The sequence below is a fragment of the Populus nigra genome, chromosome 6 (assembly GCF_951802175.1).
Source record: "Populus nigra chromosome 6, ddPopNigr1.1, whole genome shotgun sequence".
Taxonomy (NCBI): Eukaryota; Viridiplantae; Streptophyta; class Magnoliopsida; order Malpighiales; family Salicaceae; genus Populus; species Populus nigra.
In genome coordinates, this window is record NC_084857.1 from 12,124,417 (window position 1) to 12,174,987 (window position 50,571).

The 50,571-nt window shown below is 36.3% G+C and overlaps 8 protein-coding genes across 10 annotated transcripts; 4 read left to right on the top strand and 4 right to left on the bottom strand.

Moving 5' to 3' along the window:
* Positions 1 to 4,475: 4,475 nt before the first annotated feature.
* Positions 4,476 to 9,680, top strand: LOC133696346 (E3 ubiquitin protein ligase DRIP2-like). The gene is made up of 7 exons (XM_062118519.1): positions 4,476 to 4,975; positions 5,670 to 5,769; positions 6,450 to 6,840; positions 6,970 to 7,415; positions 7,517 to 7,567; positions 8,774 to 8,846; positions 9,259 to 9,680. Exons 1-7 carry the CDS (start codon positions 4,861 to 4,863, stop codon positions 9,430 to 9,432), a joined length of 1,350 nt encoding a protein of 449 aa, XP_061974503.1. The 5' UTR covers positions 4,476 to 4,860; the 3' UTR covers positions 9,433 to 9,680.
* Positions 9,681 to 10,679: 999 nt separating this feature from the next.
* On the bottom strand, positions 10,680 to 11,861 carry LOC133696347 (PRA1 family protein D-like). Its single transcript, XM_062118520.1, has one exon. It carries the CDS (start codon positions 11,504 to 11,506, stop codon positions 10,961 to 10,963), a length of 546 nt encoding a protein of 181 aa, XP_061974504.1. The 5' UTR covers positions 11,507 to 11,861; the 3' UTR covers positions 10,680 to 10,960.
* A 9,836-nt stretch (positions 11,862 to 21,697) lies between these two features.
* On the top strand, positions 21,698 to 24,394 carry LOC133697421 (large ribosomal subunit protein mL102 (rPPR5)). The gene has a single exon (XM_062119953.1). The coding sequence runs from the start codon at positions 21,816 to 21,818 to the stop codon at positions 24,096 to 24,098; it is 2,283 nt and encodes a 760-aa protein (XP_061975937.1). The 5' UTR covers positions 21,698 to 21,815; the 3' UTR covers positions 24,099 to 24,394.
* A 1,636-nt stretch (positions 24,395 to 26,030) lies between these two features.
* LOC133696406 (DNA-directed RNA polymerase V subunit 7-like) lies at positions 26,031 to 29,142 on the bottom strand. Of its 2 annotated transcripts, none has more exons than XM_062118593.1 (2): positions 28,907 to 29,142; positions 26,031 to 26,845 (listed from the first exon to the last, which is right to left on the bottom strand). In XM_062118593.1, exon 2 carries the CDS (start codon positions 26,816 to 26,818, stop codon positions 26,288 to 26,290), a length of 531 nt encoding a protein of 176 aa, XP_061974577.1. In that variant the 5' UTR covers positions 26,819 to 26,845; positions 28,907 to 29,142; the 3' UTR covers positions 26,031 to 26,287. The 2 variants fall into 2 exon arrangements, with proteins under 2 accessions (XP_061974577.1, XP_061974576.1); XM_062118592.1 differs by having other exon boundaries at positions 28,854 to 29,142.
* A 1,769-nt stretch (positions 29,143 to 30,911) lies between these two features.
* Positions 30,912 to 33,033, bottom strand: LOC133696088 (DNA-directed RNA polymerase V subunit 7-like). 2 transcript variants are annotated; one of them, XM_062118126.1, is made up of 2 exons: positions 32,874 to 33,033; positions 30,912 to 31,622 (listed from the first exon to the last, which is right to left on the bottom strand). In XM_062118126.1, exon 2 carries the CDS (start codon positions 31,611 to 31,613, stop codon positions 31,044 to 31,046), a length of 570 nt encoding a protein of 189 aa, XP_061974110.1. In that variant the 5' UTR covers positions 31,614 to 31,622; positions 32,874 to 33,033; the 3' UTR covers positions 30,912 to 31,043. The 2 variants fall into 2 exon arrangements, with proteins under 2 accessions (XP_061974110.1, XP_061974108.1); XM_062118124.1 differs by having other exon boundaries at positions 30,912 to 31,691.
* Positions 33,034 to 34,520: 1,487 nt separating this feature from the next.
* On the top strand, positions 34,521 to 41,228 carry LOC133697359 (CRM-domain containing factor CFM3A, chloroplastic/mitochondrial). The gene is made up of 10 exons (XM_062119837.1): positions 34,521 to 35,495; positions 36,548 to 37,043; positions 37,121 to 37,251; positions 38,089 to 38,439; positions 38,855 to 39,011; positions 39,096 to 39,388; positions 40,183 to 40,242; positions 40,333 to 40,428; positions 40,516 to 40,665; positions 40,775 to 41,228. The coding sequence occupies exons 1-10, from the start codon at positions 34,668 to 34,670 to the stop codon at positions 40,889 to 40,891; spliced, it is 2,679 nt and encodes an 892-aa protein (XP_061975821.1). The 5' UTR covers positions 34,521 to 34,667; the 3' UTR covers positions 40,892 to 41,228.
* Positions 41,229 to 43,112: 1,884 nt separating this feature from the next.
* On the top strand, positions 43,113 to 45,094 carry LOC133696332 (transcription factor bHLH92). The gene is made up of 3 exons (XM_062118501.1): positions 43,113 to 43,544; positions 43,692 to 43,982; positions 44,379 to 45,094. The coding sequence occupies exons 1-3, from the start codon at positions 43,230 to 43,232 to the stop codon at positions 44,430 to 44,432; spliced, it is 660 nt and encodes a 219-aa protein (XP_061974485.1). The 5' UTR covers positions 43,113 to 43,229; the 3' UTR covers positions 44,433 to 45,094.
* Positions 45,095 to 45,574: 480 nt separating this feature from the next.
* LOC133696333 (small ribosomal subunit protein uS19x) lies at positions 45,575 to 46,757 on the bottom strand. Its single transcript, XM_062118502.1, has 4 exons — positions 46,607 to 46,757; positions 46,353 to 46,501; positions 46,209 to 46,266; positions 45,575 to 46,031 (listed from the first exon to the last, which is right to left on the bottom strand). Exons 1-4 carry the CDS (start codon positions 46,607 to 46,609, stop codon positions 45,783 to 45,785), a joined length of 459 nt encoding a protein of 152 aa, XP_061974486.1. The 5' UTR covers positions 46,610 to 46,757; the 3' UTR covers positions 45,575 to 45,782.
* Positions 46,758 to 50,571: the final 3,814 nt, after the last annotated feature.

Below are 50,571 nucleotides of genomic sequence, written 5' to 3' on the forward strand. Positions count from 1 at the left end.
ATTAGATAAAATATTATCAGGAATAAAATTGATTTGATATTACAGTGCGAGTGAATTTAATTGTCTCTACACTAGGTTTTCGGGGAAAAAAATATTGTTTACATGACAATGAAAACTAGTTTTTTTAAAAAAAAATATACAAAAACTATACACACTGAAAAAAAAAAAGGTTCACTTGAACAGTGCAAGTGAATTGCACTGTGCACGTGAACACAAAATTTTAAAAAGCAGTCAGGAGCTGCTTCGCCAAATTCGCGTGCAAAACGTGAATGGACCCCACCAAAATTAAATAGCGTTTTTAACATAACCAAACATCATATTTGTTGTGGTTGCTTCAAACGCAGAAGCAACCACACAAACAAACAGCCTCTACATCATGCATATGTTCGCGTTTCTCGATGTTCATTTTCACCCTGCAGTGTCCAATCAATAATTAGATAAAAAGAGCAGTTATTTTCCATGCCATATCACAACTTAATAGGGTGTTGTTATAACTTAGGACTCCTTTGCCGATTTTTTTTTCAATTATTACTTAAAAAAAATGGTAAAATATCACGGTTTACATATATAAAAATAGTATAGATTAGATGCTACATGCGACTCTCTTTAATTATATGATATGGTCTTGCACAACTTACAATGAAGAGAGAAAAGAAAGAAGAAAGGAAAAAAAAAAAGAAAAATACCCCCAAAGACATATCAAAACTCCTATCACAATACTACCGATACATTAGAAAGATTTTAATGAGAGGAATGCAACGACATCAAAAAAGAAAAAAGAAAGGAAAAGAAAGAAAGATATCTTAAAGACATATTGAACATTCTATCATGATATTACTGATATCACCAGAAAGATTTCAATGAGAGAAATACAATGATATAAAAAAAATTCGTTAATGGTGACTGAAATAGACCACGCGAGTTGCCCAAAGACAAGTAAGACATGTCACATTTATACATCTAGTGTGGCCTACTATGGTCATCGTTGATAACCTTGGTGTCGTTGGATTCATCTCATCAAGATTTTTTCAATGGTATTGGTGGTATCTTCATTGAAATTTCAGTGTGCTTTCAAGATCTCTTTCTCTCTTTTTTTTCTTCCCATAATTTACAACTTGCTAAACCATGCTATTTCCCTAAGAATTTTCTAAACTATGTTATTTTTCAAAATAAAATAAAATAATAATGTGCTGTATTCCAAAAAAAAAGAAAAGAAACCCTCCTTCTTTACCTCTTTTTCATTGATGAAGTATCTTTTAAACTAAAATATTTTAAAATTATTATTTGAAAATATGATCCCTTTATATTTATAAGTGTAACTCATTATCATTAAATCAAATTTTTTGTCTATTTATCACTCTTATGAGATTTGAATCAGTCCGCTAACTTAGACTGAATTTTACAAAAAAACAACAAAGAATAATTTAACATAATCCGATTAAAAATCCAGGTTGACCTACAACCCAATCTTTCCGATTAAAATCCATTAATTTTAAATTTTTTTTGCTGAAAATGTTGTTTAAACAACTTGTTTATCCCATAACTTAGACCTTGCACCACCTTAACTCTTCAAAACAAGTTTAATAACCATGTTATTTATATTCCAAACATATACATGCATTAAACAATGAGGAGATAAATAGTTTGAATTTGAGAGTGAGGTTTTGTGTTTTTGTTTAAATCATATTACATAGGGAAAGAAATTCTATATGGAAATGTTTTTATTATTTTTTATAAATCATATATTTTATTCTTTCTCCTGCTTATACTTATTATTTTTTAAAAGTGAATCTCATTAACTGATATTAAAGACTAACACGCGCCGTCATCACTCCCAATCATATTGACCACACTAGAGGCGAAGGTGAAAGCCCAGATTAGCGCTGTCGAACCAAAGGACCACTTGGCTGCCATTGTTACGGTACCCATTATTCTTATACTTCCTCGTCCAACCTCAATCGGTCATTACATTATATTATAGGAGCTGTGCAGTATAGCAGCTGATCCGCTCTTGACTTCCAAACACATCCCTCACGTGACATACACGTGCCCAAAACTCATACTCTCTGGTCTTTACACATTGCGCCGCCGCCGCCGCCGCAGCACCTGCCGTCTGCAACCAAATGGTGAAACAAGAAGCACGACGAACACCATCCAATTCTTAAGGAAAATAATACGCAGTCGCTCTTGTTTCAAAAACTATTGATTAATCCTTTCGTTGTCCCCCAGAAAAAAATTTTAGAGTACTGTTTTATGAGACAACTTCAAAGACAAGAGGGAATAAATGATATAAAAAAAAATCATACCCGAACCCTCAAAAAAGAATATTTCTATTTAAGCTCAATTTATTTTTTTTTTAATTTTCTCTATCACGTTTCTTTGTTTTTCTTGTGTATCTCTGGAATAATTATTGGTAACTAAATTTCTTGATAACCTAGGATCTATATTTACAAGGAGAAATTATTAAGTAAATGTTATTAATCATTTAAAATTACATATCACACTATTTAGTCATACTATCAATTTTTTTCTTAAAAAAAACAATAACCATGATAATAAAACAAGGAAGATTTGTTTCATTTAAAGGGGGCGAGAGAGAAATAATTTTGTTTTTATTATAAATTAGGTGATGACTATAATTTTTTTTTGAAAGGTAAAATTAAAAAAAATAATTTAACAAAGCCCTAAAAGAATAAGAAACAAATTGAAAAAAAAATTAGGATTGAATGATGAAATTGAAAATAAATATTTTTTTATAAAAAAAATAAAAAACAACAATTAAAAATGAGAAAAATAAGTACTGAGTTGAAATATCTATAACTAGAAAACAACAATTAACATAAGGTAATTTTGTATCATTGAGAGGCGCCACACACGCTATCAGAAGACCACGAGCACCTCCTACATCCTATTTATTTTTTTATTTTAATAATATTTTATATTTATTAAAAGATCAAATTGCTTCCATTCACTCGATAATATAGAAAAGAAAACTATAATGAACAAATAAAAAAAAAAAAACTATAATGAACAAATAAAAAAAGCCTGGATGTAATTTTTAAAAATTACTTTTAAGATTAATGGAGTAATTTCATTATACTTAAAAAAAAATAAAAGATAAAAAAAATACCTTCAAATGCTAGTTTTAAAGATTTTGATTGTAAGAACAATTAAATCATTTCACTGCACTTAAAAAAAATATAAAAATAACCCAACTCTCACTTTAATCTGATAATGATTATTGAGCAGTGCGAAAACATGAAACACCCCTAAAACTAAGGCCATAGGTTTTTTTTCAAGAACAGAAGAGTAATTACACTGATTCTCAATCATAGTTCCTTAATCTAAACTATAGAGTCTAAGCAATTCTCTCTAACTAGTTATTATTTTTGGCTGTCATCAAAGTGTTTAGACAAATATTAATATTGTAAGAAATTAATAAACTTGTTTGTTCACAAATAACCAGCCTATATATAAAGTCCGACAACTCCACACTAATCGAAAGTACATTACTAAATAACGCCATTGAAATGAGGTTACGAAGTTCGGAGAAAACTTATAATCATGTACAATTCTATGTTTGTAGAGACATCGACGTTGACATATAGAACGTGAAATTAAGGTTTTTTTCGGGAGTGTTATTGTAATTGTTTTTTATGTAAAAATATATTAAAATGATATTTTTTTTTATTTTTAAAAAATTATTTTTAAGATTAGTGCATCAAAATGATCTAAAATATACAAAAAGTATTAATTTTTAGTAAAAAAAATTAAAACTTAAAAAAAAACAGGTACAATCGCGTTTCAAAACAATCATTTAATTAAACAGAGATTAATAGTAGAGGAGGAACTTAAATAATTCCAGTACCCATCATTAATTAATAAATTATTTAAAAATCCAAAAATAAATGGAAGGTTACAGCATTACTTGCCCATTAATGACCGACGTCTATTTTAGCATGAAACATCAATTTTGTTTTTTTTTGGAAAAAGTTTATTATTTAAACAGAATCCATTAGCAAATCGAGACCTAACTGCTCCAAGCCTGGAAAAGGCAAGTAACTCAATTAGGGATTTTTAAAGATTTAATTAATTAGGATAAAGAATGTTTGGAAACTCAATCTAAATAATTTCCTATATATGGAAGGACTTGTTCGAGGTTTCTCCGAAAAAGTTTAGTCGCTTCCTCTAGGGGAAAAAAATAATTAAAAACAGGCATGGTTAACGTAGTAAATTAAAGTGTTTTTTTTTAATATATTAAAATATTTTTATTTATTTATTTTTTAAAATCCAATTTGATATTAACACATCTAAAAATATAAAATAAAAACTAATTTAAAACTACAAAAATTTAAAATAAAAAAAATTTAAAATTTTCACAAGTATAAATCAACAGCAATGCTTAGAGATTGTATTAGTTTTGTCATGTAGGAGGAGGCTGTGCGATTATATTCGAAAACATTGAGAGCCTCGAACAAATCATATCAAGGCCATTACCATTGTCCAAATCGAACAAGACCAGCCCTCTCTTCTAATACTCCAAGATTTCACTCTCTCCATTTTTTTTGTTTTTATTGATAATATCGCTCTCTTAAATTCCTTTTTCTCGCCCAGCAAGCACAAAGCCACTGCCAAAAGAATTTGTCTAGAATCGTTAATCACCAACCCAGCCCAACCACCAGTACCCTTTCTTCGCCGATTCTTGCTTGTGATTGTCGTGGTTTTTTCTTGGAAAAGAATAAATAGCTCTCGTGATTTGTGGGGTCTTGATTACATGCACCGTGTGGGGTACGTGAAACAAGGGAGAGTGTTAGTGGCTTAGTGAGAACCCAAAGGCAGGTGGTGGTGTGAGCGAAGATTATGTTAGGCCAGGTGGTGAAGGTTCACAGAGAGGAAATAGCGGCATGCATGACTTGTCCTCTTTGCAACAAGCTCTTCAGAGACGCCACTACTATCTCTGAGTGCCTCCATACTTGTGAGTCTCTCTCTCTCTCTCTCTCTCTCTCTCGCTCACTCACTCACTTCTGTGTGTGCTTATCTTCTTCTATTTTGTGTTATTCGATGTGGTTTCTTTGTTTTGTTTTGTTTCTTGTTGTGGGCGCTTAATTGTTAGTTCACGTAATCTGTGTATCATCTTTTATTGTTTGGAGTTGAGCTTGGTTTATTGTTTTAATTGGTTATTTTTGTGATGAGGAGTGAAATGCGGTTTTATGATCTTGTCTTTTCTTCATTTTGTTTTCCTGGTCTATCTTTGCTCAATGGATTGGGAGTTTGATTTTGAAATTAAGGAAAAGATTGAAATTTGATTGGTAAATATAGCCTTTTATTGTGTTTGAGCAACGTATGATGTGAGCTTACAGTAAATTTGTTTGCTGAAATAGTAAAATTTTAACATGGGGTTGTTCGAAGCTTTTGCATGGTCCCTGTGCTCTTCAAGTCCATCAAAATTGTCAGGTCCTTGATAAGTTCATGCCGTGTCAAGTGAGAATAGTACTGTGTTTGGGGGATGATGAAATAAAGGTTTTGCATTTTTATTTTCCTTTAGAAATAGTTTCTTAGTGTTATATCATTTAATCAGTATGTTTTAAGTGCGTCTAGCTTGTTATATACATATCCTCTCATCGAGCATATATCTGATGCCTGCTTCTTCATTTTAATTTTTGAAACAGTTTGCAGAAAATGCATATACAAGAAGATAACTGATGAGGAGTTGGACAGTTGTCCAGTTTGTGATACTGAATTAGGTTGTTCTCCGCTTGAGAAGCTCAGGTATTTGATCATCTCATTCTCTTATGATTGCCAAGTTTATGCCACAGCAATTTTTAATAAAGCATCTTAAGTACTGCATGCCGTGGCAAAACAAGACATAGCTGTTTCTGATATAGTTGGACTATCGTATTACACATATGTAGGACGTATTCGAATGCTATTTGAGTAGTCTCCATGCAGTGCAAGTGAAATTATCTTAGGGTGTCAGAATGACTGACAAAGGAGGACGCTATATAATCACTGAAATGATTTTCTAGACATTCTCTGTCTTTCCAACTGCAGAACCAATCCTTGACACTACTAATTAATGCACTTGGAAGGAAGATATCAAATTTCCAAGTCAATTTATTAGACATTTACACCAAACAGTAAGTATATGCTGCAAACTGTAGACATGCAATGTGACACTAGGAAATCAATTATCATGCTGCATGTTCCTGGGCAGCATCCCTGCCCTGCCACTCATGTGGGATGCATAATTTATTTATTAGGATTCTCTGATATAGAATCTTGAAATATTATGATTGAACCTGTGCCTCAACCTGTTTATATGGCACAGAACAATTAGAAGTCCATTTTCAACTTGGAAGACAACCAAAATTGAGAAACTGGTCATGGATTTCACTACAGCAGCATGGTCTTGGTCTGTTTTAACTTTCTTTCTTTATGTTAATCAACAGGGCAGACCACAGCTGGCAAGATTTAAGGGCCAAAATCTTCCTTTCCAATAGAAAGAAGGCCAAGGAACCTGAAACAGTGCCCTCGGTCCCAGAAGACGTGCCCTCGGTCCCAGAAACTGCGCCAGCAGTCCCAGAAGCCATGCCAGTCCAAGAAGCTGATCACTCAGTTCCATTGATAGGTAGAAGAAAGGAGAGATCTCTCTCTTCATTGGTAGTCAGCACACCTAAGATATCCGTCAAGTCTTTTCTGACAGGAAAAAGATCAAAACCTATTGCCAGAAAACGAGAATCTCCTGTTCTCATTAAGGAGCTGGTTAAGAAAGTGGACGATTACTATGAGAGTTTAAGCTCACCCGAGACTTTAAGCAAAATTGCACAAACTAAAAGGCAGGTAGAAGTCGTTAAACTTCAAGTTTTCTTGCTAAAACTTTTCTCACCTTTTTGTTTTGGGTCCTTTGAAAATGACGTGCCTTTCCTTTGATGCGTAGTAATTTCCTGTGCAATTATTTTCATGGTGTAGAATTCTTCTACTGCCGAGTCACCCAAACAACACAAGCCTTATAAAGTTTCAGAGGATGGTGTTAAACCATGTAAAGGGAAAGCTGATTTTTGGAAACCCTTAAATTGCTCGGTTGAAGGTTCAAGCAAAACAAAGTCTAATAAGTCAGAACTACAGGAAATTCTTGTCCAAATAAAGAAGCTTGATGCCCAGGAGAAAGCTCAATCACTCAAAACCAGTGTTAAGGAGCACGGTGATAAATCGAAAGTTAATGGTGAAGAATCTAACTCGACTTCATGGCCTTCAGTTTCCGTGAAATCTAGACGGCTGCAAGGCATGCAACAAAAAAGAGCAGCTCCCTCTGAGGGGTTGAATATTCCAGCACAGACTATTGTCGATGCAAACAGTAAATGTGATACAAGATTTAGTCCAATATGGTTCTCATTAGTTGCTTCTGATCATGAACAGTGAGATTTTGTTTCTTTACCATTACTAAAGATTCATTGATGATTGGTCAAGCACGCCATGTCATGTTGTTAAATATTGTTTCTTTTTGGCATAATTTCAGGGGTGGAAGTGCGCCCTTGCCACAGATATCTTCGTGCTACTTGAGGGTTAAGTGAGTTTCACTAACCCACTACCTGGTTTTTATTCATAATGCTGGTTTGCTTGTCAGTGTCCATTTTGCTCTTGAGTTTTGACATAGGCTCTGGTTAAACGATGTGTTTTATCGCCACTTTTCTTCAGTTTTGTAAAACAAATTCCGTGGTTTTCATTTATGTGAAATTGTAGTTGCATCTATGCTAAGTTTTGTAGATATATTTTCTGAGCGGCAATGACACTGTATCTTATCTGATGTTTTCTATGCGCACTTCGATTTCCCTTCTATTTGTTTTGGTTACATAGAATTTCCCGTTGCTTATGTTGTAAGCTTTTGTATCCTTTTGTTTCATCATAATAGCATGATGTCCATTTCCATTTACAATTTATGGTTTCGATGAATATGTACTTCCAGGTACACTCCAGCAAAACAAAACTAATCACAGCCTAGAAGTAAACTATATTTATGACTCCTGTGCTCTTTCGTAGCTATTCCCCAATTTCTTTTACTCTACATAACTATGAAATTCTGTGAAGAAAATAGATTGAGAAAATGATGTTGTTGAAAGTCCAGGAGCAAACACTCTTTTCAAATATCAGCAACACCTGAAACCATGATTTTAAAATTTTGAATGTTAGAAGCCTCAGAAAATAGGGAGTTTCGCTTCATTGCTTCAATGGGCAGTTGCAACAACAATTTTGTCTGTGAGGTTTTGCATGCTTAGTTATGTTTAAGTTTGTGATTGCACAATGGCGGTCACAATCAAAATAGGGGCACATAGCATAAAAAACATATTGGTGTTGTCCTGTGAAAATGAAGCCAATCATCATATAATCATGAAGCATTTTAATTGATTACATGAACTCTGCACATCATGCCTGATGTTGAATTTCCTTTTCTAGGCCAGAATTTCATTTAGAATCTTAATAATGATTATTCTGAAGTATCTGTGACTTTAAAGTAGTAGATTTGCTCCAAAAATTCTGCTTCTGTTCTGTTCCATTGCAAAAATAGAACTCAAACTGTCTGATTTCAGGTCATCTGTGAATGTTAATATATAGAGCATATTTTAGTCTCTATCTTTTCCCTTCCTGTGGTTGTTTTTGTTTATATTGTGTTCTCACCTGAAGTTTGCTTTATACCAAGAACCCTTTTCTTTTTCTATTTTTTTAACAAATATACCAACAACTATTTTGTTGATCAGTTGTTGCAATTTTATTGTAGGGATGGTAGTTTGCCTGTTTCATACATAAAGAAGTATCTTGCCCAGAAGCTGGGTCTTGTTAGGGAAGCTGAGGTAACTTCATCTTTGTTCGTTTATCATGTTAATCAATTTGTGCATACAAAACTAATAATCTTATTTCTTTCAATCCCTCTTCTGAGGTAAATGGAAGTGGACAGCATTTCTTTTTCTTCATTCGTAGATTTCTTTCCTTTGAACTTGAATATCCAAATTACGTTCTGTGTTTCCTATATTTCATCTTCCATGATGTATGACAGGAAAAAGGCTTGCTACTCTCTTTGTTTTTTATATTGTCCTTTAACAAGACCTGCAACAGTTTTTGTTATGATGGAACTGTTTACTACCTACCATCCATCCTTGTAAAAAATAAATGCCGGTGAAGTGTACTCCTAAATTATCTGAAGACTGCTGCCTAAGGAATTAAGGAAATTTTAAAACACCACGAGTAATGCTAGAGTTTCCACAGGTGGAGATCTCAATGCGTGGTCAGCCAGTGGTTTCAACGTTGCAGCTGCATAACTTGGTAGACTGGTGGTTGCAGACAGCTTCAGCATCTGAAAGAATACGGACAACTGTGGGCAGTTCAGCTAAAGATTTTGTGATGGTTCTCTCGTATGGTCGTAAAGCTCATCCTCCGTAAACATCTTTGCTTCAGCGGCGAAATGTCATCTCTTGCAACAGTGATCTTGGTCAAGGTGGTCGGAAACAACAGTGTGTTTTGCATCATATTTGCTAAAACCACTCTGCTTTCTCTCTTTTTCTACTTTTCTTGCAAGAAGAGTAGACATAGTAGAAACTATACACAAGTTGTAGACGAATATGGATTGTTTATGAATACCAGATTTGGGGATTCTGGACTGATGCCTGAATCCATGGATTAAATTTAAACCAGCTCAATGAGGACTCGTGCTACTAGCCGAAGTCAAGGCCAGGTTGAGTATGTCCTTAGAAACATCTGGTTGTGTTGGGCTAGAACGGCCAATTGGCCACCATTTTACATGGAATAAATTAGGTTAATGCTGAAGAGCGAAGATTAAAAAAATACAAAAAAAAAAACCCTATGAAATCCCAGTCAGGATGTGCATTTGGCATATACTCCTTTTGCCTTTCCCCCTTTTAATCCCTCTTGTTCGGTTCACGACAAAGAAGCACACACACATTGTTATTCTTGACAGCAAGATTTCAGACCTCAAAATGATAAAGAAGCTTTGTGTGATAATTTCAAAATTCAAAGCCAGCAACATTCTGCCTCTTCACCACAATAAAAAACAATGATAATCAATTGTAGATTCTAGCTTATCCAAAGCCAAGGAATCAAGGCACGTAAATCATCAAGAAAGGGGCTGTTAAAAAAAGAAGTTGTTACTGTTTACTATGCAGGATGTTGATTTTACGTCCTCTGACATCTGAAAAAAATGTAAATATTCAGGGTCTGGCTAAAAGCAAATCTCAAGAGAACAATAGCAACCTCTCTGTATCCGCAGCAGCTGCTTAAAACGAAGCCGAGATGCAAATCAGATATATTTGAGAATTACTTTTAGCCGTAAAGCGAGGAAATGAATAAATAAAAGTAATCTATAGCAGGGATCATCTTGTTCCCACATTTCAAGTCGGAGCATGATCTCGGTTCCATGTCCTACAATAACAGATAAAATCATCATTAACTTGACCTTGACGTCCTAAGTTTTCAGGTTTGCTCCTGTGCTTTGATACAGGTATGAAGCAACAGAGAAACATCAATCAACAAAGATCATGCCCACGGGATGGGATAGAGAGAAGGTTCCTGCTAATCTCCACACAATGCAAAGACTAAGCCATGGCAACTCAACACAACAGCATCACCAACACAAGTAAAAACAAAAAATCTGCATCAAAATCCATTTGACATGGGTAAAAAATTGCGAGTGATAAACTAAATGTAAATGTGAAGTACAATTTTTGGTTAAAGGTGTTCGTCCCAGTATCCCCAAGCACTGTAATTTAGACACAGACCAAAACAAGCATAATAAGTTGATAACTGGGTATGTAACTCATTCTAAGCAACAATTAAATCATCAAATCACCATAACAGAGAAGCATGCAATGCCATAATTACAGTCAAGAAGACATTAATTAAGCTAAAAACAAACAATTCCCTTTTCTTTTCTTTTCAATCCAATTAGGCAAAACTACAAGCCACCAGTTGGAGGAGCATTATAGTCACCATCATCATCGGAGAGCAAGTTGGCATACGGCGACGTTTCAATATCATCAGCAACAAGATCATCCGTACTCCTCAACGCAGCATGCAGAAGCATCAAAACGACAGCGATCCCACCACCAACGACAACATTCTGAAAAACCCCACCCCAAATCACAACCAAAAAGTCAACCACAAAGAGCACAACCAACACCATCCAGTCACTCACTTGATAGCCCAAAAACCAAAGCGGCTCCTCGCGAGAGAAATAGAGAGAGAGCCAAGCAATTAGAGTAATGAGCAAGGCGATTAGCACCAGAGGATGGTTTAAGAGGGATACAGAGAGGATTATCAAGAGGATTATGGAGTAATTAACCGAGAAATGAAGGACGTTTTGGGTTATCCTTGTGGTGGTGTCGTGGATTGAAAAGGGGAGGTTCAGTAAGGTGAGGTCTAGGAAAACGGACCATGGACGTCGACCTGATGTTAAGGGTTTTGTGGTTTCTTTGAAGAAGCTAGACACGAATTGGGACATTTTTGCTCTGCTGCTGTTGAATTTTTTTGAATTTTATTCAAAAATCAGAGGAGTTTCGTTTGATTGAGAGGAGGAGAAATCAGAGTGCGGAAAGGAGACTTCTTGTTAAATTTGTTTTTAGCCTTTCAAGGCAGGAAGGCACCAGCAACACCTTCTTTAACTAGGTAGACGATGACTTTGACTGACTCTCTTTTTGTAATATTGTGGGCTTGGTGTACAGACTAAAATTGATGCGAGGCCCAACCGAGCCCAGCCCATTTTCGAGGAAAGGAGACTAGTTAACTGCACGGGCATGGCAGGTCTTCCAGGCTTTCATCGTCTTCGGTGTCTCGTTTCCTAACCCAAAATTAACAGCTTAAGCTTGAAAAGAGCATCTTTCCCTCGGAACAGAATCCCTTTTAAGTGTGTGAGAGAGAACATGAGATTCAATATCGCTTCATTATTTTCTCACACTGTTTTGTTTCATCAACCTAGCTAGTGTGTGTGAGCTAGCTTGTTTGCTTAAGGAAATTAAGTACATGGAAAGCTGCCTTCCTATGAATCAATCTTCACAAACACACAGGCAGTTCCAACACCTGGTAATGAAGTTGGATTCCCAAAACTAAGTGAAGTTGTAAGTTTCAACCATTCTGCTGGTGGCATTGCCAGGTATGGTAGCCAGATAGGTGTGACAGATACATGGAACCTCACCTGTGCCGAGCTGCCATGGATGGAAAAGCTGATCCACTCCGGAAAATGCCAGACCAATTCTACATTCAAGCTACGAAACCAAGAATACATTCCTCCACATTGCATGCAGTTTGGTATGTTAGAATGAGTGGAGATAATCCTTGACTCGAGTTCGTTGCTTTTGCATCAGCTCCTCACATAGCAGCCAAGAGAGGACATTCTAATGTTGTTCGGGTTCTGATGGAGAAAATGAAAACCACTTACCATGATGTGGAAATGGGAATGGGAGCGGCCAGATCATCGATGAGGATGGCAAATAATGAGCACAACACTGCTTGCATGAAGCTGCACGATACAATCAACTTGATGTGGTAATGTTACTGGATGAAGAAGACCCTGAGTTCCAAAATTCTGCATAATGTATTCATTAAGTAGAACCAGTGGAGCTAAACAGCATAATGAACTCATTAAATCCATGACGTGATATCGAAAACCAACACTTCGATCAATCTCGCTCTTCTCCCACTATCTTCTGTCATCATGTGAATTTCAAGAATTCGATTCTCTTCTTCAGAACAACCATCGCTTTTATCAATCACTAACATACCACCTTTCTAATTTCGTAGCATTGTTTCTTTTAATTTCTTGTTATTTAGCACCCCACTTTCTTTGGAAGTCGAAGCAAGATCATACGATTCTCATCTTCAAGCACCTCTCCTTTATTCTTGGGCCCTCCACTTCGGTAGTAGAGCATGAAGTTGACTCCCTCTTTGTTTTTGCCCAAATGGTTTTGATGTTTTAAGCGTTTCTTCTAGCAGGAAAAAGAAATATATATAAAAAAAAATGACAAGAACACGGCACGCAGTAAATATAAGTTAAGGGCCTTCATATGACAATCTCAAAAAAACACAATCACTCTGCCAAAACCTGCACATATACGATGCAGCACATTAGCAGAAGCTGTTCAGGCAAAATGCTAGATTCAATTTGCAGGTAATAGATAAACTAGTATATTCTGAACTTGGAAACGATAGCTTCACACACCTGAGAACAAACAGAGCAATTGAGCTGCAAACATGGAGGGGGGGATATTATTGCATCTAAGAAGTTTTTAACACTAGAGAGCTAGACTGCTAGTATAGCTGCCTTCAATCCAGACCCTGAAATCATCTCAAACTAATTAATGTGTCATTTTATGCTTTCTCTCAGCCATGAGGGTTCAAAAGCTAAAATGCTTCAAATGACGTGCTAATTTTTTGCATTGATGAAGTCCAACATGCAAAGAAATCTGCAGTTAATTGATAGTGATTATGGAAAGATTTAATTAGTTTAACTGCAATACGATATGGATGGCATCACTAGCATGGTAATAAGTAAAATACTCGAGAGGATTATCCATGAGGTAAATCATTATGGCCGTCTTCCTCTATGACGACATCATCAATGATTCAATTGAAAAGAACACCACTGATATGTTTTGCTAAGGCTATTCCAAGCGCGTGATTTCAGTATTAATTTCTATCACAGTACCATGCCAATGACTACCTATGTGGAAAGAGTGCTTCGTATGATATATGAAAGAGCTGCGAGAGCAATTATACATGTCCACTTAAATTCAGATTGCAGCATCTGGGGAAAGTAGTAACAACAACCTAACCAAAGATAGGAGGTGCAGGCGGATTCTAAACTGATCCAGATGGAGGAAAATGCATGCTCCATTCGTGGTGAAACAAGCAAAGCAGACCAAACTCATGTTTTTACATGCATGGACTCTGAACTATATAAGGCGGTTGCAGAGGGTGAAACTGAAACCTTTCTTGAAGAGATTGATATATTCTTATTGTATTACAGAGAAAGCAAAGGTTACAATTTATACTAATGGCTTAATACAAATAGCCTACATTATAGCCTACGATCAGACTTAATTATCTATGAATAAGGAAACAAATAAGTAAAGATTCAATTACAGTATTTGCCTATACTTGATTTCCTATTATGTGGTTGATTTTCTATGCTGTGCTTGGTTTCCTTTAACACTCCCTCTCAAGTTGGAGTGTATGTTAATTACACCCAACTTGCTAAGTAAAGTCTCAAACTTTGTGGAGCTTAATGGCTTAGTAAACAAGTCAGCCGGTCGGTGTGTAGTTCGAATGTAGGCTGTCTGAATCATTCCTGCTTGAATTTTCTCACGTATCAAATGACAGTTTATTTCTGTGCTTGGTTCGCTTATGAAAAACAGGATTCGATGCTATGTGCTTTGCTGCTTGATTATCGCAGAACAAGGTTACCGGTTGTGTGTGATTTATTTGCAAGTCCTTCAAAATGTTTTTCAGCCATGTAATTTCACAGCATGTAGTAGCCATGAAGCGATATTCTGCCTCTGCACTTGAACGTGATATTGTTGTCTGTTTCTTGGTCCTCCATGAAACTGGTGCTTCTCCAAGTAAAATTTTTTTCAGCCATGTAATTTCACAACATGTAGTAGCCATGAAGCGATATTTTGCCTCTGCACTTGAACGTGATATTGTTGTTTGTTTCTTGGTCCTCCATGAAACTGGTGCTTCTCCAAGTAAAATGCAGTAACCAGTAACTGATCTTCTCGTGTCGTTACAACGAGCCCAATCAGCATAACAAAATGCTCGTAACTGAAGTGCACCTGTGGACGGCAACAGGATGCCTTGCCCAGGTGTTTGTTTGATATATTTGAGCACTTTATAAGCTGCATCCAGATGTGGTTGGCGGGGCTTGTCCATGAACTGATTTAGGATGTGCACAACATAAGTCAAGTCTGGTCTAGTTATTGTAAGGTAGAGTAACCTGCCAACTAACCTCCTGTATGTTAATCCATCTTCCAAAAGCTTTCCATCGGATTGTGTTAGGGACACATTTTGTTCCAAGGGAAACCGAGATGGCTTGACATCCAAAAACCTCGCATCATCCAAAATGTCGAGTGCATATTTTCTCTGTGACAAACTAATGCCATGTAGTGATCTGGCAACCTCGATGCCAAAGAAGTATTTTAGTTGCCCCAAGTCCTTAAGTTTGAATTGTTTGGACAAGAAGAGTTTGGTGTTCTCTATGTCCTGCAAATTATTCCCAGCTAATATCACATCATCAACATATATCAGTAATGCTAGAAAGTTACCATGGTGGCTTCGGACGAACAAGGAATAATCAGATAGGGACTGATGGAATCCTGCAGCCTTGAGTGCACCGGACAGCTTGATAAACCACTGTCTAGAGGCTTGTTTTAAGCCATACAGGGATTTATAAAGTTTGCAAACGCGTGTCTCTCCCTTTCGCCCGAAGCCAGGAGGCAAAGTCATGTATACGTCCTCATCTAAGTCACCATGCAAGAATGCATTGTTGACATCAAGTTGATGTAAATGCCAACCACGCAAAGCTGCCACACTAAGTAAGAGGCAGACAGTGACCATCTTGGCTACGGGAGCAAAGGTTTCCTGATAATCAACGCCTTCAACTTGGCTGTAGCCCTTAGCCACCAGTCGTGCCTTATAGCGTTCCACTGTCCCATCGGCCTTCAACTTGATTTTGTATACCCATTTGCAGCCGATCGGCCTTTTGTGGGATGGTAAAGGTACCAAACTCCAAGTCCCAGTAGCCTGTAAAGCAGTTATCTCTTGGTGCATGGCCTCACGCCACTGAGGATGTTGAACAGCCTGTGAAAAACTAGTGGGTTCTTTGAGGAGAGTGAGTTGAGCAGTATAAGCTTTGTGGTGGGGAGAAAGGTGAGTATAAGATAAATAGGCAGAGAGGGGATAAGTAGTACCTGAAGTGTGAACCATGTTTGTGGATGATGTCGGGTCAGGCCTTGAAGGGAGAGTCATGGCAAGATGAAAATCCTGCAAGTAAGAAAAAGTGGTGATAGAACAACTGCCACGACGAATGGTAGGAATGGGCACAGGTGAGGAGGTGTTCTGTATGGGAGATAAATCGGGTAGTGGATTTTCAGTAGGACTGGCTGGAGATGGGGACTCTGTGAGGGGAGCTAGAGGAGTAGATGAGGTGGTGGAAGGATGGGTCTGGGAATTGGGTGAGCTAGGAAGTGGAGGACAGGGAAGCAGGGGAGGGGGTTCAAAATGTATGTCGAAAGGTAAGGATGGAGTGGGAGTGGGGGTGGGAGGCGAAAATGATGTGGGATTAGTAGGTGATGCAGATGTAAGAAAGGGAAATATGGATTCAAAGAAAACGACATCCCTGGAGACTATTATTCGTTGTGTAGCTAGATCAAAAACTCTATACCCCTTTTTCCCATAAGGATAGCCAAGAAAAATACACCGAGATGCTCGAGGATCAAATTTAGAGCAACTTTGGGCATGGGTGGAAACAAAACATAAGCAACCAAATACTCGTAAGTGCGAGTAATTAGGAACTATGTTGAAGAGTTTTTCATATGGTGTTTTTCCATGAAAAGTGGGGGTTGGTGTTCGATTTATGAGATAAGCGAAAGCAAGAATAGCGTCACCCCAAAATTGGTGAGGAAGACCGGCTTGAAGAAGTAAAGCACGTGCCATATTTAACAAATGCCTATGTTTGCGTTCGGCAACGCTATTTTGTTGTGGAGTATTAATGCAACTAGTTTGATGAATAATACCTTTGTGAGCGTAAAAGCTTTCAAGTTTGAATTCAAGACCATTATCACTACAAATCATTTTGACTTTGGAATCAAATTGGTTTTCAGCCATGTTGATGAAATTGACTAGAAGATCCCTAGTGTCGGATTTGTGTTTCATGAGATAAATCTATGTGCATCTAGTATGATCATCAACGATAGTAAGAAAATATTTGACACCTGAAATAGAAGGAATTTTATAACCACTCCAAATGTCAACATGGATTAAATCAAATGAAGATGTAGTAGTAATGGAACTTGAAGAAAATGAAAGTCTGGTTTGTTTTGTTAACAGACAAATCAAACACTTGTCGTTAGAGCAAGAATTAACTTTAGGAAATAATGGAGAGACTTTGGTTGAGGGATGCCCAAGACGTTGATGCCAAAGGTTCAGGTTAGAAGTTTTGGCATGGTTGCAGGTTCCTTTCTTGGCTTGGTCGAGAAAGTAGAGACCCTCCCGTTCAATTCCCGTCCCAATCATCTTCCCCGAACGTAGGTCCTGAATCACACAAAATTGGCTTAGAAAAATGGTTATGCAAGAAGAATCAAAGGCTAGTTTGCTAATGGAAATTAAATTCAATCAGAAATATGGGACACATAAAACATTATCAAGGATCAAATCAGGAGATAGATGAACTCTGCCTATGTGAGTTACTTGTGTTATTGATCCATTTGGTAATTCAACAGTGCGGCCATTAACCGGTCTTGAGTATGTGAGCAGATTTTGGTCATAAATCATATGATCTGTGCACCCACTATCCAAAATCCATGTGCTCCTGTTGCCATTAGAGAAGAGTGAAAAAGCTTTACCTGAGAGCTCATCATGAGTTGGACAGTTACTAACATGGTTGGCAGAGGATGTTTTAGTTTTTAACATGCTGAGTATCTGTTTGCACTCGTTAGGTGTGAAAGGAAAGTTCATCTCCTTCCTTTTATTCTCATGGGATGCAACTTGATTTCCCTTTGAAATTGCAATATTAAACTCAGCTTCAGTTACTGCTTTCTTCTTGCTACAATATTCAGTCGCATGTCCCTTCCAGCGGCAGAAAGTGCATCTGAGATGTGCGCGACAATCCTTGGTGTTGTGATTTGTTCTGTTGCATCTGGAGCATCTCTGTTCAGTTTCAGTCTCATGGCTTGAATTTTTTACGGCAAAGGCAGCAGCCTCTGGTTGAGCAAGACTTTTCCCAGTTGTCACTTCTGAGTGTTTTTTCATGACGAAGAACCAGTGAATATGCCTTGTTTATTGTTGGTAATGGATCCTGCAACAGAGTGTTGCTACGAACACCCACATACGAATCACTAAGACCCATGAGAAATTTCATGGTTTTCTGTGTGTCCAGGTATGCAGCCACTTCCTTGGCTGATCCACAAGTGCATGTTGGAAAAGTGCAGAGTGCATCACGCTCATCCCATAAACCTTTCAGTTTTGTAAAGTAGGATCCCACAGACATGTTGCCTTGCACACAGTTATGAATTTCATTCTCAATATTAAATAACTGAACCACATTCACATGTGAGAATCTTTCTTGTAAATCAAGCCACATTTGTCTGGCATCCTTGCAGTTGATGACGCTAGCTGCAATATCTTTGGACATAGATCCCAGCAACCAAGTTTTAACCAAACTATTACACCAATTCTATTGTTGATGCTCATCTGGTTTCTTCTCATTAGGCTCCTTCATTGAGCCATCTATAAATCCAATCTTGTTTTTGACTGTCAGAGCCATAGTCATGGATTGGCTCCATGTGTTGTAGTTGTCTTCAACCAAAGGTTGTGGCACAAGAACAACGTCAGGTTGATCTGAATGGTGAAGGTAAAGCTGGTGATTGGGATGATCCCATCTTGCTCCTGAAGACATGCTTCCTTGGTTTTCGTCTCCCATGGAAGTTGGCTAAAGGATTTGTGTTTTATTTTGATACCTAGATTAATTGCTCTGATACCATGAAGAGAATGATATATTCTTATTGTATTACAGAGAAAGCAAAGGTTACAATTTATACTAATGGCTTAATACAAAAAGCTTATATTATAGCCTACGATCAGACCTAATTATCTATGAATAAGGAAATAAATAAGTAAAGATTCAATTACAGTATTTGCCTAAACTTGATTTCCTATGCTGTGCTTGGTTTCCTTTAACATTTCTGGAATATACAAATCAACTCCAATGCCTGGTGACCCCAAACAGAAACACGGTTCTCCATATTTACATCACAGCCTTATCTGAGAAGATAAATGAACCAATCAATAGAGTCCCCGAGATCAGTAAAGCATGGTTTTCATCAGTACCACAAAAGCTGCAGCGAGGAGATAGCAATGTCCCTCCACCATATGCCAAAACAAAGTCATCCCAATTTCTCATGGTTATTCTTGGAAAGTGTCCGTCCCTGTTATTGCAGACAAATTCCAACGGCGAAACTCCTTAGCACATTGCAGCCAGATATGGGAACCATACAATAGTATAATTCCTTGTTGCAAGTGCAAAAGTAATCGAAGACTTTGAAAGGAGTACGGAGAAGCAAGACAGATGCTAAGAATGACTACCAGAACGACACAGCCTTGCACGGGGCAGAGCGGCATGATCATATTGCAGTGGTGAGCAAATCGACCAAAGATGACCCTGATTTTGTGTATGCTGAAAATGATGCTGGTGAGACTCCACTCGACATGGCTTTAGAGAGGGGATTCAAAAACATGGTGGCTCAAATATTAGGAACTTGCACAGCAACCACTTATCAGGGCCCTGATGGCAGAACAGCTTTGCATGCAGCAGTGTATTACAATGATTAAGGTGGAGTATTTTTCCGTTGTCTTTGGCTAATTAATAGGGGCATTATTTTGTATAATAAATCCAGAAGAAGCTGTTGTACAATCAAGATTATATTGTGACACTTGTTTAAGATAAAAGCACATTAATATCATATGTTTTTTGAAGAACTCAAAAGAGTACTTGGAATAGGTAATCATGCTTGTCGAAATTCCCTAAATAATGCATGCATAAAAGGGTAAATGAATCCATATATAACTTTCAGAAGTGAAGGTATATACCATTCTTTTTCTTATTATCCATTAGTCGGTTTCTTTTTCAATTTTGCTGTAAAAGTGACAAGGATAATTCTAGAGAAAAAACTAGGTTTGACCAAAGAAGCAGACGGCTTCCCCTTCATTATACTGCACACTTGGGTTATATTTCAATTTTGAAATTGTCAGTGGAATGCGATAAATTTGTTGCTTACATCGGTGACAAGAACGGAAAAAGACAGCTCTTCATACTACAGCAGGCCGAGGCCATGTACTCGTGGTGAGAGAGCTCATATCACGCTGCCCAGATTGCTGTGAACTGGTCCAGAAAAGTTGGAATGTCCCTCACTTTGCCGTGGAGAGCCGGAGGCTGAGGAGTATCTCCATAAAAATCTATGGCTCAGCACCGTTTTAAATCAGAAGGATACTAGGGGAACACACCTCTCCATTGCCTTGCTGCATCCCTGTGTGAAGATACAACTTTGTTAAAGAACAGAAGGGTGGATAAAATGGCAATCAAGAAGGAAAATCTGAACGTCCAGGATATTGTTGGAGCAAATGATAGTAATTTACTAAATGCCAAGGTAAGCCTGCGTAACTTATCAACAACTCAAGAGTACTGAACTACAATTGTTTTTCAATTTCTTTTGCTGCGCTTAAAGTTATTCAAATGCTGTCCTGCAGATAGGGATTATTCAACAGGGCCGGTCTTGGATCAAGTTTGCAAAAGGTTATCAACCTGGATGGACATGCTAAGAAGGAAGAGGAAACCACCAACACCAACCTCAATTATAGCCATGGAAAAGAAATATGAAATTAGTGACAGATATTCAGAAAGCAAGAGATACTAATTTGATAGTAGCCACGCTCATATCGACCGCAAAGTTTTCTGCAGCTTTCACGTTGTCTAGGGGTTACAGAGGCGACGAAGGCCCTAACCCAGGTTCCGCAATCCTAACAAGAAAGGCAGCTTTCCAGGCATTTGTTATAGCGGGCACCATAGCCATGGTTCTCCCAAGTTCTGCTGTATTTTTTAATCTTTCTTTGACAGTGATGGAAGATCCCACACAAGGCATCTGAAAGATTGCTTTCGCAGCTGCTCTCACCTTTCTGGCCGTGAGCGCTATGATGGTTGCATTTCCACCATCTAATAAAAAAACAACCGCATGTGCACTAGATCATCACCTTGTTTGTTTGATTTTAAAAAAAAAAATTAATTTTTTATATATATATTTTTAGATTGTTTTGATATATTAATATTATAAATAAATTTTAAAAATAAAAAAATATTATTTTCATATAGTTAACAAATAATTTTAAAAAAATAACTTTTTATTATAATACACCTCTAAAAATGCTAAACATAGAAAAGATTAATTTGGTATGACTTATAGAAATTAAATTTATAAAAATCATACACAATGAAATTACTGAATAATATTCCCGATAGAGCTCGCGTCATCATTTAATTAAGATTTTAAAAATTGCTTTATAACATAATTAGACTATATCTTTTTTCTAGGCTCTCATAGAAAAAGATATTTTCACCCAAAGTAACGCCTTTATAAAAAAAAAATAAAAAAATTATCTTCGTAGTATTCCCGAAAACAATCCATTTATCATTCAAGTCAAAGCTTATTTTAGAGCCTTGCCTCTATTGTTTACCCCAAGAGATTTTGGTGGAACTTTGAAGGTGGCACTACTATGAGGAGATTAATGGGAAAACAAAAGATTAAGGAGTTGGATGTGAAATCAATTAAACTTGAGGGAGCAAAAGCTTAAGGAGTTGGTTGTGAAATCACTTAAACTTGAGGGACTAATTTGAATAAACCCACAAACTATTGCTTCACCTCCCTTAAACCCTAGCGTCAGCGTAGCATCCCTGTAACCCTCCCGCTTCTCTTACTCTAACAGCTCCCAGGAAAGAACATAAAGTAGTTGTTTAGACCTCTTTCTGTATTTCACCATTTCTCACAAGAAAAATGGGGTACCATATCGCTTTTTCTAAACCATTTCAGTTAAAACCTAGGGTTTGTCAAATCTCACTCACACCCTACCTCCATTTCTGCACTTCAATTCCAGCTCCAGGTGAAGATCCTATCTCCCCTAACCCAGAAACAACCGCATCTCAAGGCCCGAAACCTGACCCAAAAACCGAAACCCCAAATGTGGCCCAAGAGAAACAATACCAGCGAATCCCGAGAGCTAAGCAGCAGCATCGAAGCCCTGAAAAACTGGAGGATATAATTTGTAGAATGATGGCTAATCGGGACTGGACGACCCGGTTGCAGAATTCGATTCGAGCTCTAGTGCCCGAATTCGATCATTCTTTAGTTTATAATGTTTTGCACGGAGCTCGAAAGCCCGATCACGCGCTCCAATTCTTCAGGTGGGTTGAACGGGCGGGTTTAATTCAACACGACCGCGAAACCCACATGAAGATTATCCAGATTTTGGGTAGATATTCTATGCTTAATCACGCCCGTTGTATTGTTTTAGAAGATATGCCTAAGAAGGGTTTTGAATTAGATGAGGATATGTTTGTTTTGTTAATCGATAGTTATGGTAAGGCTGGGCTAGTTCAAGAATCTGTTAAGATGTTTTCTAAAATGAAAGAATTGGGTGTGGAGAGGAGTGTTAAGAGTTATAATGCTTTGTTTAAGGTTATTGTGAGGAAAGGGAGGTATATGATGGCCAAAAGGTTTTTTAATAAGATGCTAGATGAAGGGATTGGGCCGACTAGGCATACTTATAATGTGTTGATATGGGGCTTCTTTTTGTCAATGAGGTTGCGAACTGCAGTCAGGTTTTATGAAGATATGAAGGTTAGAGGGATATCTCCGGATGTGGTTACTTATAATACGATGATTAATGGATATTATAGGCATAAGAGGATGGAGGAGGCTGAGAAGTTGTTTGCTGAGATGAAGGCAAAGGATATTGCACCTACTGTGATAAGTTATACGACCATGATTAAAGGGTATTTTGCAGTGGATAGAATTAATGATGGGTTGAGGTTGCTTGAAGAGATGAAGTCGGTTGGTATTAAGCCTAATAATGTGACGTATACGACTTTGTTGCCAGATCTTTGTGATGCTGGGAAAATGACTGAGGCTAAGGATATTTTGAAGGAAATGGTGAGGAGACGCATTGCACCCAAGGATAATTCGATCTTCCTGAAGTTGTTGAACAGTCAGTGCAAGGCTGGGGATTTGAAAGCGGCTGTGGATGTGCTTGATGGAATGATTAAGTTGAGCATTCCATCAGAAGCTGGACATTATGGTGTCTTGATAGAGAATTTCTGCAAGGCTGAGGAGTACGATCAGGCAGTGAAGTTTGTGGATAAGCTCATTGAGAATGATATTATTTTAAGGCCACAGAGTACTTTGGAAATGGAGTCTGGTGCTTATAACCCAGTTATTCAGTATTTGTGCAGCCATGGACAGACTGGAAAAGCAGAAATCTTATTCCGGCAGCTGTTGAAAAAGGGTGTTGAGGATCCTCTTGCCTTTAATAATTTGATCTGTGGGCATGCAAAAGAAGGAACTCCTGATTCTGCTTTTGAAATTCTAAAGATCATGGGTAGGAAAGGAATCCCCCGAGATGCTGATGCTTACAGGTTGCTTATCGAGAGCTACTTGAGGAAAGGTGAGCCAGCTGATGCTAAAACAGCTTTGGATAGTATGATTGAAGATGGACACCTTCCAGATTCATCAGTATTCAGGTCAGTGATGGAGAGTTTGTATGAAGATGGTAGGGTTCAAACTGCAAGTCGTGTGATGAAAAGTATGGTGGAGAAGGGGGTGAAAGAGAACATGGACTTGGTTGCTAAGATTTTGGAAGCTCTTCTCATGAGAGGTCATGAAGAGGAAGCCCTTGGACGCATTGATCTCCTCATGAGTAGTCAGTGTAATGTCAATTTTGATAGTCTTCTGTCCATTCTTTCTGAGAAGGGCAAGACCATTGCTGCTCTTAAGCTGTTAGATTTTGGATTGCAGAGGGACTGTGACATAGACTTTAAAAGCTATGATAAAGTGTTGGATGCTCTCTTAGCAGCAGGGAAGACTCTCAATGCATATTCAATTTTGTGTAAAATTATGGAGAAAGGAGGAGTCACTAGTTGGAGGAGCTATGAGGATTTGATTAAGAGTCTTAACCAGGAGGGAAACACAAAGCAGGCTGACATACTCTCAAGAATGATAAAGGGAGATGATAAGTCACATGAAAACAAGAAAGGGAAGAAGAAAGCTTCTGTTGCTGCTTAATTCCATTACTTCTTTTCTTTTCTTTTCTTCATTTAGTGGTCAGAACTTTCTTGAACGTTTTGTTGAAAATGATTAGTACTTCATTTTGAGTAGAATAAGGTTTTTAGAAGAGCAATGTAACCTGTCCGTTTGTTTATTTTGAACCAAGGGGTGTTATACCTCATTCCCTCTTTACATGGATCACGTTTCATTCTTTGAACTATTGTAGGCGAGGAGGAGAGGTAGATAGTCTAGCAGTGGAGCTGCTTATGTGCTTATGTGTTGGATTTTCATCAAAGCATGTCATGTTCTTGTTATACTGTTTTCTTTCAAGCAAAAAGTGTCATCTTAATGGTTATTGGGAGCACTTGGAACAATGGCTCTTAGTTGCAACTTCTGCGTTACACAAACACTTAACACTTAGAAATAAAATTTTGCTTTTATCTTCCATTTACCTGTTCGAGAGGGTGCTTTATTCAGTTGCAAAATAATAGAGCAATGATATATTGTGAACTTTTTTATTTTGCATTGTTGTTTTTTTCCCCTTTTGATAATTAAGCTGTATGATTATGTTTGGATTATAGAACTAAATAAAGGAATAATATGTTTGAAGTGGTACTTTATAAAGGATATGTATTGTGTAGAATGGTTATGAATGTAAAGGTACGCTTGATCTATTCCTTGTTTAGATATCAGTTATTTCTATGATGGTTTTACAAATACAAGACCATGAGCTGTATTTATGAGATTGGAGCTTTTGAGAGGGTTTTTGGAATAATCTGGAGGGATAATTATTTGACTCGTCTGTAGGAAGATCCTTATCCTCTTCATGAATTCTCGTAATGAATTCCTTTTTTTCACTTAATGGTCTACATTTAATGTATGCTCCAAATTTACCTTAATGATGTTATAGAGGATCTGCTGATTTATAATGATGATAATTTTTAGTTAATTTATATGTAGCCACCCTTTACCCAGTTCTTTTCCACAAAATCGCCTCCCTATGAATTTCCCTTGTTCTAGATTTAGCGGCTGCTGCATTGTTGTTTGGTTAACAGGAACAGGGTACACCAAAATTTTGACACCGGTGTGGAAAAACAATGTGGAGTTCTCATGATGAGTAGGACGGCACTTCTTTCTGAAGCAGGATCTGGGGTTAGTCCCAGACAAATTTGATATAGATTCTGAAGTAACCTGATTAATTGTTTTTCAAGGTATCAAATGGGGGATGCTTGTGGCGTGTGCAGTGATGGGAGAAGTTATCGGTTTCTGCTTTGCTTGCAATAATGAGGCTATGAAATGTGTAAATCTGCAGGTCAGAAGAGAGATTCATAAATACATACAATATACATCAACCTTGAGGTTTTTTATTTTGATCATGTCCTGAATACTCTTTTCCCGTCTTTTGAATGAATTGTTTTGTTGAAACTAGATTACCCTTGAAGATTCATTGCCAAGTTTTACTGGCAAAGTTTCCAAGTTGTGGAACCATAAACCAGGCTTCAACACTATAATGAAATATTCAACCAAACAACTTTAAAGTATAGTCAATCAAAGAAGTTGCACCTTGCAGCAAGAGGGCAATCAGTGCGGCAAAATTCCACATTTGTGGGTCATGTTAGAAATTCTACTCCGCATTGTAACATGAGAGCTCTGCGGCAACGCGGTTGCATTTGAATGTGCACGCGCTACCCAATTGTGTTCATCGGGCAGGAAGACTCCCGGACAAATATTTGCTTTCTCTGGTTGTGACTGGAGTAAGCTCAGAAAACATTTGAGAGAAGTAGATTGAAGGGAAACTAAGCCAATATAGCTGAGGCTAGGTTTTAAACTTACAAAAGTATAGAATATCATTGACCACCTGCACATCACCAACTACTGAGTTTCGGTTCTCCCTCGCAAAACATGAGTTCAAAACAATATAAAAGCTAAGAGAATTGGTACACAAACACATCAACAAAAGATGAGATGTCCTCGAATCAATTATACTATTTGTCAACATCTGCATACAGAAGGAAACATCAAGTTGTTAAACATATAGTCTAGCAATCACTGAAGTTGCAAGAACTCCAAGACAACAGTCACAAAAAGGAGTAGAGTGGCACAAGGATATACAATACTACAGAAACAACCAACAAGCTGGCAGTTAAACTAATTTGATTAGAAAACTTCAGAAGATATGATACTCCAGCTGAGTGCAAGGTAGAACTTTAAGACACCGGTCCAAGATAATCACCCTCTAAACTGACCAGAGCCTGGAATTCCCTTTCTGCCTCTAACCATTTTGTTCCAAGCACAACAAAACGAACCACCACATCTTTTTCAATCTTTGACGTCTTGTCATTCAAGAAAACTGGATTTTCTCCGGGCACATAGCGGTAATCTAGCATTTTCATACTAGAGAGATAGATATTCTCAATTGGCCCACATCTCAAGAGAACCCCATGCTTGAGCACCTTGTGAACAGCCCCCTCTAAGATCTCCCCCTTGAAAATCTTGAAGGTGATACCACTGAAAACAACAGGAAATAGCACATCCCCTGTCTGCTGCCTGACTTTTCCCTCCCCTATGCTCTCCAAAGTTGAGACAGCAAGATAGTATCCGAGATCTTTGGTGGCCCGTTTTTTAGCAAAGTCAGCTAAAAGGCAGACAACAATTGACCTTTGGAGCATTAGTCCTTTGGCATCCAGGTTCTCAGCAGGTATTATGACATTCCAGGGCAACTGCACTTTGAGAAACATTTTTTTTCCTTTTTCCACTTTTTTCACCTGTCATAAACCAAAAGGTAAGAAATAAATCAATCTCAGTTCCGGTTTCGGAGCTTTACCGAGAATAATCAGCTATACAGAAAGGACTCCTGAGGTGCAAATTACCGAGAATACATTAAGGACCAGTTAGTCAATTACCACTATTTGAGGATAATTTGTCATGTTTTACCAAACTTAAGTGGCACCACCTAAAATGCTTTAGATATGCTAATAAACAATAATGGAAAGAAGAAACCAAGAGCATAGCTTTATGAAGAGACTCCTAGCAGACAGACTATTGCAAACCAAACCACAAAGCCAAACACACTACCTCTTGAATTAACTAGGTAGCCCCATGCATTATTTTGGTCCCCCAGGGTTTGCACAGATACTATTATTAACTAAAAGAAACTTTTAAAGAATTCTATACACATGTTACTAGTCAGCCGACTTGGAAGAAAATATGAACCAGAACAGAAACTGCAAAAGACAGCAGCAGAATTGTTAAGCCCAAAACTTAAAAATGCAGTTGGAACTTGGGGCCCTCTTGCGCTCAACATCCAGAAAGGCATGCAGTGAATGAGGTTGAATTAAACAACATTTTAGCCCACAGAGCCCATAGGCAGACTTTAAACCATGCAGCCATTAACTATCTCATCCTTTGCTCACATGATCAAACATCCCCAAGGTTTCAGAGGGGAAGTTTTCCATCCATGTCAACTATATTGCCTTGGAGTGAAGAGGAGAATAAATTTCAACTCCTTGATTTTACGGTAAAAGTAAAACAAAGGAGAGAAAGCACTGAAAGTAAGGATAAAGTTCGAAAGAGTAGAGAGGGATCAACATATTGCAATAACCCTAAGCTTATTTTAAGTTTTTGTTTTTCAAGTATGCATATGCCTGGAGTATGAAACAACAACAAGAAGAAACCACCGCACCAATCAAAGGACCAGAAAATATAGATGGTTGTCTAGTAGTCTTGCAGAAAATTATAAGTCTTAACTACAGCAAGTTCTCCTACATCAGACTAGAGCGTCAATGGCCTCTACCTAGTCAACAAAGGTATTTGCAGTTCTTCTATACAACTCAACTCAACCATGTCTTAGCTCCCATAAGAGCTAAACTTTCTATCACTCAACTAAAACTACTTCAAAGTAATGGTTGAATCATCATATGTTTCAATTGTTTCATACAGGTATTATGGTTATTGTTTATGTGCAAGAGTCTTTGCTAGCACCCCCAAAAACTGGTGAAGGGTTTCAAAATCATTTACACATGGTAACCCTGGCATAGCCTTATGTGTGACTCCATTTTAAATCTATACTTCCAATCTAAACCCAAATTAGGTCTGTACCTTGTGTTTTTGCAGTGTCCAAACAAAATGCACAATGATGAACCACAAGTTAATAAAGTTTTATAGACACACATTCCTATTTTCTGATTTCCAAGGGCCCAGCATTGTATCATATCAAAAGAAAATTATACGTATTCCTGAAACCAAATAAATCCATTCATTTACGCATTTACATAACAACAGGTATTTAGAGTCCTCTCCTCTTCCAGGTAAAGCATAATTAACTAATTTAATGCACTCATCAGTGCCTTTCAACCAGACAATAACATAGCATTTTAAATAAGAAAGCACAGAAATTTGATTAATAGCCTCTTAAATCATCTTCATTCACTTTATTCACTTTAATACAACATTTTCATAGTTAAAAAAGTCCAAAATAATAAGCTCTTAACATTTCTTGCCTTCTTGACTTCTCTCGTGTTGAAGAAAAACAGATATGACAAAAACAAAACATACCCATAAACCTGGCTTTAACCAAAAATCCTTATGAAAAGAAGTAACTACTGACAACAAAGAAAAATTTTACAGAATTGAAAAATAGCATGCTCCCATATGAAACAAAGACAAAACCTTTACTAAATTAGTTAGAAGCGGGAAAATAGAAAAAACACTAACTTTCGCGTAATGAGTGCATCAAAATAGACGAACATCAAAAGGGTTTCAATAATGAAGAACCTGAACTCGTCCTAGATGATAAAAGAGAGCCCTTGTTGTTGTTGTTGACTCACCGAGTTGTGACGCGTTCTCCTCCTCGGTTCTTTCTCTTCCGAGTTCACAAGGCCTCAGTTGGCACTGGTGCGTGCCCTGGTAGATGTGTGACTGACCATTTTTTTTGTTTTGCGCAGCGACTGTCTGGGTCCTATACAAACGTCTCTTATGTAGTTATGGTGACGGAGAATTTGCATCCAGTTGCTTCAGGCCACGTCAACCTGCGAAGCTCTTTATCGCATTTTGGTGACGATGATTTTACTATTAGCAAATAATAAAGTAAGTTTCTGAGGTAGAGTGATTATTAAAACGACACATTTATCAAAATAAAAATCACAGAAAATATGATTAGGTGCTGTTTGAGATTATATTTTCTTTCTATGTTCTATGTTTTTATTTTTTAAAATTAAAAAAAAAAAACATGTGAAATATTTTTTTTTATAAAAATAAAAGCTGACATCAAGTTTCCTTTTTTAAATGATTTTTAAAAATTTTAGAATTGATTTTCACACTCAAGTTTATAACATCTGAGTTAGGTCGGGTTTTAGGTCGGGTTTGTGATGTGAGGGTATGTATATCTATAATTTTGAAATCTAACTTGGCTTGGTAGATTAATTTAGTATTTGGTTGATCCGGAGCTGAAACTAGATCGAGTTAAAGAAAAAATAAAAAGAAATCTGATATAACACGACTGAGCCAATGAGTTGACCCGACGACCCAATTGACCGGGCAAGGATCAAAAATCTGGTTGCAACCCATTGATTTTTTTTTATTAAAACGATGTCGTTTTGATTTTAAAAAAAAATAAAATTTGACCTGGACGACTTAGTAACCAGGTCAAAACCCGGTAACTCGAGTTTTGGACCGGACTGGGTGTAAGAACTATCTGTACATGCATCACCGAACCCAAGATGCACAACATCGGTCCTAGGTTGGGTTCGGAGCACCTAAGGTCGAGATTGAGATGCAGGGGCTCGGGTCGGGATCGAGTCTAGGCGTAGGCGTAGGGGTGGAGGATAGGACACCTAAAGATTGAGTCCGGACTTTCGATGGTCAAGTCTGTGGATTGTCTAGCCTGAGACATCTAGGGATGGAGCTAGGACCAGGACCAAGGTCGGGCCAGGGTCGTGTCTTTAGCATATAATTTCAGAACGCTTACGAGTCAGGCCATAGCTGAGATGGATGCCTCCGAGGGTAAAGTCAGGACTATACAAGGGAGAGGGCAGCGCGCCTTGAAAATGAAACTTTGTTTGCATTCTTGTTTTGAGTTTTTTTTTTTTTTCATTTTCACTTTGGCTTAATGATTTAAATAAATAAAATCCCTTACATATAAAGTTTGAAAAATCTAAGGATGAGAATAAACCTTTTACACCATCAGCAGCCTGTGATCTGAGGTATTTTTTTTTATATTTTAAATTTGGATAACTTGAATATTTTTTCTAAAAGTTAATTCAGAAGATGTCGAGTTAATTAAGTGTAAAAGAAGGCATAATGGTTTGAAACTTTAATTTATTAGTTTATTTTTATCAGTGTATTCTCCCAATTTTATCATATGCCCCAAAGTCATTTAATTTTATTATTAGAACAAAAAATAATGACCAGCTTTTATTACCTTGGGATTCAAAAGATATAAAAGATAATTTTATATTTATTAATTTTTTAAAAAAAAACCAAAACCAGTTCAAACCAATCGATTTCGGTTCGGTTTGACTCGGTTTTTCTGGTTTGACTCGGTTTTTTTTAGTTTGGTTTTTTCGATTTTATACTTATAAAACTGAAACCAAACCAGTCGGTTTTTTTAAAATTTTAATCACTTTAATCGGTTTTTTTCACGATTCAATTTTTTCAATTATTTTTTTTCCGGTTTTTTCAGTTTAATCAGTTTTTCGATTTTTTTGCTTACCCCTGTTCCTAGTATTCTTTTGAAAATACATGTCCATGTTTGCACCTTAATACCACAACTGATTCCAAGACTTTGACATCCATGTCATCCAAGATTGATCCTTGTAGCGCCTGCATGCCATCTACTCAAGTAAAATGCTTCATAAATTTTCCACGATGTTAAAACACAGTTTACACTTTAAAATTCATGCTCACAGCGCAGACAAGCAGTCCAAATTTTTTGCACAAGCAGAACAGTAATGCTGATCTAAACATCTATAAGTCTAACTCATCAGATCCACATAATGAAATTGGTCCGAGGGAATCACCTACTAAACTTGCAAGCATCATGAAATCCCTTCTCATATCCCACATTTTCTCTATCCATCTCACGTCAAGCACAGAGAAACGGACTAGCACATTATTCTCTATCCTCGCAAGCTCATCGTTCAAGAAGACTGGATTTTCCTCGGAAGTATATTGGTAATTTGGCATTTTCCTAGCTGAGAGGAAGATATACTTGACAGGTCCGCATCTCAATAGGACTCCATGTCTAAATGTGCGATGAACAACCCCCTGCAAAATTTCTCCTTTCATAGGCATGAAGGTTCGACATTTAAACTCTACATGGAACAACACATCGCCAGACTTGTTCACCACTTCCCCTTCGCCTATGCTCTTCAAATTAGTTACTGCAAGAAAGTAACCATGATCCTTGCTGGCCTTCATGCTCAATAAGTCCTTCAACAGGTGTGTTACTATAGACCTCTGTGGAACCAATCCATTTCTGTCCAAGTTTTCAGCAATGATTCTGACAGTACTGCAGACTTCCACTTCACCAAACATACCAGTGATCTACTCCAAAATAACTCCAATAAACAGAATAACAAGGAAGTCCTTGAACAATCGAACAACCAGCTTACTCTGGAAATGCATCAAGTAGTTAAACAGAGAATACCAGTGAGCCAAGTTTTCAAAACAAAACCTGATCCGAATAATCTAATGAGTGAGATTAGGAAGTTTAAAACTATAATATGATTCAAGAAGTGATTGCTAAACTATAAGTACATAGCTACTTTTATTCAACAAAAAAGAGAGTAACCATAGGACAACATAGTTACAGCCAACTATTAGGTCATCACTGGTTGGAACTTGGAAAACATGGAAGAATAAACTGGGTCAGGTTTCAGCTTGCAGTGATGGGCGTTGCTACAATGCTGATGCTTTGAGCATCAATATAATGCAGGTGGACATGAGCCCACTGGATTTGAATCGAGTGAGTCCCATTTTGCTGTTTTATTCAAATCCATTGACCCTAATGGCCATTGGCAATATGCTGATGCTTTGAGCATCGAATTCTAGTCTTCCCCTGCATTAATAGGGTCTGCTAATTCTAACTCTTCTCAAATAATTATCAACATATTCACCAAGAAAAGCAGATCTTATTACTAGTCATCATAGCACACTTTGAGTTTCCACAGTTGTTTATACATCATTGAAGCACATGATCTTAGTTTGTCTACATGCAAGTAAAATCAAATAAAACCATTCTTCCGAATGACCTAACCCTCCATCTCCAGTTACACCTTGACTTGTGACCCAACAAGATTCAAATATGCCTACGAATCCGCACACGCCTATCTTAATCAACAGCCTAACAACAGCAAGAAATTAACTGAAAATGTTGCAGTGATTTGAATTTGAAACAGAGTTCAAACCAAAACATGTTCATCTACCACGCAAATTTAGAGGGAAAAAAATCCTTTATCACCAAGGATAATTACAAGGGCAGTAAATAAATTCACCAAATAAGGTGATGCTATACAGATTCTTACCACAATAAGTAATGTAAAATTTCGCAGGCCTTTAACTAAACCGACATGAAAACAGCCTACTTGGTTTTCTTGCAAAATAAAATCCCATCAACTCATAAGTAAAAATCCCACCATTTATCAGTTGTTAATAACTCGCCGTTATTAGTACAGAAAGAAAACCCGATTTCAAATTTAACCCAGATCAGATCAGATCAGGCCAAGAAAAGAGAGTCACGAAAAACAGGAATTTAATACAGAAAAAAACAAATTGAAGTGAAGTAAGCGAAGGAACCTGAGCTTTGGCCTTTTGAATTTCGAAAACGCTACGCTATGGAGTAGTATTTAGCTTCTGCTTCTCTTGTATCCCTGTCTCTCTGCTTATTGTTAATAAAACTGCGTGTGAATTGTGCAGTGGATAAAAATGCAAGCTTTGTGAGGTGTGGGGTCCGTTTGGCAAGTGTCATACTGTCTATGTAATCCAACACGGGGCTGTTTGGGGTTAGGGATCTCCTGCTCGGAGGTAACACTCGACTTTTTTTTCTTTTCTTTTTTATTTGACAGTAAGGTTATTCTCCTCGTGACTACCCTGATTGGATTTGGGTAACTTTTATTTTTGAATATTTTTTAAAAATATATTTGTTTTTAAAAAGTATTAAATTATTTTTTTAGTATATTTTGATGATTTTAATATGATAATATTAAAAATAAAAAACTAAAATTATATTTTAATATATTTTTAAACAAAAAATATTTTTTAAAAATATTTACACAATTAAAATGGATAAAAAGAAAGATTTATGTATTAATCAAAATTATTTTTTAAAAAATAAATCCAAACAAGACACTCTTTCCCATTAATTGCTGACCTAGATCAACTTTTTAAACTTAGCAATGTAACTTATATTTTAGTTTTTTTATTTTATTTTTTATTAACATAAATGTTTTGGTTAACTTGTACACATCTTTACTAATTTTACGGAGTCTAAAGTTAACGACCATATAAACCTTCAGTGATCCTGAGATTTGTGAGACTCGAACTAATGATTTTCAAGGAGTAAACTTAAAGTCTAACCAGTAATCTACGCCCCTCAAGGTTGTTTTATGCTTTTTATATCAATGGCTAGTGGTATTTTAATCAATTTACATTTCAATCAAAATTATTTTTTAAAAAATTTTGAATTTCTGAGAACTTAAAGCAAATTCAACATTTACAAGGAAGAAAATAACTGTACTTATTGATTAATTAACCATAATATAAAAGTTATTGTAATAAAACATTGTTAGGATTGTTTTACCTCGGTGAAAACCACATCACCTAGGAAAAAAAATTACTAGTAACAATATGTTTTGAATCTTTTGAATTTTATTCAATTTAATTTGAAAGTTTTAATAAAATCTTATATTTATAATTTTTTTAAGTGTTAAAATTTAAAATTTAAATAAAATTCAATAAGTTTAACATATTTATTAATTGAATTTAAATTTAATATTGTAATTAAATTTAATTACAGTAAAGAATTAGTTTCAAACAACTTATAAGAAAATTATTAAAATTAAATTATTCATTAAAAATAAATTAAATATTATTAATATTTTTTAGCAATGATTTCTTTTAACAATCTAAATTTTTTTTTTTCAATAATTAAGAGCAATAACCTTTAATCTTTAACAGAAGAAAACATTAAAACCCAATGAATTTTCGTCTCATCAAGAAAAATCTTGTTGTAATCATTAAAGAACAAAATGTTATGAGTTAAAGTTCTACTTTCAAAGGAAACTAAAAAACAAACCTTTAAACTAAAAAAAGAAAAGAAAAGAAGGTTAATATGGATGAGGAATTCCATAGCTGGTATAGCGAAACTCCTAGCCGGAATTGGAGCATCAATTCTTTATGCAACCAAACTGACCGCAGATATTATTAACCCGCCATGGATGGATAACAAAACAATCCAAGACAGGCAGCATCCATTTGCAGTCTGTGGCCGTTAAACCCCACAAAAAATCATACAATTTCTTCATTTGGGCTTATAAATTAGCTCACTTGCCTCCACACTTTATTCACGTATGCACTGTAATAATAATAACAATGGCTTTAGTGCCTAGTCGTCAATTATACATTGATTCTTTTCAAAGCTCCTTCTCGAAATTCCATGGCACTCCTCTCCAATTCTTCAGGTACAGTTCATCTTTTCCTCTCAGATCACACTCTGGTTATGCATGTTCAATCACTGACAAAAACCCACCTAGAAAACCCACCTCTTTTCCCACTGATAAATCCAAGACCTTAAATTTATCTACTGGCAGCAGTTGGTTTTTTAATTGGAATAAACCCAACAAGCAAAACCTACCAAGACCCCCTCAAGCTGTGTTTGATTATCGAAGCAATAACAGTAACAGTAGTGGTAGTGGTAGTACAATGGAGAAAATAGTGGAAAAATTGAAGAAACATGGTTACATGGATGGTGATGTTAATGAGAATAAAGAGAGAATGCAAGAAAGAGTGATAGAGAAAGGGAGTGTTGAGGATATATTTTATGTAGAAGAAGGAATGCTGCCGAATGCACGAGGTGGGTTTTCCAAAGAATCACCTTTAGGAGTAGAGGATGTGTTTAGGAGTGACGGGGAGGTGAGGTTTCCGTGGGAGAAGCCAAAGAAGGAGGAGGATGAGGGGAAGTGGACGGCGAGGAGTAAGAGTAGGACATCATTAGCAGAGCTGACATTGCCAGAATCTGAATTGAGGAGGTTGAGGAACTTGACATATGGAACGAAGAGTAAGACTAGGGTTGGGGGCAGGGGGGTTACTCAGGAAGTAGTTGATGCTATTCATGACAAGTGGAAGACTTCCGAGATTGCGAGAGTGAAAGTTGAGGGTGCACCGGCACTTAATATGAAGAGGATGCACGAGATATTGGAGGTATGCTGCCTCTGAATTTGGTTGTCTATTTTTACCTGTGTGAATGTGAATTCTTTGCAATGCTAGGCGGTTAGCGAACTCCTTTATCTTGTATGTTTATTGCATTGGTGATGGGATGTTAATTGAAGGAAAAAAAGTAAAGTAAATCAACACACCACAAGCAAAAGAAACCATGCTTATAGAAATTTTAAGTATTCTTGGTTGTTAAATTGGGATTATAAGTGTTCTTGGTTGCTAAATTGGAATTAAATTATTGCTCATAAAAAGAAAAGATTATTGGAATCCAATTGTATTTGATAAATGTGAAAAACAAAACAAGATACTAGCTAGAGCCTGGCTACCGACGAGCATAAGGCCATCCTTTCTTGTGCATTGGCTCTAAATCTCGCATATGGGCAAGAAAAGAAACAGCAATGGTCACCCAGTTCACTGGTTTGCTAGAAGCAAATAGAGTGGGAATTATTAACAAGATATATGAAGTCTGTACATAACATAGTCGGGACTTGTGAATCATTGATTTTAGATGATAGCTGATCATTTTGAAGGGAATCTTTGACCCGAGGTTCTCATTTAGCAAATAAGAAGCCAGGTACTTGCTGTATCTAGCCACAATACTTAGGAGACAGGCTGGTGATTATGAGAGGATATATTATTCCCTGGCACCCATTAGCCGGAGAATGATTATGTTTAATCAGATTGTCCCTTGAGATTTTCTTAGATTTGAAATCAACCACAAGTGAAGTAGTCAATTGTCCCTTGGAAAGGGTGTTGTGTAGTATTTAGAACTGTTTTCATCTTTTTCATAACTATTCTCTGCATCTTGTATATCAATGTATTCGCTCTTTTGCTTTACTTATCATGCAATGATGTGCTGTCAACCTTACCTTACATAGTTCAAGAAATAGAATGTAATATTCATTAGACAATAATGATATGTATGGATATTTGTTACTGGCGCATCTTGATGAATAATTATTTCATCCATGGTTTAAGAATGCTACTCTTTGTTATTCTTTCTCCTTTTCATTTCCTTGAAATCATAATATGTGCAGAAAAAAACTGGGGGCTTGGTGATTTGGAGGTCAGGAGCTACTGTATCTTTATATAGAGGTGTGAGCTATGAGGATCCTGCATTGAAATGGAAAAAAAGGATATTCAAGAAGAAAGAAACATCTAATTCTTTACCAGCAGCTACTAGCATAACTATTGGAAGTCAATCCAAAATTTCTCCTGATAATGAAATACATGCTCCTCTACCAAAAACAGAAATTAATGTGGAGGCTGCAAATCAAAAGGAGACAAAAACACAGACGGATGTAAAATATGAAGATGAAGTAGATAAGTTGTTGGATGGTCTGGGCCCCAGGTACACAGATTGGCCAGGACTTGATCCACTACCTGTAGATGCAGATATGCTTCCTGGGGTTATTCCAGGTTACCAACCTCCATTCAGGATACTTCCTTATGGAGTAAGACCTACTCTTGGACGACAAGATTCAACGTCCTTACGAAGGCTTGCCAGGGTCCTTCCTCCTCATTTTGCAGTAGGTAGGTTATTTTTCATTAGAAATACTGTTTATAGCTTCAAAACCTGTAGTGATTGTGTGTCAATTTTCCTGAACCAGGCAGAAGCAGGCAGCTCCAAGGCTTGGCTGTGGCCATGATTAAATTATGGGAAAAGAGTTCAATTGTGAAGGTTGCACTTAAACGTGGTGTACAGCTGACTACTAGTGAAAGAATGGCTGAAGATATTAAGGTAGTGCAACAGATCTCATGAACTTTTCTCACAAATTTCATCCATTAGCTAGCAATTGTGTAATAGAACTCAATTTGTATAGACTATAGAATAATAGTCATTCTTGCCTCATTTGCATTTTTATTGTTTTGTATTGGAATCTATGCATAGTATTCTTAGTGCAATAATCTGAGTATTATGAAAATGAAAAATGTTGTTTTAGTTCCTGAACTAGCTTATCAAATTGATAAGTAAAACATCAATTGCATGGTACTGTAAACATCATCCATTAGGTAGCAATTGTGTAATAGAACTCAATTTGTATAGACTGTAGAATAATTATCATTCTTGTCTATGTACATATTCATATGTGAATACTAGGAAACCAAGCATATGTTTTTTCTCACCCCTCATCCCTAACATGGTTGTGGGGGTTCAATAAGAGCGCTGCGCCTGGAAAGTTGCAAGAATAGTAGATTAATTACTGCAAAAGTAGATGGATAATCTTCTGTGGGTGCATTGAGCCCCTGAAGCATTTCATCTGAGTATCTTATGACCAATGGAGCCATTACAGGTGCTTTATTGAGTGTCAGTGATATAGATCATTCCTCGTTTCGTCGTTTGCATTTTTATTGTTTTGTATTGGAATCTATGCATAGTATTCTTAGTGCAATAATCTGAGTACTATGAAAATGAAAACTGTTGTTTTAGTTCCTGAACTAGCATATCAAATATTGCAAGTAAAACATCAATTGCACGGTACTGTAAACATTGATGAAAAATGATTGCTCATTTGCACTTAAGTTTTTGATTAGCCATATTGAATAGTTGACTTTGTAATTGTTGTTGCTGGCACAGAAATTGACAGGAGGCCTACTGCTATCTAGAAATAAGGATTTCTTGGTGTTCTATAGGGGAAAGGATTTTTTGTCACCAGAGGTCAGTGAAGCATTGCTGGAAAGGGAGAGATTGGCGAAGTCCCTACAAGATGAAGAGGAACAGGCACGGTTAAGAGCATCTGCCTTGGTTATACCGAGTGATGAAATAATGGAGGAATCTGGAATTGCTGGCAGCCTTGAGGAAACTTTGGATGCAGATGCAAAGTGGGGAAAGAGGTTAGATGATTGTCATAAGGAAAAAATTATAAGGGAAGCTGAAATAGTAAGGCATGCTAGCATTGTCAGAAGGCTTGAGAAGAAGCTTGCTTTCGTGAGTTCCTTCAAACTTGGTATTTTCTTGCCATGTCCCATGAAATATTTTTCTGTTACCTTAGTATATTCTTTATATGAATTTGTATTGCATGCAATTCTTGCTTGAGATTTGCTAGGTTCCCTTGCTAATTATGAAACAGTAACGTATTAAGTCTCCTAAAGTTCTAGTGTGATTAAACTCCAGTCCTTGTTTTTCTAAAACCAACAACACTTGCTCTCCCACTAAAATTTGCATCTTGAGGACTACCATGTTGGTTTTACAAATACAGTGACTAAAATCTGAACATGTTGATGAACTAAATATAAATTGCTTTCCCTTAAATACTATGTATGTAATTTAGTTAAATGTAGATGATGCACTACATAGTATAATTGCCTTACAAGCACATGGTGTCACATGTTTTGTTTGTCAGGCTCAAAGAAAGTTAAGAAGAGCCGAACGAGCCTTGAATAAGGTGGAAGGGTTTTTAAAGCCATCAGAAAGGCAGGCAGACCCAGAAAGCATAACTGATGAGGAGAGATTTATGTTTCGCAAGCTTGGTTTGAGGATGAAAGCTTTCTTACTTTTGGGTAAAAACAAAACTATCTTTGTAATAAATCCATCATGGATTTTGATTGAGTGCAACTCACAAGTTAGTAAAACTCTTGCTTCAGGTAGGCGTGGAGTTTTTGATGGTACAGTGGAAAACATGCACTTGCACTGGAAGTACCGTGAATTGGTTAAGATCATTTTGAAAGCTAAAAGTTTTGAACAGGTTAAAAAAATTGCTCTGGCTCTTGAAGCTGAGAGTGGGGGGGTCTTGGTTTCAGTGGATAAAATCTCCAAAGGATATGCTATAATTGTATACCGAGGAAAGGATTATCAACGCCCTTCCATGTTGAGGCCAAAGAATCTCTTGACAAAGAGGAAAGCTCTGGCCCGCTCAATAGAAATTCAAAGGAGTGAGGTATCATTTATAAATTTGTAATTTATTATTATTATTATTATTATTATTTTATTTTTTGTCAAAACCCTTGCATTTGCTTTGCATTTTTTAGTGAGGTTCCATTCCACAAAAACTTTGAAGTTAAACCTGCGAAAGCCATTTGCCTGGCAGTGGTTCAGGTGCTCCATGCTATGGCAGCTGGTATCTCGCATTTACCTCCTGTCCAGGGGCAACTTGCTTTTGAGTTTTGAGCACCTTAGGTTGAAATTCTCTCTCGTTGTAATGTGAGGACCTTACCTAATGGCTCCGCTGGCCTCCCAGCAGTGAGCAGACCACTCACCTACATACAATTGTGAATGCATCAATGTTTTGGAAACCCAAACCTGAAACCTTCAGCAGTCATTTTGAGCTATACATGTTATCAGGCTCATTAAAAGACTGGTCTACAGTTAGCGTGGTTTCCAAGACTATGCCCAGCGTGGCCTCCCCCCTTCAATTGATAATAGGAGCTTGTATATAAGCAACCAATGGGTTTCAAACAGCGGCTACATGCATTTATAAGGACTTGAACCTAGTACCATGAGGCCACCATACTTGCTGCATATGGGTGGTTATTTTGGGGAACCTTACCCTGCACATCTATGCTTCAAATGAAAAAATGGGTTGGACACGGGGGGGAGTAACTTCGGGTTACCTTCTTGATTCTTCCCATGATGAACAATCCCCTTCTTGGATACAAAATCTTAAATTTCAGTAGCCGAGGTTTGCAAACATCAATCACCTTGGCTGACAGTTCTGATTATACTGGTGAACAGGCTCTCCAAAATCATGTTTCAGCTCTGGAAATTAAAGTGGAGAAAATAAGATCTGAAATCGTAAGGCTTCTTTTATGTTTTAGCTCTTGCTCTTTTACTTCCACTTCAGTCGAATCTTATTTGTATTTGTTGCGTATCTGACATTTATAGGAGCAAATGGGCTTTGTCAAAGACAAAGGAGATGAGGAGTTGTATGACAGATTAGATTCTGCTTATCTGACGGATGATGATGCGGATGATACAGAGGTATGTGCTTATTTGATCTTCTATGTCTGCATCTTTTGTCTGTTAAATTTGCTGTTTAACACTCTTCGTTCTCATCGCCTTTTGTAGGATGAAGGAGATGAAGCGTATCTTGAGACATACAACAGTGAAAATGATGTTGATTATGATGATGAAACTGACAGCACAGTTCACAATGCCCATCTGGATACGAATCTTCTTAACAATGTTCAGATACTAGAGTCTGAAACAGAACCTGAGGTCTATTTTTACAGCTTTACTTTTGTGTCATCCATTTCTTCTGTTGTTTGGGCTGCTAAATCCAATTTGTTCTAACACCTTTCCTTTTGTCTTTTTATCCCTTTAATAGGACTACTACGGAGATGAGGTATATCTTGGGACGTATGACAGTGAAAGCGATGGTGGTGATGATTCTGAAACAGATAATAACCTTGATTCAGAATCTCCGTACAAATTTTCCATGTGATGTCCAAAACCAACTGTCCAGGAGAGGACTCGAGGCTTGTGATGGACATGCATGAGCATGGCAAATTTTGTGTGTCAGCGGCTACACAGCGAGAGGAGGAGAAGATGATGATTTATATTTATTTACCAATGAAAATAAACATCATCTTAGCTCGAAAAATGCTACCAATGAAAATAAGATCTCAGACCACCTGCACCTCACTGTGTACAAAACATTTCTACACGCTCATCAATGGATGGATTTGCGGTCTGTTGGCCTGTAAATTGGTGTCTTCAGCTTTTGTTGTATTTTGTCAACAGAAAAAAATAAAAAATAACTGTACTTTGTTACCGCTGAATTACCATTTTTCACGTGGCAGGTTAAATTTCATCAGTATATGGAACAAGTCACAAATGGAAGCTCGAGACTTGCTAGTCAATTAGCCAATTATGTCCTAGGAGATGAAATTGAAGAGTTGTTTCTTGACAAGAATGATTAAAATTGGGAACCAGGTAACAAATTTCAAAGGGCTGTTTTGCAAATGTGCAGCGGAAGGTTTTGACTTTTGAATTCGAAGAGGAAAGAAGGAAGAAAAGAAATGGCCACTGGTGTAAAATCTGATTTTTTATTATTATTTTTTTTTTTTTGCCAGAAGCGCCACCCAGAAATAGAAACGACATCCAGAAATAGAAACAACATCACGAGGATTAAAATGTCATTGTTGAAGCTAGAGTTTGGCAGCCATACGATGTTGTACATGCAGTTTAAACTAAAGAGCGTGGGTACTCCCACGTGCAACTGATTTTTTAAATTAATTAATATTTTATATATGTCTAAATATTAAATTACTACTTGACAATTATAAAAAAAAGACAAAAAACAAAAACCTTGACCCAATGCAAAGAAAATTTTAATTCAACGTATATTTGATTATTTTACTATATATTTTAAATAAAAAATAACCTTGCACACGAGTGCTTTAATTTTTGTCTCTATATTAATTATTTTACTATACAAAAAAAAAAAAAAACTATTATACCATGCTTCCAAGACTAAGCAAGACTATTTGTGCTATTTTATAAGGGCAAAATCATCATTTAATTATTTTAATTCATAATACTAAATGAATCTATGTGTATAATAATAAAGCTGTATGACTTTTAGTTTTTTTAAATAATAATATGATTTGTCTGTTACTTTTCAAAAAAAAATTATGATATTCGGAAAGAAATTTGAAACATCAAATTAGATATTTTTTTAGGTTTATTTGGAAAAAAAAAAAGTAAAACTCATGAACCATAAAAAACAATAAGAATATCTTCACCTATAATTTATTTTTTCTAAATTACATCTATTTTTTTAAAAAAATAAATCTAAAAATTAATTACTTTCTAAAAACCATAAAATCCATCGTGCTTATCATGGTAGGGAAACTAGCTGCCGCGTGGATGGGAACAGTCAATGCTCTGTTCTTGGTTTTGAAATTTGAGTGGTCGCCCATCCGTGCATAACTGGTCAAAGTGAGTTAACTGTAATGGTTGATAACAAAAATTATTCCCAGCAAGTCGGCAACATCTCTCTCTTTTTCAGTTTTTTGGCTTATTTTACTCCTGGACTGAGTTTTCTCTTTATTTTAAACCTAACACGTGTCAAAAAAATATCTGATAAGCTGGCACTGCCCGAAAAATATTTGTGCGTTGCGCGGTTGTGAACAATGCCACATAATAGATTGCTCTATTAGAAACAACGATTAATTGAAAAATTAGGCTGTAATGTTGAATTTAATTTAATTGGATCAACCCTAATTCAATCTTAAATCCGAGCCCTAACCTTGAATTCAAACTGTTCATAGATAAGATGGACAAAAGCAAAGCTCAGATGTTTCAAATGCACAGTTTGACGAAAACATTAATAATTTTAGACACAATCATTAAATCGGGATTAAATTTAATCAAGAAATTCAAAAATCTTATGTGCGCTTCTCACTTTCCAATTCGTGGGGCTTGGATGGAGCCGCGTGTCTTGTTAAAATTTTGCACAAGAAAAAAAAAACTGGCTTTGATAATCAACGGTCTGGATATCGCCTCCATCCATATTTTCTTGATTTGACTTTTCATGCGATACAAAGATGACTCCTAAACGAGACTGAGCCAGCCACGCCTTTGACAGTCTGTTTCTAATTGACTCGAGAGAAGTCGCCTGCACATGAACAACAAATTTGACCACATGCTAAATGTGTCTCTATTGCAATTACCCCTGCATATAAAACCCCAACTCCAGTTTAAGACGACCGTTAGTTATAACCGTTGGAACCTGGGATTTGAGCTTCCCGGCTGGAAGACAAGGGACAGGACAGAAGATGGATGGTTTCTTTCAAGACGAGTGGCAAGGTGATGGCTTCTGGGATGAGATTGGTCCAGTGAATCAAGGTGCTTTTGTGCCGTATATACGCCGACCTGGGGCTGGAAGTGAGAGCTCTTCTAAGGGGGCACATCCTACTAACATGAACAAAAGAATTGTAGAATTCATGAGGAGAAGTTTTCCAGTAAATATTGGAGCTCAAGAGCCTGGTAGCGAACGCTGTAATCGTCATATGATGAGTGAGAGATTGAGGAGAGAGAGGGAGAGGCATGGTTACTTGGCTCTGCATTCTTTGTTGCCACTTGGCACCAAGGTTATTGTTCAATAATGAAGCACAGTACTAACTAATCACTAGTGTTTCTTTTCTTGTGCGTTGCAAGTATAGATGGTAATTAGTTTTAGTTATTATTTAAAATGGTTAGTTTACCCATGTTTTTTCTTGTGTGATCTTGATTTGCAGAAGGATAAGAACTCGATCATGCAGATGGCAGCAAAGAGAATTCAAGAGCTGGAGACATACAAGAGGATTTTAGAGAGGAGAAATGGTGAAATTGAAGAGAAACTGGGAGGAAGTGGAATTGTAAATGTGGAGAGTACAAAGATTAGAATTGAAGTGGCCAATCCAACATCTGGGGTGGATCCTATGGTAGACGTTCTCAAGTGCTTGAAGAGCTTGGGAGCAAAAACCAGAAGCATTCAATCTCAGATTTCTGATCAGCAACTTGTAGCGGTAATGGACATTGAAACTGAGGTAATCCCCTCCTCTCCCTTGCTTTCCAACAACGGTCTTTTTCTTCAGGCAAGATTTGATGCAGCATATCATGCATGGTATCCCTGTGCTTGTTATTGTCAATTCCGGCAGTTATGGTTAACCTCTTGGTAGAGAGAGTAGGAAACAAAGACACCATTTTTCATGGTCCATCAATATTTACTTCGTTGTATCTGTTTCTGGCTAGCCAAAAAACACACGAGTGGGTCGTCTTTGGCCACAAACTGCTCAAATTTCTCATCCATGGAATGGAAGGGTCAATCTTGACTTTCTCCACTTGCTGATGCTGGCCTTATGAATTTAAAAACAAGTGCTTGATAAAACGTGCACTGGTCTAGTATTTTATTGATGCTGATTGTGTGTTTCGAATGTTGCTAGATTGAAGCTGCTGAGATAGAAAACGCCGTGAAACGTACACTGGCAAGATATTGACAAGTAACTTCCACGCCGTTTCCTGGAAGGTCAGACAGGAGAAAATGGGGGAGGTTGATCCAATATTTTGAAGCTAGATGCCAAAAAAAGTGATAGTAATACAAGTCAGCTTGACTGTACAGTTTCAGCAAATTGTTAAGTAATTAAGGTTAACAACGTGGAAGATCACTGCCTGGTCAGCATCTCGATGGTTCAATTGTCTATGTTTGAATTTTGATTGACTAAAAGCTTGTAATTATACGATTATCGAAACGATTAGTGACATGATTGGAAAAATAAATAATTTGGCCTGGAAATAAGAGCATCTATCATTGACGGCTCGGTGCCAGAAGCTCAGACCACCCCGCAAGGCCGCAAACTTAAGCATAGGCAAGATTTACACAACTCTTTCTTGTTTCGACTCTATAATAAAAGTCTTGTAATCATTCTGTCACCACCCTCGAATCCTTTGCCTGATGGATTGCGACTTGTGAGTTAAGAACAAACCAACATGCAACAGGAAAGGCCATGAAGTCGGAAGTAGTAGTCAGCAGTAAAATTTACATTATGAACCACCTCTAAAAATCAACGGACTGGCATGAGGTTCAACATTACATTGAGGTTCAAAGATTTGTCCATCCTATCGCTATGCTGTTTATTATCAAGACATTTCTATTTGCAAATGGTATTATAGCACAACATTCAACCACTAAATTGATCAATAATCGTTTGAGCCAGACGGGGCGGAACAGACTATCCACCGCGAGCGATGCATGCACTTGGAATTCCTGATACCTTGAGCCAGGGCCCTATGGTGTAGTGTAGGCGGAAAACACTTTGAAAAACAAAGCTGACAACCAGGAGCTCATACAAACAATGGTGGTAGCAGCAGCCACACGAGTGGGACCGTAAGAAAATAAAATAAGCTAGGAATCCGTCTGATAAACAAGCACCATTTCAAGGATGGAAATGCCATGTTAATATGAAGTCAAATAGCCCGCAAAAGCACATTCCAATCTAACAGAAGCTTGCAGAAACTAAAAGGCCCGTATCTGTACTTTCGGTTAACCTATCCATGAAATTGAGAGGTCATGAAAAACTAAAATGAAATCATGCCGCATACCAGACATCAGTAAAACAATATGGCAAGTGCAACCAGAGAATCCAAAAAAAGGTTTAAGCTACCATAAAATTAAAAATTAGCCATCCTGAGTCATCTTTCAAACCCATGGGAAAGAGAGATTCTCGAAAATTATATAAATCGAGCACAAAATGACACCATCAATGAACTAAATGGGCAAAAATTTGATCAACACTGACGTCTTCAAAAGATAGGTGCGAACGAGGGTATCCAAGCCTCTGCAAAACATCTCATTTAAGAGGAATGAACCTAGATGAATGAGTAGCACCAATACCGGGCCTACCATGCTTAACAGGCTTGTATGAGATTGAGAACTCAGCAAGATAATGCCCAATCATTTCAGGCTTGATCTCAACCTGATTGAATGTCTTGCCATTGTACACTCCAATGATGCTTCCAATCATTTCAGGCACAATGATCATGTTACGCAAGTGTGTTCGGACTGGTTCAGGCTTCTCACCAGCAGGGGCCTCCCTTTTCTGCTCAGACATCAACAAAGAAACTAGATTATAATTTATATCAGAAATAATAGAAAATTATCAAACAAACCCATCAATCCAGTTAAGAGCTTAGCTGACCAAACAATCCTATACACCAGGATCTAAAAAAATCAGACTCTGATAATTAAGCCAGGTCAAAGGTATATGAATAATTACCGCCGTGCGGAGCTTCTTAATGAGAGCCATGGGCTTCCTCTTCAGACCCCTCTGGAACCTAAAACGCACGTTCACAAACATAGTAAATACGTGCTTAATATATAAACATGGAAAGATAAATGCAAGTGTTGACAAAAGAAATACCTTCTGCGAGCACGGGCATTGAAGAGCTTGACAAGCTCATCAGTGGACATGTCAAGGAGAGCATCCAAGTCAACACCCCTGAAGCTAAACTTCTTAAACGTTCTCTTCTTTGGCTGTCCTGCTGCAGCCACCTCTGTATCCACATCTGCCTATATCCACACGAAACAACCATGTTAAAACAGAGAAACCGCGGCATTCATACACCAAACAAAACGTGTAGCTAGAAAGCATGGAAGATAGATTTTAGGCCTTACCATGGTTGCTTCTTGGTGTTTGGAAGAGAAGACAATAGCCGAGGGAGGGAGGTGGTGGATCCGTGGCCGCTGGGGTTTTCAAGATAAAAGGAGGAGCGCGTGTTGTGTAGTGAAGCCCTAGTAGGTATTTTAATGTCTTATTAGGCCACGATTTGGGCTTTATCTGTTTAGTGTTTGACCCAAACATCAAGAAGGTTAGTAATAGAGGCCTGTTAATTCTACAGCCTGTAATGTTCTACTTCTTGGAGGGTTGATTGACCTTGTTAATCCTCTGATTTCTTGATTATTTTGATTTCCTAATATGACCTTTGTGCTTCGCGATTTTGAGTAACACAGACCTCATTGTTAGAGTGTATTTAAAAATATGGTAACGATCATAATTTAAAGTATTTTTATTTAGAAATATATTAAAATTAAAATTTTTTATTTTAAAAAAATTATTTTTGACATCAGCACATCAAAACGATATAAAAACATAAAAAAAATTAATTTTAAGTAAAAACGTTTAAATTTTGGAGGAACGCAGTTTGAACCGCATTTCTAAACAGGCTCGGGTGTTTGAGAGTGTGGTTGTGGTTGTGGTTGTTTTTCAAAGTATTTTTTATTTATAAATGTATCAAAATAATATTTTTTTTATTTTTAAAAATTTATTTTTGATATTTAGGTATCAAAATATTCTGAAAACAATAAAAAAATATTAATTTAAAGTAAAGAAAAAAATTAAAAAAAAATCGATTTTTTTTTAAATACTTTTGAAATATAAAAATATGATATTTTAAAGTATTTTTCACTCATAAATAATTCAAAATAATTTTTTTCATGGGGCTTTAATAATATAGTTATTTGTTTGACATTCTTTTTACTGAAATAAGTGGTAATGTTGACTACAACAGCATATGGCTGCCAGGTGATGGTATGAAAGGGGAAGCTTTGAACATTCTTCAAGTTATGAATGTTATGTTTATTCTTCCCTGTCTAGGTTCAGAAACAAGAGAATGTGTGTGCACTGCAGGATAAATGTGCTACTGTTATGTTTACTCTGTTTGTCACCATGCCTCTCAGTTACTTCATTACTTTCTTGTGCATGGTTGTGTAGGTTTGTGTAGGTTGATCAAATTTTTTTTTTTTTATTTTTAAAAAATTATTTTTGAAATTAACGTATCGAAATAATCTAAAAATACAAAAAAAAGTAATTTAAAAAAAAATAAAAATTTATGTTTTTTCAAAAACACTTTTAAAACGTAAAAACAAACAGGGTTTAGTGTAGGTTGGTCAAAATGTATATTTTTATTTTTTATTTATAATTATTTTTTATATTTTTATATTATTGTGTTGGGCTGAATTTAAAATATATTTTATTTTAATATATTTTTTAATAAAAAAACATTTTAAAAAAATTCTGAATGCCCTTCACCAACCCCTACTTAAGTTTGATTGCCTACTGCATACAAACTAATGCATTAACTATTTCTTCGAGTACATGATTACATGGAGTTGTTTTAATTTGAACATAATTTTTATTTTACCATTTTATTATAAATGGAAAAATGTATAATATTAACAAATTTTCCAGTTTTCTGGGTCGAAAAAATTCCTAGAAACTTTAACAAATGGAAATGTTTAAAACTTTAAAGTTTAAACTATTGGGGAAGAAAAAATTAAAAAAAAAATGAAAAGTAAACTCTGCTATTGAACACACCTGTTTCCGAGCCCAAGGCATGAGTGGTTTTTATGGGTTGGGCTCCTTGGCTTGGTAGTCTAGACCCATGAACTCCCAGCACTCCTTGATTTTTTTTAAAATATATATATTTAAAAATAAACTTTAATTTAAATAAAGAATTATAATGATATTTTATAAAAAAAAAATTTACTAAAACCCTTTCTTTTCATAAGAGGTTTTTTTTTTTTTCAATGAGCACATGTGAAGAAATAACTCTTTTTTTCATATAACTTATTATTATTTTCTAGTCTTATCCTAGGTATTCAACTATAATTTTTTTATTTTTATATTTAAGATGATTTTTGAATTTTTTTTAAGATGGTAACGGTTTTTTAATAATTACATCGACCAAAAAAAGTTTATTTTTAATTATATCTTTAGCATAAATATCAAGTAAGGTAATCTTGACTCGATACGATACTAAAATCTAGGAATTTGTTGAATATAAATTTTTTCATTACAACAACTTCAACTTTTAACTTTTTATTCAAAACTTTTCAAAGTGCTATTGTACTCTTAATTTAACTACACACATCATATTACTTACGTGTTTAATATGTTCAAGATATAATTTTTTAACATAAAATTACTTTACTTTCATACGTTCAAATCTATAAGAATAATACAGTCGAATTCATTGTGCTAACAACTTTGATGCCTTTTTCAACAAGAAATTGGTCAAGTTCAAGGTGGTAATTTAAACTAATATTTTATGTTGTCATCTTTTTTTATAAAGATAAAGTTATCGTTTTTATATATTCCAACCACTAAAATAATTTATCTTGGTGTCCACATGTTTCATTTAAAGGGGATAGCTTGATGGTGATTTTTTAAAATCTCAACAATATATTAAAAAAATAGATTAAAGTCGAGGAAGAAAGCCTAACTTAGTTTTATTTTGTGTTTTGGGACTATTCTTGGGGTTTTTTGGGTTGATAAATTGATTTATAAGTGTTTTAAAGGTGTTAATGAGATTTTTTTTGGGTTAAAATGGGTTACAAAATTGGGGGGAGTAGGTTTGCCTTGATTTCCCAGCAACCAATATGGTGTCCAGAATATAGACAGACAAACGAGATGTATGCTTTAGTAAGCGACATGTTGTCTAATTATATTTTTTCAAAACAATAACAACGGAGGACTTGGCATCTACTCTTAAAAATAAAAAAAATACAAGGCCCATGTGTGCATGCCTGGGCTCTTTTTTCTAGTGGTCTGGACACGCTGGGGCGCAAGGTCCACTTGCCTTCGCTCTTTTCTATGACTTTTTTTTTAAAATTTTTTTGTTTAGGTGCATAATAAATTTAAGAAGAAAAATATTAGACCCGATTCAATCCTTGGGGTAAATCAAAGTTTGAACGAGTTAAGACACGACATCTAAACCTTTTTTTGTTTTTTGTGTAATGGGTTATTAAGGGGGAAATGGGTTTGCCTCAATTTTCTAACCATCATTGTGATGATCAGGATCTAGGTAGACAGACGACTTGTCATATGCTTCAGCAAATAGTGTGTCGTCTAATTATGTTTTTTTTTCTCAAATAATAATGGCAGACAATTTGTCATCTGCTCTTTAAAATAACAACAACAAAATATAAGGCCCAGGTGTGCACACCTAACCTCTCTTTTTTTAGTGGCCTGAATGTGTTGGGTTACTAGGTTCGCTTGCCTTAGCTCTTTTCTAGGATTTTTTTTAAAAAATATATTTTTTTTTTTGCATGATAAATTTAATAAAACAAATATTAGACCCGACTTGGTCATTGAGATGAATCAAAGTTTGGATGAATTCAGACAACTTTTAGATATATATTTTTTTATTTAATGGGTTTTTAAGGGGAAAATGAGTATGCTTCAATTTTTAGCCAGGATACTATTATAGTGGCCAAGATCTGGACAGATAGATAATATGTTATCGAATTATTTTCTTTTAAAAAATAGGAGTGGATGTAAAATCATCCACCCTTTAAAAATAAAAAGAAAATATAAAAGACCCAAATAAACATGCCTATTTTTTTTTGCAATTTTTGATATTCTTTGTTATGATGCATAATAAATTTTTAAAAAAATTATTAGATCTAATTTGATTTCTGCTCCAATTTTAAGTTTTGACAGGTCGAGATACAATATCTAGATAATTGTTTTTCATTCATTTGGTGTATTTTCCTCTTATTTTTTTTTAAAAAATTCATTTTAACTCTTTGTTGACTTTAATTTTTTTATTTAACTTAAAAAAATACATTTAATTTAAAAA

Coding starts and splice junctions, on each gene's coding strand:
- LOC133696346 (XM_062118519.1), top strand. CDS start 4,861: ATGTTAGGCCAGGTGGTGAAGGTTCACAGAGAGGAAATAGCGGCATGC. Junction 6,841..6,969: donor TTGCACAAACTAAAAGGCAG/GTAGAAGTCGTT, acceptor TTCATGGTGTAG/AATTCTTCTACTGCCGAGTC. Junction 7,416..7,516: donor GTTGCTTCTGATCATGAACA/GTGAGATTTTGT, acceptor GCATAATTTCAG/GGGTGGAAGTGCGCCCTTGC.
- LOC133696347 (XM_062118520.1), bottom strand. CDS start 11,506: ATGTCCCAATTCGTGTCTAGCTTCTTCAAAGAAACCACAAAACCCTTA.
- LOC133697421 (XM_062119953.1), top strand. CDS start 21,816: ATGGGGTACCATATCGCTTTTTCTAAACCATTTCAGTTAAAACCTAGG.
- LOC133696406 (XM_062118593.1), bottom strand. CDS start 26,818: ATGTTTCTCAAAGTGCAGTTGCCCTGGAATGTCATAATACCTGCTGAG.
- LOC133696088 (XM_062118126.1), bottom strand. CDS start 31,613: ATGTTTGGTGAAGTGGAAGTCTGCAGTACTGTCAGAATCATTGCTGAA.
- LOC133697359 (XM_062119837.1), top strand. CDS start 34,668: ATGGCTTTAGTGCCTAGTCGTCAATTATACATTGATTCTTTTCAAAGC. Junction 35,496..36,547: donor GGATGCACGAGATATTGGAG/GTATGCTGCCTC, acceptor TAATATGTGCAG/AAAAAAACTGGGGGCTTGGT. Junction 40,666..40,774: donor AGTCTGAAACAGAACCTGAG/GTCTATTTTTAC, acceptor TCCCTTTAATAG/GACTACTACGGAGATGAGGT.
- LOC133696332 (XM_062118501.1), top strand. CDS start 43,230: ATGGATGGTTTCTTTCAAGACGAGTGGCAAGGTGATGGCTTCTGGGAT. Junction 43,545..43,691: donor TGTTGCCACTTGGCACCAAG/GTTATTGTTCAA, acceptor CTTGATTTGCAG/AAGGATAAGAACTCGATCAT. Junction 43,983..44,378: donor TAATGGACATTGAAACTGAG/GTAATCCCCTCC, acceptor GAATGTTGCTAG/ATTGAAGCTGCTGAGATAGA.
- LOC133696333 (XM_062118502.1), bottom strand. Junction 46,267..46,352: donor AATGCCCGTGCTCGCAGAAG/GTATTTCTTTTG, acceptor CGTGCGTTTTAG/GTTCCAGAGGGGTCTGAAGA. Junction 46,032..46,208: donor TTAAGAAGCTCCGCACGGCG/GTAATTATTCAT, acceptor ATGTCTGAGCAG/AAAAGGGAGGCCCCTGCTGG.